A 70310-nucleotide genomic window follows, 5' to 3' on the forward strand; every position below is an offset into this window, starting at 1 on the left:
TCTCCACATCACGAGCACCCATACCCAAAACGGTTTTTAATCCAGCAAGCAAGGCCTCATACTCAGTTTCGTTGTTAGAGGCCCTAAACCCCAACCTAAAAGAATGCTCCAACCATATTCCTTCTAGGGTGATAATGACAATCCCGACACTAGTCCCCATAGCACTTGATGTACCGTCCACGAATACCTTCCACGAGCAACATTCCACACGACAAACCATCTCCCTTTCATTCCTAGGTGAAAACTCTACAACGAAGGAACCTAGTCGAGTCCCCAATTTAGCTATCCGGCTCGTAAAGTTGAACCTTGTCAATAACGACTATAAGGGATACTCGGTCAGGACATAAACGCTATGAGCTTAAAAATAGTGTGGTAACTTCCTCGTAGCATGTACTAGTGCTAACACCAATTTTTCCAAGGGTAAATACCTTGTCTCGGTATCAACCAAGGTCTTACTAATGTAATACACAGGCTGCTGCACTCCTTGATCCCTTAACAGTACGACACTCACAGCATAATCAAACATCGAAAGGTACATGAATAAGTCTTCCCCAGGTTTCGAGGCTGTTAACATAGGTGCCCGCATCAAATACTCCTTCAAATCCTGAAAAGCTCTTTCACATTCTTCATTTCACTGAAACCCCTTCCACTTCCTCAAAAGTTGGTAGAATGGATGACAGCGATTGGCAAACTTAGAATTGAACCGATTAAGGGCAACTAACATTCTGGTCAACACCTGCACTTCCTTTGGATTGCACGGCAGCTTGGGCGTTGCACGGCTTCAATCTGATTGGGGTTGACTTCTATCCCACGGTTAGTGATCAGATAACCTAGGAGCTTCCCAGTCCCCACCCCGAAGGCACACTTGTCCGCGTTCAAGTGCAACTTATGTTGCCGAAGAACTTCAAACACCCCCTGGTGATCTTCTATATGCCGCGTTTCTTGTTTACTTTTTACCACCATGTCACCGATGTACACCTCAACTGTACGCCCAATCTTGTCCCGAAACATTCTAGTCATCATACGTTGATAAGTTGCCCCGGCATTCTCTAACCCAAAGGGCATCACGGTGTAATGGTAGTTTGCATCAAGGGAGATGAATGCCATCTTCTCCTGGTCCTCGGCAGCTAGGGCAATTTGATGATAACCTTGAAAGGTATCCAAGAAACTCATCCTCGGGTGCTCATAGGTGGCATCGACCAATTGATCTATCTTTGGCATAGGAAATGGGTCCTTTGGACATACTCGGTTCAAATCCGTGAAATCTACACAAACTCTCCATTTGTCATTCTTCTTCTTAACCACCACGGAATTCACCAACCATTCCAAGAAGAAGATTTCCTTAATCGCCCTGGCCTCTTTTAATCTCCCGACCTCCTGTCTCACTGCCTTAACGTGTCCCTTTGCCGATCATCTCAACCTCTGTTTCTTTGGAGGAAATGACGGGTCTACGTTAAGCTTGTGAACGATGAACTCAGGATCAACCCCAAGCACCTCATACAGGCTCCAAGCAAACACATCTACATTCTGTATAAGAAATAACAATGCTTCTACCTTCTCCCCGTCCTTCATATTTGCCCCTATCTGAAAATACCAGTCAACATCTGGTAGTATCATTACTCTGATTAATTCCTCAACACAAGTAGCCCCCATTCCCTCTCGGGGCTCCTATAATTGCTATAAAGGAACCTCCTTAGTGGTTTCATTTTGTTTAGCCTGCTTGTGCTTCCAATCGACTGCGGCCACTAAATATTACCTGGCCGCTTGCTGACTTCCCCTTACTACAGCAATGCCCTACTCGATACGGAATTTAACCTTCACATGCAGGGTGGAGGGAACTGCCCCCATCGCATGGATCCATGGCCTTCCCAGAATAGCCATATAAGGAGAAAACGAAGCAACAACTACAAAAACCACTGACACTTCCTTTCCTTCCATATTCACAGGAAATGATATTTGCCCCTCGGGAATCACCACCTGACCATCAAACTCGACCAGGGGCGTATCGTATTTTGAGAGGACCTCCTTCTTCAGTTCGAGCCCTCTAAACAGATCTAGATACATCACATCGGCCCTACTTCCTTGGTCCACCATTACCTTCTTTACTATGAAACCCTTTATCCAGGCTGTCACCACCAATGCATCATCGTGTGGCTGAATTGGTCCTTCTAAATTATCATCGTTAAAAGCGATGGGCTCCTGAACAACTTTTAGCTTCTTCTCAGGTGGCTGCTTGCCCAAGCTGTTTTTCACAAGCACTACAGTCAACGCTCCTCTCCTCCCGGCCATTGCAGTACCCCTTAGGGCAGCATGGATAACCTCGATCACTCCTAATGGGGGAGGGAGAGGGTTCCCTCTTTGCTGAGTACCTTGCCCGGCATCCCTATTCCCTGTATCTGCCACAAACTCCTTTAGATATCCCGCCTTCACCAATTGCCCAAGATGATTCTTTAACACCCGGCATTGCTCGATAGTATACCCCTTATCCTTGTGATAGGTACTATACAAATTCTGATTCCTACGAGACGGGTCACCCCCCATCTTGTTCGGTTATCTGAAGTACGGCTCATTCTTGATCCGGTCTATGATTCTGTGTATCGGCTCTTTAAACGTCACGTTCACCTCTCCCAGCCGCAGCTCTGGCTCTTGTATCCTTAAATCCCTTCGAGCCCTTGGCTGAAACCCGCTTTGTCGAGGACGATTCACTAACGAGGCCTTGCCCTTACTCTGTAGCCAATCATCCTCCAAGCGTTTGTATTCCTCTATACGCCTCAAAAGCTACCTCATATCCTCGGGAGGCCTCCTCGTCAAAGAATCCCGTAGTTTGGAATCCTCGGGCAGCCCCATCCTAAAGGTGCTCGCCGCAATCTTCTCGTTGACCCCACCGATCTCATTATAAAGCTCATAATACCGATTGGCATAACTACAAAGGGTTTCCCTGACCCTCATCTTCATAGATAGTTATGCGTCCACTAGTTGTGGTACCCGGCTACAAGTAACAAACCGAACACCGAATTCTTGTATCAACTATACAAAACTGTGAATGGAGCCCTTTCGTAACACATTAAACCATCTCAAAGCAGTGGGCCAAAGGCTTGAGGGAAATACCTTACACATCAAGGCGTCATTATGAGTATGTAGAGACAGCATCTGGATATAATGGCTAACGTGTTTTACCAAGTCCGTTTTCCTGTCGTAGGAATTGAATGGTGGGCGCGCAAATCTGCTCGGCATTGGGGCCCGTTCAATGTCTTCTGAGAACGGCGACCGAGCAGTTTTGCGTAAGGCACGGCTTATAGCATCCATGGCCGCATTATGGGGCCGTCGTTCTTCCGAGGAATCTGATCCCCGGTTTGCGTACTCCCGTGAACGTGATCAGTCCCGACGTTGACGGGACTCCCGCGAGTGTGAATGACCTCTTCGTCAATGGGACTCTCGTGAATGTGAACGATCCTGATGTCGATGAGAACCAGACTAGTTGGACCCCGCCCCATAACGATTTCTCCCGCTATCAGACCTCCCTTCTCAGTTGTCTCGGTCCCTTCTCTATTGCCCGCCCCTCACTTCTAACTCCAAATCTCTTACCAGTTTGCATAATCGCTCAAGTTCTTCATCCCTCTCATTAAGTTGCCCATGCCCTGAAGCTTCCGATATCATCCAATGGGTTTCGTACGACCCCTCCCCAAGGCCGGAACATTCTTCCTTTTGTTCATGGCCCCTATCTTCGCGCCTCTTATGCCTTTATTCTCGCCAGGTGGATCCCCGAGAAGATCCCACCAAACCGCTTTCAGCATAACTCCCTGAACGTCTTTCAGACATTTTTCCCAAGTGTGGGTCTCCTTTGAACCACAGCTTTGTTGGAGATTCCCACAAATGGCGCCAATTGTGCGCGCCAAAAATGAGGCTGATAGGCTGGGCCTCACTTGGGCTCACAATCTATTTATGATGTAGGCTTTGGATTTCCTAACTCGGGTAGTTCCCAACACAGAGACCCAATGAAGCAACTACTCCTTATTAGTTCCCCTACTCCCACCGTTGTTGTTCTCATGTTACTCTCTTGCTCCTACTCTCAGTTTTCTTTGGAACCCTTCAACAACCCCCTCTTCTCCCTTATTTTCTCATATTTATAGCTCAATGACTAGTGGGGAGTTATGATTACTCTTGTAGTTAGTGGTAGGGGAGGTCCAATGTCGTTATTGCTAAATGGATGTTTAGTTAGGAGTGGGGTGTGGTGAGAGTGGCATTGGAACTTGCTCTCCACTTCAGAAGGGACGTTTGGCAAAGGTTTTTCCTAGGGCGATACCGGTGTAACCGAGGTATAGTGTCCCCGATTAATCATGCTCCAGTCCGAGGTGTACCTTGCCGGGCAAATCCTAGGTTATGGGCCACTATGAGCATGTATTATAGCGGTTCGCTCAACGGGTTTCGGGCTGGGCGTAATGTCATGAGGCCCGAGCCCATGGCCTTGGCAGGCCCAAGGTCTAGTTTTGGGCAAGAGGGTTGGGCCCATGGGCCGTAATGTAAAGTTGGAGTTTAAGGTCCAAGGCCCAAATGGGTCTGGGGGTCCCGTGCCATACAATACTGTAGTAGAAAATACCAAAAACACACCCACATTTGGTAATGTATTTTGCAAAAATTCCTACAACATGCTACCTAGTGAACATGTAAATATATACATGTCCATTGTTGCTTATCTTTATTTTTTATTCAGTTATCTCTCTCATTTATATTGAAAACACAAAAACTCTCTCACTCTCTCGTCACCTCTCTCCTCCAATTTAGTTTTAGTTTAAATTCACAACGTTGGCAACTGAGTGTAGCACGTGCTTTTGGGATAATCATTAATTTAACATGGTATTAAAGTAATAGATTTTGAATTCAATCTCTTGTATCTACCTTACCCCTCCTTTAAATTTTCATGTGTTTGGCCCTTACTCAATGGTAGCTTAGGTGGCCCACACATGAAAAAAGAGTAATAAATTAAATGATTAAATTCATAATCTCCTATTAACTTAAACATTTTTAAAAAAATCAGTAATTTAACAACAATATACACTCACTATTTCTTTTCTTTTTTTTAATATACAATCACTATTTCTAATCTATGCTATGCATTTTGCATTTTGTCAACAAAAAAATATGTATTCTCAGCAATAGTCAAATACGAAGAACCATCTAGTTTGGAACATGAATAACAAGAAAATAATTAAAAATTGCCATTTATGCAAATCTGCCTACAGCATTGCACCTCACCTAACCTGTTGCCATTTATGCATTCCTAAACTTATTATCACTCCCTCATTTCAATTTTAAAAAATTACTCCTTCAATTCCAAATTGTTGTCTTGTTAAAAAAAAAAAAAAAAACCAACTTTTTTTAGAGAGAGAAAAAATTATAACTTTTTAAGTAAATATCATTTAAAGTTTTGCATTTTGGTTAAAAACATACAATTTTGCTGCATAAAAAAGTAAAATTTTGCAAAAATACCCCCCAAAAAATTAAACTTTAGTAAAAGAATAGTATTAACTTTTTTTTAAAAAAATGTAAGTTATAGAATTTTTTTTATGGATTTTTTTTAAATAAGACTACATTTTCAAACATCTCATACTTAGGGGTGGCAAAATTAACCCAAACTCATTTATCCATCCAAACCTACTCGCAAAAATAAGACCTAACCCCACCAAATTATTAATTGGGTCAAATGGGTATTGACTCAACTAAATCCAATTAACATGAGTATTCTAATTAGGCACCCAATTAGATCCAAGTATTACCCACATATCATTTACCCAAATTGTTCAACCCTAAAATACCTCTAAAACCACTTAAAAGGACCAAAATACCCTTAGATCCACCAAAATGACTAAAATACACTCCAAATAACCAAAAAATACCTCGAAATCTCTAAATAATGAAAATATCTTCTTCTTTTTTGAGAGAGAGAGAGTTTTAACTTATTGCGTCCACTCCTAATAATAGTTTTTTATCATCAGACCAAGACACCAATCAGAGACTTTACTAGTTAAGATAACTGGAACCCACAATGAAAAATATCTTTGAATCTCTAAAATGACCAAAATACTTCCAGAATCTCTAAAATAAACTAAAATACCCTAAAATTTCTAAAACAACCAAAAATACCCTAGTACCTCTTTAAAGACCGAAAAATACCTCGAAAACTCTTTTAAAAACCATAACACCCAAAAACCTCTAAAATGACCAAAATACCCCCCAAAACCTTTAAAATGACCAAAATATCCCAAAAGTCTCTAAAATGAGCCAAAATACCCAAAAACCACTAAAATAACCAAAATACTTTCGAAACTTCTAAAATGACCAAAATACCAAAAACCTCTAAAATGATTTAAAACCCAGAAAATCTCTAAAACAACCAAAATACCTTTGAAAACATCTAAAATGAGAAAAACACGTAAACCTCTAAAATGACAAAAATATCCCGGAAATATGAAATATCTAAAACGATCAAAATATTCTCAAAACCTTACTAAAAATAACCCTGAAACCTTTAAAATTGCCAAAACTACCCTCAAATCTCTAAAATGATTAAAAATACCCTCAAAATATCTAAAATAACCAAAATATTTTTGAGACATTTAAAATGACTAGAATACTCTTAAACCTCTAAAATGACCAAAATAAACCTTAAACTTCTAAAATGACAAAAAAAAAAGTCTCAAATCTCTAAAATGGCTAAAATACTCTAATTTATGTATCTAACTCATTTATGCCCAATCCAAACTCCACCCGTTTGACACCCTACTCAAAATAAAATAAAGGACTGATAATTTGGGGTGGGTGAATATTTTAAAAGCTCTAAAATGACCCAAAAAAATCTCAAATCTCTAAAAATGGCTAAAATACTCAAATTTATGTATCTAACTCATTTATGCCCAATCTATTTAACACCCATTTAACACCCTACTCAAAATACTCTACCCATTTAACACCCTACTCAAAATAAAATAAAGGACTGATAATTTGGGGTGAGTGAATATTTTAAAAGCTCAAAACTCATTTTAAATTGCCAATCCAACCTCCTTTCCACTTGTTTATTAACACGGTTTTTGAGAATCATGAAAAAATAATTACTAGTAGACATATATAGTGAAACATTTTACTATAAATATAATGAAAATGAACACAATTTTGTAAGATGAAAGAAAGAAAGAGTGTTTTTAATTTGATAATACCCTCTCTCTTTTTTTTGTTGGCTGAGTTATTTATGAAATAATTTCATGTCATTATCATACATTAAAAAAAAAAAAATCAAAATCCCATAATGAAATAATTTTCTGAAGACATTCCCAAAAAAGAAAATAAAAAATTTCCGAAGAAACAAACACAGACGGAACGCAACGCTTTCTCAGGCACAGAGCCCCCAAATTTGCAGAGCTCAATAAAAAACATTTTACGTACACAGAAAGTAAGCGAAAATTACTGGTGTTTTCGGAACACAGTTTTCACTGCCATGGCTCTCAATCTCCGTCAAAAGCAAACAGGTACTCCCTCTCTCACTCTGGATCTTCTTCTTGCTTGCTTTAGATCTTTTTTTTTTCAAATCTGAGAAACTAAATTGAAATTCCAACAATTAATCGAAAACCCATTTCGTTTATGAGAATATTAGCTTATACCCACCTAATTTCATCCATAAATTTTATGTTTTTGGCTAAAAAAAGAGACTGAAATGGAATTATTTTCTTTAGTGTTCAATTGGGTCTGCAATTTTTGGTTCAGAAAATGTCAATCTCTGCATTAACAAAGTAACCGAAATAAAATTCGAACAATTAAACAATAACCCATTTCATATATGTGTGAATTAAGTGTATATGTGTTATTGAATTCGATGTGTTATATTGTTTGTGAGTTCAGAATGTATTACCCGAATGTTGAATTTGAACCAACCCGTGAATGCAACGGGTACTGCAAACGAGGAGGTGTACAAGATCTTGATCTATGATAAGTTTTGCCAAAACATCCTGTCCCCATTGATTCGTGTCAAGGACCTTCGAAAGCATGGTGTGACATTATACTTTCTCATTGATAAGGATCGAAAACCAGTCCATGATGTGCCTGCCGTGTATTTTGTCCAAGCCAATCAATCCAACATTCAGCGAATCAATGCTGATGCCTCCCGGTCGCTGTATGATACTTTTCACTTGAATTTTTCATCCGCTGTACCCCGCCTGCTGCTTGAAGATATTGCATCTGGGACTTTGAGTTCGGATTCAATCCAACGGATTGCAAAGGTGCATGATCAGTACTTGGAGTTTGTGACATTGGAGGATAATTTGTTTTCGTTGGCACAGAAGTCTAGTTTTGTGCAATTGAATGATCCATCAGCTGGGGATCGTGAGATTGAGGAGATTGTGGAGAGGATTGTAACTGGTTTGTTTTGTGTATTGGCTACACTGGCCGTGGTGCCAATAATTAGGTGCCCACGTGGTGGGCCAGCTGAGATGGTTGCTTCAGCATTAGATCAGAGATTGCGAGACCATTTGTTGTCGAAGAACAATTTGTTTACAGAAGGTGGGAGTTTCACGAGCTCTTTCCAGCGGCCAGTTTTGTGTATATTTGATAGGAATTTTGAGTTGTCAGTTGCAATACAGCATGATTTTAGGTATCGGGCTCTTGTTCATGATGTTCTTGGATTGAGACTGAATAGGTTGAGTGTACAAGGTGAAAAGGGTGGGATGAAGTCATTTGAGTTGGATAGTTCTGACCCATTTTGGGTGGCTAATGGATTGTTGGAATTTCCTGAAGTCGCAGTGGAGATTGAGACTCAATTGAACAAGTATAAGAAGGATGTTGATGAGGTCAATAGGAGGACCGGTGGGACTGATGGGGCAGAGTTTGATGGGACAGACTTGATGGGGAACACGAAGCATTTGATGAATGCAGTGAACTCACTGCCTGAGTTGACAGAGCGGAAGCAGGTGATAGATAAGCACACCAATATTGCAACTGTTTTGTTGGGTGAGATCAAGGAGAGGTCACTTGATTCTTATGCAAAAAAGGAGAATGAGATGTTGGTCAGAGGAACCATTGATCGGAATGAGCTCCTTGGTGTGCTCAGAGGGAAAGGGACAAAGCTGGATAAGCTGAGGTTCGCTATCATGTATCTGATCTCTTCAGAAAGCATTAATCAATCGGAAGCGGAATCAGTAGAAGCAGCACTCAAAGAGTCCGAGGTTGATACTAGTGCATTTCAGTATGTGAAAAAATTGAAGTCATTGAATGTCTCAATGGCATCAGCAAATTCAGCCAGCAGAAATAACATTGTCGACTGGGCTGAGAAATTTTATGCTGTGACTGCTGGTGTGAAGAATCTCTTATCTAGTGATAGGCAATTGGCATTGCCAAGGACAGTGGAAGCCTTGATGGAAGGGAAGCCGAATCCTGAAATTGATAATTACCTCGTATTTGATCCTCGCACTCCCAAGTCAGGTTCTGGTAGTAGTCATTTGAAAGGACCGTTTAAGGAAGCTATTGTGTTCATGATTGGCGGTGGTAATTATGTTGAGTACGGGAGCTTGCAAGAGCTTGTACAGCACCAGCAGCCTGTCAAGCATGTTATATATGGAACTACAGAAATTCTCACAGGAGTGGAGTTTATTGAGCAGCTTACACTGTTGGGGCATAAGATGGGATTTGGGAGTAGCACTGCTGCTCCAACTCCTTAATACAGATGTGTCTTTTGTTCTCTTTGAAGCTTGCAGTTTGGCATGGCACCTTATACATGGTTGAGGGGAGGTACTGTGGAAAGTTAAAAAGCAATAATTAATTGAATATAGATTTGAAGCTGGCTATTTCAGAACTGATGCGGATATTGTTGGACAATGCATTTCTTTCCTGATTCCGAGGCACGCGTGCTGGTTTCAAATGATACTTAATATTGACTGCCTTTCAGAATCTCAAAGTATGCCTCTTTATCTTTCATCATGGGGTTTCTTCCATTGAAAATCTGTATTTAACTTTATTGAAGAGTTTGAAGTAAGTTTCTGCAGTTAGAAAATATTCTTTTTTCTTAGCTGTTCTTGAAACTAAACTTGTGAGAAAGATATGTTAATTTTTTCCATACGTTACTATGAGTGCTACCCTGATTAACATTTGGCAGTGTAAGTTACCTGCTGTATGTGTTGATTGGAAATTGTCTGGAAGAATCATTTCTGTATCTACTCTTCAGTAAGTAAAACTTGTGGATGAATGTTACTTGTTATTGGTCAGTACTTGTATGTAATGTAATATATAAATTGCAAGAACAATGCCAAGAGCTCAATTGTTGGCACCTTTTGGTGTTTCCCAAACATCAAGGGTTCAAATCCCCTTTTCCCGTTGTAATTATTGAATCATTAACAAAAAAAAGAAAAAGAAAAAAGCAGGAACCACTTGCTCTCTTTCAATGGACACTAACTTTCACGGGCTCTACTTAAGGCTTTGCATTCACGTATTTTGAACGCTCCGGTTTTCATTATGAGCTCCAACTCAAATGGCAGCTCTTTTTCTTGTAAGAGTAAGGTGGAGGGTGAAGATCATGGGGCTCAAAGCACTTGGGGAGGTACCACTTGAAGTAAAGAGTTTGCTGGTAATAAATGACCATTTTAAACACAAGGAAACAAAGCTACTACAAGGTGAGAAATAATGCAAGAAACCAATATAATCAGCAACATTGATTCAATATAATTATCTTATTCGCAACCCCATTTGAATTCTCCTTCACACCAAAGGCTTCAAGGACTGCATCTAAAATTGCACTTGCACTTAAGAGACTTTATTATCATCCGCCAGGGACAAATGAAAGGAACTCTTTAAGTACAACTATCAGCGATAAAAATAACTTCTGACTGACAACAAAGCATACATATTAAACAATTCCAATAAATGGTTCATTGGAAAAGGATACATGCTGTTAAGAAAAACCCAAGTTAGAAAAGGGGAAAACAAATAACAATGGAACAAGGCAAAGGCGCATCAATTAATGTTCTTAAACAGGGAGAAAAACTATATTTCATAAAATATTTTTTTTAAATCCCTACAAGATAAAGTTTAGCCTAAGATATACGATGAATAATTGATATTTAGAGGTGATAAAAAAATTGTAGAGGCAACTTAATAAAAAGTATATAAGTGAAATGAAGTCAAAAACTACTGGATGAATGTCCAAATTGGAACATGACAAGCGATTGCGTAGATCTATTTGAAAATCTTGTCCGTCAACTCAATTTTAACACTGCTAATGATTCTGGTTAGAAGAACATGCCATCATTAACTCAATTCCAAATATATGCTAAGAAGTAACTGAGTTGTACCAAATGATAGTCTAGTATGGTACTCCATATCTATGGTTCAAATCACAAATTCCTAGCAAGAAAAAGCATCAAGCTTAAAAAAAAAAATGTTTTTATCATTTAAAAAAAATCTCAAAAATACATTTTATCAAAAAAGAAATTGTCACGTACCAAAGATTTTTTTTTTGTGATAATTGATATTTTAATATATATTAATTCATTACTTTGAGATAATTTTTATTTTAATTTTGATATTTCATTGGGTTGGGATAAGGTGTGCATGCCTATGGCTAAAGGAGGCTTGGGTATTAGGAAATTGACCACTTTCAATAAAGCATTACTAGGAAAGTGGTTTTGGCATTTTGGGGTCAAGGAGAATAGGCTTTAGAGGAGGCTGGTAGCTTTGAAATTTGGGGAAGATTGGGGGGCGGGGGGGGATGGACCTCTAAGTTGGGAAGGGGTGGCCATGGTTGTGGTTTGTGGAGAAGTATTCAGATGGGCTGGGAAGTTTTTAACAAAAATGTCTAGTATAAGGTTGGAGTGGGGGATAGAGTGAATTTTTGGAAAGACAGGTAGTGTGGAGATCTTCCTCTCAAATTGGTTTTTCCAGTTTGTACAATTTTGTTGTGAACAGAGAGGCTTCCGTAGAGTCATATTTGATTTGTCAAGGGGTAGGGGATAGGAGAATTTGGGATGTTCGCTTCAATCGTGGTCCTAATGATTGGGAGGCAGATGTGGTGGACGAGTTCCTACGTCTCTTGGCATCCAATTTACCTTCAGGGACTGATGGTGATCGTTTGAAATGGAAGTTGACAAAAAATAGGGATTTTACTATCCATTCATATTATCATAAGTTACATGGGTCATCTTCTGTTGTTTTTCCTTGGAAAGGCATTTGGAAGGTTAAGGCACCCCGTCATGTCTCTTTCTTTGTTTGGACAGCTGCATGGGATAGGATCCTCACAGGAGATAACCTGCGATGTAGGGGTTTTAATTTCGTCGACTGGTGCATTATGTGTCATTGATGTGGTGAGACAGTAGATCATTTGTTGTTACATTGTGGAAAGGCTCCTCGGCTGTGGTACTTTGTCTTTAGGAATTTTGGGATTTCATGGGTTCCCTCATGTACGGTGTCAGATTTTCTATTTAATTGATGGAATTGGTTGGGGAAGCATTCTTCTTACATCTGGAACTTAGTTCCATTGCGTTTGATGTGGTTTATTTGGAGGGAACGCAGTCGGCGAACGTTTGAGGATTTAGATAGATCCGAGGACCAAATGCTTGCTCTCTTTTCTGATTTCCTTATGGCTAGGAGTTGGGGACTCACATCTAGTGACTCTCTTCCTCTTTTCCTTAACTCTCTTTCGTTGTAATTTATGTTTTTTTGTTTTCCCTTCTTTTTTGTACTTTTGATATGCTGATGCTATTTTGCATCTAGCAATTTTCTTGAATATATTTTTTCTTACCTATCAAAAAAAAAAAAAAAAAAAACCTATACTGAATTTATACGATTTTGTGACTTATACATATATATATATATATATATATATCACTAATAGTTTCAATACTTTGATGGAAACATTTCTAGTTAATATCTCAAGATATGATTTTCAATTTTTTAAAACAAAAATTAAGAGTTGAATGAGATTAAAAAATTAAGTAAAAATTAGGCTAAAATGCATTTTACATCTTTAGGTTTGAGTCGCTTTTAAATCAATCCTTCAACTTTCAAAAATTGCATTTTGCACTCTTAACTATTAAGACAATGCTAAGATGCCCATTTTGTCAAAGTTTGTCAATTTATTTTTTGTCATTAACCCAATATAAAATGACGTCATTTCACCAAAATTTTAGTTGCTTCATTTGTCAGAAAAGAAAAAGAAAAACAAGATACCAATAGACTAGCCTTTGAGAGTAGGGGTGTGCATTCAATCCATTGACTACATCCAACCCAACTTGATGTCTTGGGGTTAGTTATTAATGGGTTGATGGGTTAACTTGGTCCTCTCCTCTTTTTTTAAGCTTAGGTTGGTTCAGTCGGGTTAATAAAATGTTCAACCCAAGTAACTATACCCAATCCATGTTATTAGGCTTGGTTGTGTTAATTGAAATCATTTATTAGGAACCTAAATAGTTTATTAAATGGGTATCTTAATTTTCTTCTCTTTTATTATTATTTTTGTAAAAAAAAAATTGTAAAAACTAGAAAGTTGGCATAACGATGTCGTTTTATGGTAGTAAGATTATGACGGATCTAGATAGAAGGGGCATATCAATATCATCCTAAATCCTAATAGTTAAGTATATAATATTTAATTTTTTAAAATCAATTTAGTAGGTACTCCAAACTTAAAGATGGTAATAATAAAATGCATATTTTAACCTAAAAATTAAGGGTAAAAATTAAGTCCAGTTTTTTTGTGCTCGTTAAGACATGGACACATGTGAAACACTTATTAGGTGTGCACAACAAGAAGCCCAAAGCCCAGTTCCAAAACTTAAAATGGGTTTAAGAAAAAAGGGACGTATATAAAATAGAAGCCATAATAAAAAAAAGCTCTCAAAGTCTTGGATTTCTCTTCTAGGTTTTCCATAGATAAAGAAAAATTAAAATAAAATAAAAAACTATAATAATAATCTCTCACTGGTATTCGCTTTTGCTTGGCAATTGGGTTTCCTCGGAGTCTCTCTCAGGTAAATCTTGTTCCTTATTTTCCACAACGTTGTTGTTCTCTGTTAACCTTAGCTACGAGATTTCGATCTTTTCGATTCCAAGTGTGGGACTTTTTTACTTTTTTTACTCTCTGTGTATGAATCACGATTAGGGTAGCTTGTAAAATGTTAGTATTATGAATTTCAAGTGAAATTTGTGAAAGATCGTGTGTTTTATTAGTTTGCACTTGTAATTATTGATTATTGTGGAGCAAAAAATTGTGGGTTTTGATCTGATAAGCTTGAAAATTTGTGGGCTTGACCCATTTGTGTGTTTGTGTGAGAGAGAGAGAGATTGTATAAGATCGAGCATTGAACGTTGTTACATGGGTGCAGTTCCTTTTAGGTGATTAATTTAGCTTAACATGCTAAATACTTAGTGGGTTTTGATCTTGAAAGCTTGAAAATTTATGGGTTTGAGCCATTTGTGTGTGAGTGAGAAAATTATACAACATCAGTCATTGAATATTGTTGCGTGGATACGGTTTCTTTTATTTGATTAATTTGAAGTTAAATTCTGATTACCTAGTTTGCACTTGAACTTATAGCTGACTGGGGAAAAAAAAAATTCTGGGTTTTGATCTGGAAAGCTTGAAAATTTGTGGGCTTGAGCTGTTTGGGTGTGAGAAAGTTGTACAAGGTCAGACATTTGACATAGTTACCTGTATTCTGTTTCTTCTAGGTGATTATTTTGTAATTAAATGCTAATTACTTAGTTTGCACTTGAAATTATAACTGCTTGGTTTTGATCTGGAAAGCTTGTAAATTTATGGGCTTGGGGTTATCTATGGATACTGTTTCTTCTAGGTGATTAATTTAAAGTTAAATGCTAATTAATTAGCTTGCACTTTGCACCTGAACTTATAGCTGACAGGGGGGGATAAAACTTAGGTTTTGATCTGGAAAGCTTGAAGATTGTGGTCCTGACTCTTGAGCCATTTGTGTGTGCAGTCAAGATAAAAACTAAGAAACACCAATACCGCCCTAACTTGTTTCTTACCACCAGAGCTAGGGGCCCAGAGGTCTCAAACTTGGTAGGGTAGCTGTTGATATAGACTTGTTGAAGCATAGGGTTTCTAAATCAGGGTCTGATATAACGTGTTTGATTGCTTTGTAGATTTATTATGAGGGTGGAAAAGGAACTGAAATTTCAGATTTTAGGGTTTTCATTATTTTAGACCAGTGGAAGGGTACAAAAACTCCTACTCAGTTGAACTCAATACAATATTTGACTTAGTTGAGCTGGCTTTTTATTTAATAAAACTTTCTGAAACACAAAAATATAGAGGTGCAAAGTTTTTCTTTTGCTTTTTTTCTCTTTGTTTCGATAATTGGTTTTCATGGTAGATGGGTGTCATAACCGATAAGTATCTTTTGCTTTCTATGTGCAGGTTAAGTTGAAGTTTTAAGATGTCTAACTCGGCTATAGATGTTCCCCCCAAGGGTGGATTTAGTTTTGATCTCTGCAGAAGAAATGACATGCTTAGTAAGAAGGGAGTTCAGCCACCATCATATCGGAAGACAGGAACTACAATTGTTGGTTTAGTTTTCCAGGTATGACTGTTTGATGTGCTATTGATCAGCTATTGTTATATATATTATATGTATGAGATATGATGCTCGAAAAAGTAGTGAATGAATTGCTGATTGAGCCATATTCTTCACTGATAAATACTTCCTGACTTTCAAGCTAATGATGTTGATGCTAGGTTCACAGAGTCAAAATTTATGCATTAATATTACTTGGCACGTAGATCAAACAACTGGATCATAAGTCAATGATCTATTTTGTTAAATATATTTATCATAACCGTATATTCAAATAGATGGATTGCTATCATGTGTAGTCATTTAGAATTGATATTGCTTTTGTATCATTCCTGTAAGAATTTAAGTGCATGTTCATAATTTGCATATCAGAATAAAAGTAGCATTGCAATAATCTTGTTCTGAGTCTTCTGACAGTACAGATGAAAAAGACTTCTGAAATGGAAACTATTGAGCGCATAATTAAATGCATGTAGTTTGTAGATGGCATATGGTATAGTAGTGATAATTAGTTGGAACTGGTGCAATATAAAAGCAAATAAATAGTGTAGTAATTAGTTATGATCTTGAAAAAATAAATAGTACAGTAGTGAGAGTTATTTAATGATATGCATGATTTATTAGTAGACACCCATCACATATTCATGTGCTCCAAATGTACATGAGCATATATATGTTGTTATTTGTTTGTTTTAGGTAGTGTATTCTGAGAGACTTCTTCCAGGATTTATATACTTATCTTTTATTCCTTTTCAACATTTTATTCAGGATGGCGTCATTCTTGGAGCAGATACAAGAGCCACTGAAGGACCCATAGTTTGTGATAAGAACTGTGAAAAGATTCATTATATGGCACCAAACATATATTGTTGTGGAGCAGGAACTGCTGCTGATACAGAGGCAGTAACAGGTATTTGTTAATGTGGATGTTTAATGTGGTTATATTTGTTGCACTATTGTTGTTTAGCACCTCAAGGCTGCAGGAAGATGAAGGATATGAAATTGTCTTATTTTCTTTGTACGACCATAGCTAATGCACTGCTGTGGTGTTTACTTATTTAGACATGGTCAGCTCACAGCTACAACTGCATCGCTACCATACTGGTCGAGAATCAAGGGTTGTTACAGCATTGACCCTTCTTAAGAAACACCTTTTCAAGTAAGTTTATTTGTTTCGGACACTTCTTGACTTATATCTAGTTAAATGGCATAAAATTCTAACTGCTGAATATGGTTTCAGCTACCAAGGCCATGTTTCAGCTGCTCTGGTTCTTGGTGGGGTTGATGTTACTGGACCTCATCTACATACTGTGAGTTTAGTTTCAAGCATTTAATTTGGCAATAACCTTCTATATTAGCTTTCATAATTAGTTGATTTCTTAAGGTTGAATGTTGAAACCTATGTTTTGGTAGATATATCCCCATGGATCAACTGACACGCTGCCGTTTGCAACAATGGGATCTGGTTCACTTGCTGCCATGGCCATGTTCGAGTCCAAGTACAAAGAAGGCCTGACTGTAAGTCAGAATGTTATGGTTGTAAAGTTTTTTACATGTTTGATGAGCTCACAATGATGTAGTAGTAGTTAAGAATAGACAACTTCAATACAACTTTCACTTCAATGTTCATCTATTATGATGATGAGTAATTATCTTTCTATCTTCAATTATGATTTACATATGCTTGTGTGTCCATTACAACTGTCAGGAGGCTAAATTTTAGTATCTCAAGAAACTAGTAACTTGTAGGAGACAAACATGGCTGCTTTAGCATGACCTGCTTTCTACTTTAACAGTATTGATTGTTTCTGAAATGCTTATTTAGTTTTCTCACTTGACCTTTTTTCCTGGCCTCCTGTGCTGCAGAGGGATGAAGGAATCAAACTTGTTGTTGAAGCTATATGCTCTGGTATATTTAATGATTTGGGAAGTGGAAGCAATGTTGATGTTTGTGTGATAACCAAGGTTTGTTGTTCCTTGCAAGTTTTCACCACTTAATTGTTGTGGTAAAAGTAATTCTTAATCTAATACTGATGCAAATTTCTTCTCCTCTTGAACTGCTGCCACAGGGGCACAAGGAGTACCTTAGAAACCATCTGTTGCCTAATCCCCGTACCTATGTCAATCCAAAAGGCTTTTCTTTTACTAAGAAGACTGGTTAGTGACATACTCCCTAGCTTTATTTATTATACATACATTTACTATATCCCTAGCATATTTGCTCAATTTTATGGCTGGCTGATTTTGGTCGGTACAGTTAAATTAATGCGCAATTTAGCTTGTTCATGGCTTATAAGTATTTCTTTTTCCAGATGGTTCATCTTTAACGCTTGCTAGGAAGCTTGCATTATTAGTATATTTTATTTGCATTCCTTCGTTTAAGCAAAGACTGAGATTGACATATTCAGCTCCTTAACTCTTGCCTTGTTTCAGCAATATGATGCTTACACTTGTAAAATTCGTTACTGACTGTTTGATTATATTCCTTTTACTATGTTTACAGAAGTTCTCTTAACGAAGATTACTCCATTGAAGGAGAAGGTGGAAGTGATTGAAGGAGGAGATGCAATGGAAGAGTGAAATCCATCACACAGGAGCAGTACAAACGAGTAAGCCATGAGCAGTACAAAAGACTGTGTCAGTTGCATTGCTTTTCGCAACTTCCATTATAATTGTTGTATTAAGCAGAATGCTGATGTAGTTTTCAGTATTCAGCTTCAATATCTCAATGTCTCGACATTGACTTGTTATGGATTATACTTTCCAAACTCACATGCAGGCTGGCAAGATATTTTGGTCATTTGTTCTGTATGTGTCTTGTATCCTGATTTAAGATCCTGATTGCTTAAATCGTACCTCAGATTCACACTTGGTAGAAACTCAATTTTATTGAGTAATCTCTAGTTTTGAACTGCTGTGCTGGGTGATTTTTATTATATAACATTACAACCCGATAATTTAAACCATGACAGCTATGCCAATTGGAAAAATAGGCGCAGACTGTGATTCCTACGTTCCTTTAAATCTTGGTATGATGATTATCTTAAAGCAAAGCAACTAGGGCCATTTTGAGGGAGTTTACTCAAAAAGTTTATTGTTATAGAACATGGAATCAAACTGATATCGAAGAAAACATTGTTAAACTATTACCGGAAACAAATATTTTAATAAAGAGACTGATCACGATGGATTTCATCAGGTCATCTCTTGGTTCCTGTTGCTACATTATCCTTTTGATAATTTTTATTTTCTTAAAAAAAAAAAAAAGTCTAATGTCGGTGGGATATGATTTTGGGTTTCTTATTTGATAACAACAGAATTTATGGTCAAACCTAAAGTGATAAACATATGGAAATTGTTAACATTTGCAGTTTACATATCAAATTACAAAAACCACCAATGGAAATCCTACTGCGGTACTGCTAGTGCTAGTATTGTTTCAAATTACGTTTTTATTCACAAAGAAACTAGTACAGTGGATTCATAAAAGATAAAATTATAAAGATAGAGATAATCCGAATAAAATAGTCTTCCAAAGTTACTTTCTATGATTCTCAAAAAAAAAAAAAAAATGGAGGTTACTTTCTCTCATACATTTCTTCTCCCTCACGTAAACAGAAACACATGCGTACGATATCCTCTCTACATTTTGCTCAAACCATCAAATTAAGAGTCCCAAAAGAAGGATAGGCCTATGTTTGAAGGAAGCCGAAAGTGAAAAGACAAGTACCAAAAAAGTTGTATTGACAGCAGGAATTGCTTTCGATGCGTGAATCCTGATAACATATGAACACCTATGCACAAGTGTTGCTGAAATAACAATCCTGATAACAGCAGGAATTGCTTTCGATGCGTGATTCCTCCTAAATTTTGTTTTATGAATTTAAAAGATAAAATACAATTCCTCCTTTGTCCTTGAGTTACCTTATTTTCATGGATTAACCTGATGATGTCCCTAGTTTATCATTAGCATCTTGATGAAATCTCTATTATTCTTACGATATATCTGATTAGAAAAAAAAAAGCTTAATCAAATCACTATAATGATTAATGAATAACTCAATCGAATATCAATTTTGCAACACGTTAGGGACATTATTATATTTCCTTATACCTCAAATAAAATATGAGAGATTTTCCAATAAAAAAAAAGTACCACAAACAAAATACTAGAAACAGAAAACCGAATATTTTTGTGTGGCACAAGTAGGTTAGCGCCAGAGTTGTGGCACATGACAATTTAACAAACACAGCAAGATGAATTACACCCCATAAAATCGGATTAAGTCCAATCCTCTCCATTTAATTAAACAAACAACTTTATAAATTCAAAAATAAAATAAAAAGGGTCACAAACAAAAAGTCAAAAAAAACACAATAGATAGTTTAATTGGTAAAGTTTTTTGTCGTCAAATAAAAAATTTCAAATTTAATCCCGCTTACACCAAAAATCAACGGATGCTTTACCCAAATAACAAAAGCAATTACTATATAATGGACGCTACATATTTAAATTATACAGTATCTATTAAATAAAAAATAAAAATACTTCCCATCAAAAAAATAAAAATAAAAAATACAGCACAACATTTACTAATTTTTAGACTCTTTTTTAGATAGCGTGTCGGTATAACAAAGACGTCACCGTGACTTTCTTTCTTTTCAGTTTTTTCTTCAAAATTCTAATCATTTTTATTATTTTTTTCAAAAACATTATATTTATATAAATACAAAAGACATAAATAATTTACATTCCTTTCCTCTCATTTCAAGCCTCGACAACTCTCCAACTCGAACCTTCTTTCTTTCTTTCTTTCTTTCTTTCTTTAAGGTTTCAGGTTTGTGTGTGCGTGTGTGTGTGTGTGTTGTTGTTGGTGGTGTTGGTGTCTCTGCTTGATTGCTCTACACGACATCGTATCATCGGCCATGTCGTACGACTACCTCTTCAAGTACATCATCATCGGAGACACAGGTTTCATATTTAGTCATCAAACATGTTTTTTTTTTTACTTTTTTTTCTTTTTTGGTGGGTGAATAATAATTGGGTGTGATACAGGTGTAGGGAAATCGTGTCTGCTCTTGCAATTCACTGACAAGAGATTCCAGCCCGTGCATGATCTCACCATTGGTGTCGAGTTCGGAGCTCGCATGGTCACCATCGACAGTCGTCCTATCAAGCTTCAGATTTGGGACACTGTAAGTCCCATCTTTCTCTTTTCTTTTCTTTTTTTTTTTTTTTTTGGAAAAACCCAACAACAAAAATGTTAAATTTAGCATCGTATATTATTAGTTTTTTTTTTTTTTTTAACAATTTTTGTTTTTGAATGCTAAAAAACCCCCACGTTTGGATTAGCCTAGTACCACAATTTGGCGTTGTTTAAGGTTTTTTTTTTCCAATTCATTTGCTTGTGAAATTGATGAAGGTTTAGCAGCTTTGTTTGGGTTGAAAGGGATTTGTAAGGAATATTCTAGTAATTATAAATTGGGCAAGTGGGCATGCCTCCCAAAACTCAATTCTTTTTAGTAGGAGTTTTTTAATTAGGATGAGAATGATTGATTCCCAATTATTTGTGATAATTTGGATGAGAATCATTGATAAACAAAGATGATACTTAAATTTAACCTTTCATTTCTCTTTTCCTTTAAACTAACTATGTTGGGTTATTATTTATAATTCAGTAGTTGGGGATAGGGGGGTTTAATTTTAAACTCTAGATGTCTCTGTTGGAAACGTTAGGAGGTGTGAACCAATTTAGCTACAAGGCTTTTAACTATATAGGGTTAATTTTTAAAAATAGGAATATATACATGACCATTTTGTTTACCCACCCCAAATACACAACCTAGCCCGCAAGAAACATGTATCAAGTAATCCCAGGACTTGAACTGGAGACCTCATGGGGGGTTCCCATGAGGCCAACCAATTGAGCTACCCTATGCGGGCTATGTATAAGATTATTTTAAACAAATAAATTTTATATTTTTAATTGCTAATATCTAAAAAATGGTATAAATATAAGTTCTTAGTAGATTTGAACAGTAGAAAGTCAACTATTGGGAATTATAGTTGTCATGAGTTTAAACTCTAAAGAGTCTATAACTCTTGAGGTTTGAAATTTTAGCAAGTAGTAACCAAAATAGGCCCTTAAAAATGGAGTCGAAATATTGATATCATCTATAATAGTAAAAATTATATATTTCTTTCATTTTCATAATTTCTTCTATAAACTCCCAAACATAGTTTAAAGGTATAGGCGATGGCATGTCATTTAAAATCAGTTACTATAAGTTATTGACAAGATTTTAAATGACGTGTTATCATATATATACATCTATAGATATGTCGAAAATTACATTTTTAGTCATAAAATCAGCTTTCTTCATTCCTAAGCAAAATGGAGAGTGTTCTAGAAACTGAGGGTTAATTTTTCAATTTTTTTTTTTTTTTTTTTGGAGGTTTATTTTTATCTTTGTGTTGCTATCATAACTAAAAGTTAAAAGTATGCTATTACAAAAGTTAGCAATAATTAGATAATATTACAAGGTATACAAAGGGTCAAGTAAAGCTGTAATTGTGTTACTAGTTTGTTGTATTTTGACGCTGTGTTCATCGCTTTCATCCAATTCTATCATTAAAACCAATGGTTCTTTCATTGGAAAGAGTAATTAAAAGGTTAATTTTGGATTTATTATACTTCTCTTCATCCACTAAGTGAAAAATTGCTTCTGAAAAATTATGTCGAATCATGTCAAATTTGTTATTCTCCCAACCTGATTAGTACAACTGGTTGGCTGTTACTCATTTGATTGCAGATGGGGAGGAAAAAAGTAATTGATCTCAAATCTATTAAAGTTAATGCAATATTTTGGAATTTATTGATGGTTGCGACTATCTAGTACCTTCTCAATCCAACGTATTTATGTTTCCTAGTTTCTATCGGTTGAATATTAATCCAAAATTACTTATTAAAAAAAGAAAAAGAATATGAATCCAAAATAATGTTACTTGGCCCTTATGTCTTAGACTCTTAGCTTTATAGGCATTGTAATCATGAATGAAGGTTCTAGATACATGCATAGATCAGGTTGTAGATAGGAAGTATTTAGTTGGCTTATGAGTATGTTCAGTGAAGGTTCTTTTTCTTATTATTTTGTTCTGAATTCATCAACTTGTACATCCATATATTTTAGCAATCACCTTCATCACATTCACTTGCTTCTGTTAACCACTGTATTTCAAGGTTGCATTGAACATATTTGTAAGCCATGGAACTTGGTTTTCTTTCAGGCTGGGCAAGAATCTTTCCGGTCCATCACTAGATCTTACTACAGAGGAGCAGCTGGAGCACTTCTGGTATATGACATAACCAGGTGTGTGGGGGTGTGAGAGAGAGAGAGCATATCATTGTTGGCAAAGAAAGATTTTAGATTCATGTATACTTCTTACGTAGCAAAATTCATTTTAGCATCTGCATGCTTGCCGATTACTGTAGTCTTTTGTGAGCAGTGAGCAGCTTCAGGAATTATATATATATATATATATATATGGCATATATTTATTTTCAAGTTATTGCAGTTGAGTGAAGGATTGGAAATACATTTCATGCCCTTGTTGTAAATCCTGTGATAGTTTTATGCATTTAGAGTTTTTTATAGCAACCACTGTAGAGTATGATCAGTTGGTCCGAAGACCAATAAATGTGACTTTTGCGGGTTTGCACCTTATTTTCTCTAAAAAGAATCATTAGGCATAGTGGCAGACTTAATCGTTCCCCCCCAACAAAAAGAGTTGTGAATGGGAAAAAGAGGAGGAGGGGAGGGTTTCCTTTCGGCTAAAATCAAGGTGACATGTTAAAAACAGTGTGGAACCCTGTATTGGCACCATTAATAGTAGTTAGTAAATGCTCATGTGGACTCCTAAGTTGACCTTAGCTCCTGATACATAATTACTGATGCCAGTGGTCTGAGGTTAAGTTCATGACGTCATGCAAGCTTTGGAGGTCTAAAACTTGTATATTTGTGCCTCCAATCCCCTGCTCTGGTACAACTAAAACCAGGAATTTATTCTTTTTCCTAGGAGAGAGACATTTAATCATTTGGCAAGCTGGCTAGAGGATGCTCGGCAGCATGCTAATCCCAACATGTCAATCATGCTCATAGGGAACAAGAGTGATCTTGCACATCGGAGGGCTGTCAGCAAAGAGGAAGGGGAACAATTTGCAAAGGAAAATGGGCTTTTATTCTTGGAGGCATCTGCAAGAACAGCTCAAAATGTTGAGGAGGTGATGTAACTTAACCAATGTCAAGAAAGGCCTCTAAAGTGTTAGGCCTTGCAAGTTTAAATGTCTACTTTTTATTTCTTTAATCTAATATAGTGTCATATCTTACAGGCCTTCATAAAGACTGCTGCAAAGATCCTTCAGAATATTCAGGAGGGTGTATTTGATGTATCTAATGAGGTAACTGAATAGTCATTTTGTTGTAGAGAAACTTTAGGCTATTGGGACTTGGGACAGTATCTTTAGTTCTGTTTTTTCTTGTTCTGATTTAACATGCAGTATTAAAGTGCATGACAAATAATAGAAAATTTGATAAAAACGAGCAATTTTTCTTATCCTCGGGCTATCTTGCTCCGGCTGGATATTTGCATGGGCAAAATTGATTTGTTTGATTATCCAGCTCTCATTTTGATCTCTTTTGGTTAAACTTGTATAGATGTATTCAAGGAGAAGGATTTGCATGTCCTGGTCCTCCAAGATTTCAATTTTTAGTTTAAATAACTTGAATAAAGTATGAAATGACACTTTTTGCTCTATTAATTTATAATTTGTGCAGGGATTAGAGTTTTATTAATGTAAATAGGAAATGACTGTGTAAGATGTCATTGTTTTTGTTTGAGGAAAATCTCCAAAACTTATGCCATCATGTGTTGTTGTATTTATATCAAGCAATTCGTACTAGCAATTGTTCTTCAAATCTCTTGATTTTAAATCCTCAAATGCAATCACATCCTTGCGGTTTTGTGTTGGTAGAGTTACCAGGAATTTTAGAATGGTCAATTGCACGATTAGATTGTTGGGGCTTTCTGATTGGGTCAGTTTGTCTAAACAAAGTTATGGGTATAAATCCCCGACTTCTTAACAATGTCCACTCCACAACCTTAAGTAAACAGGCCGAGTCAGAGATAATTGGTTCCACATTTCTGGAGCCTCGTGACGTCCTTCCTCTAAAAGATTATCTTTTAGATCCTAACACCATTTTTGTTAATATCTGCAGTCATCTGGCATCAAGGTTGGGTATGGGCGCCCCCAGGGTCCATCAGGTGCAAGAGATGGAGCAGTTGCTCAGAGAGGTGCTTGTTGTGGCTGATGAAATAGGAAGAACTTCTGTGCTTGATCCTTTTGTGCAATTTACTACGTTTGTTCATCCCCACGACATGAATACACTCTTTAAACTGTCATGACTTGTGAAGAGCATTAAGATGTATAGATTTAACTTCAGTTGTTCTTGGGAGTTGGGACAGATTTAGTTCTTATATCAGTAATTCAACTCTTAGTGCTCAAAGATAACTTAATGACGTTTGCACCATGACAAAATTGGTTAATGATATGTGGATATTACTTTTTTCTTTAGTGTACTTTTGGAGAATGAGAATGCTTGCTTGAGTTCCCAATTCTTTCATTTCTTTTTTGGTGGTTTAATTAAATGGTGAGAGGTCACATATTGTGTGTAGCCTTGCCCAATTTTCTTTCCCCTACTGGGGATGTAACACTTATATAATGAGGATGGTTCGCTGGTGGAGAATTGCATTGCATTCTGTTGATCTTCAAATGCGCCACCAAAAGCAGATTTGTTTGTTTATTTATTTTTGCTATATGTATAAGTAGTAAGTTTTATTAGAAAAATGAAGATCAAGTACACAGGAAGTATACCAGACATGTCTCCAAGCTTTAAAAGTACAATTATAAATAAACTCTTAATAAAGCATATCCTCATCAGGCTAGTCAAACTAGCTATTTGGTAAAATAATAAATAAACACCCCTAAAAATAGCATGCATCAGGCTCAATAATGTAGCATTCAACAATAACAAATGAATAGTAACTCAATATCTCTATTGGGTTACCGACATTCTACACACTCGTGTTCTCCACAGAGCTCTCTCGCAGATTTGGATTTATTTTGCTTGGGTTGCTTGTGGTGGGTTGATATTTTGATTGATTTTTGCGGATCAACTTTGGGTTGCTTCATCAACCTGGTTATGGTGGAGCTAATGACGACTTGGAGCTTGAATCAGAGTTGGGAGATGATTGATCAAAGCTAACGTTTGTAGATTTGGGTTGCTCACGGTGGCGGAGCTCATGGGTTGACTGGGTTGCAATGGCAGAGCTCGTGGGTTGTCTGGGTTACAGGTTGCAGTGGCAGAACTTGTGGGTTTGCAAGAGACTAAGTTGATTTTGGAAAGGAGTAAGAAATTTTTTTATTTTAAAAATAGAATATAAATAGAGTATGTCTAGAGCCTAATGTGAATGCATTCAAGAAAGAAAATTTATCTACGCCCACCAAAGGCAGAAAAGAAATTCTATATATACAAAAATTTTCACACCTAATGTGACAGATTGTTAAGTAGCAAGATGTCATTAGTGTGTCTAGATAAAAATCTGTTAACTCAATTGTTGTTGTGAAAAGTGTGATAAATTTTTTTGTGCATTCAGCATTGCTCAAGGCACAAAATATGCCTCGTTTCTCTTTGATGCTCGGCATGTTTCAATGAATAACGTAATTTGGTAAGAAAGATTTATAGTGCTGTGGTAGGCCCGACCATTATGACTTCTAGGTAGACATTTTCAAACTTATGGAATCGGAGACCAGATAACCATTGCCTCGACCTCTGTTATTACACGTGACAGTTGTGAATGAATTCCTTTTGCAGGACTCGCAAGCAATCCAGCAAACAAAAAAAAATACGTTTTCAGCCACAGCTCCATATAAGTGCAACTGTGATGATACTTTGTCCAAATCAAATTTGAATTAAAATATGGAATTAGTAAAAAATAAAGTAGACAACCATGCTAATAATTTGGCCCAGAAATTTTCACAAAGTGTAGGGCAGACATTCAAAGTGCCCTCAAGAAAATCCATTTCAGACATGGAAAGAACCGATTGATTATCTGGAACTCCAAGAAAGTCAGCAGTTCATAACTGTATTGGTGTCAACTGTCAAATGTGGTTCACACGTTGATTTCAAATGGTCCCTTGAGTAATCAGAGAGCACAGAATAAACTACTGAAGAATTCAAATGAAAACAACAAAACCAAGACTGACTATAAACTCATTATAATGTTGGGAACTCAAATTACAAAAATGAGTTTTCACACAAGTATTCACAAGTATATGCATTTGGCACTCAACTTAAGAACTTGATATTTAACTTATGTCAATTGCTTGAATACTTCATCACTAAGAATCAGCAAATACCTGCAAAGAGAATTGTTGGACAAACTTAAACAAGAAATGATAATAAAATAGATGAAATAGTTGTCAATTAACAAACTGACTTACCCCAGCCAGGGTATCTTTTGAAAGTCGAGCTTTGGCTTGTCCTGCATTATTTGTAACTGGTTGCTTTTGTGGGAAATGGCGAATAACCTTTGCTGCCTGCTGGCTAACAGGGAGATCGGAGTTCACTCCTAACTCTTGTTGGACCTTTCGCTTCTGTGGATGCAAGATAAAACAGATCGTATTGAATTACTGTAATGGCCTATTTGGATGGAGGGGAGGAGGGGGAGTGGAGGGGAGTAGAGTAGAGTTGACTAAAAATAAGCTAATTTTATGCTAAATCTACTCTACTCAACTCTACTCCCCCTCTCTCTCCCTCAATCCAAACGGATCATAACATTTCTCAAACCAAGAAAATCCTAAACTGAATGTCCTCAGTGATCTAAATTTCTGACTAAGAATGCCAAGCCTAAGGAGCAATTTGTATAAGTCAACATGATTGAGCAAAACCACGAAAGAGTAAATGAACTGCCACAAAATGCTTAATCCAAAATTCATGAATATCCATTAGTTTTTTTATAGAAGCAATAGCTCCATCCATTAATAATAATTAAACCCATTTTTAATTTAAATACATCACATAGTTTTGCAAAGTTTTAAACCTTCATCAAATAAAAAATTTCAATGATACCAATGCATTTGAATATTTCCAAATAAAGAATATAGACAGAATTCTACAAAAAGCTCAATCAAACTCATGGTTTTTTTCATGGGAAAAACACAACTCATACAATCACTGAACCCTACATCTCATTCTCCATCTCTTGTTATACTTGAGGAAACAGCACTATATTCAAAGATCATGCCTGCTAGTAAATTTGACAATGTGGATATTCTCTATTTAGCATTCCAGTTTGTTAAAAGTAATCAATTCCGCAAAACGGCAATGTATAAAGATCTTAAAAAACCTTTTTAAACATCCAAAGCTGAGTTTTTATATTAACTATGTCAATCAACATACAGAGTCTGGTCAACTGCATCCATGGTGTGATCAAGAAAAAGTATTATTTTGAAAAAATATATTTTGTACCTTCTGTAATCGTTCTTCTATAGCACTCAAAGCACGGGACTTATCAACTTTTTTGAGATAGAAATCCCGTTCCCTTTTGGCCGCAGAAATTTCTAAATCTAGTTTTTGCTCTCGAATGGCATTCTTCTCAACTGCAATAGAAGCATCTTAGGTTATATCGCTAAAGCACTACGATTTATATCACAGCACAATTCACAAAGGTCCTACCAATCTCTGCAGTAAGATCATCCCACTTGAATTTACTCAAGTACTTGATATTCCACATATCATAATAGAATTGTGACCTCTTCCTTCCACCTAAAGATGAACAAAAAAAAGCAGACAATTGATTCTCAATTACAAGAGAAAGACAAGTTGGCCACACTTTACTAGAAAAAACGAATAATATATATAAGCAAACTTAGAGAAATAAATCCTCTAAAATGGTTTTTTTTTTTTTAAATTCAATAGCTGGGGGAGAGAGGATTTGAACCCTAGATATCATTGTTGGAAACACCAGGTGCTAGTTGAGCTATAAGGCTGTTGGCCCTCTAAAGTGTATTCAATGAAACACATTGATAAACTAAGGCAGGCCTCTGGAAACCATAATTAATGCACAACTAAATAGGGCCCTGAAAATTCATAATTAATGTACCAAATTTAGCTGTCCAAAAGAACCCACTTTGCACGTCTTGAGAGGAACACCAATAATCTTTATGTATAAACAATTTAAAAAAAAAGAACCAAAAAAGAAGGTGATAATTTCCATCAAAACACATACCTATTTGTTCACCATTTAACATATTAGCAACTCTCTTAGCAACCTTTTTATCTGTAAATTCAACCCATCTACACGGCAAACAACAACTATCAAATAATTGGATACTACCAATTACAATTATCAAGCTTTAATAAACTAAAATGGAAGATATAAAAGAATTTTCAGACATACCCTTCAGAAAATTTTTGCTTTCCGTACTTACCAGCTCGACTACGATGTACTTGAGAAGCTGGATCTGTAAAAAACCAAAATTTCAACATGTATAGAAAATCATTGAAGGAAAAGGAAAACCAAAAAGGAAACAAGAAAAACCATGTAATTTTTTAAATTAATAAAAATGACAAAAGAAATTTACACTGGTTGCTTACTTTGAGATACCAGATAAATCCGATCTATTTCTCCATATTGAGAGAGAATAACACGAAGACCATCAGGATCCATTTTTGGAGGAATCCGACTCAAGTAGCAAATGCCACGCATGCCACCCTTTGCAGCTCGCTCCAAAACCCGCTTCTTCTTTTTTTCTCTCTGAAGATTTGCGGCGATCTTAGCATTCGCTTCTGAATACTCCTTATATCTTTTAACCATTTGTTCTTCCTCATCCAAAAGACTCTCTCCATTCACCTCTTCTTTAATCTTAGCCTTCCCAACTTCCACCGACAAATTTTTTTCTTCATTTTCACTAGCATCATCATCAGATTTTGAATTCCCCTCCACTTCTTTTTTGTTTAACAATAACTTATGTTCAGTTGGCATTTCATCATTGGATTTCAGACTATTAACCTCGTCTTTCTCCTCTAGAAGATTCCCTCCCTTAAACTCTAGTTGATCCTCTTGTTTATCCTCAACCTTCACAGTTCCCACTAATAAACCCTTTTTCATGCTGTTTGTGATTGCATCATTGAATTTTGGATTCCCTTCCATTCCGAACCTCCTGTCAACTGCTTCCTTTTCATTTAATAATTGCTTCTTTTTATCTTTCTTTTTTTTGCTACTTTTACCCCTGGATTTTGCACTATGAAAATCGCATTCTTCATCAGCCATTCTTACCAATGAAAACAAGACAGAAATCACAGTTTGACGATCACACTACAAAAAAAAGACAACATAAAACTGACAACCATAAGTAAATAAATAACAGCAGCAAGAAAATCAATATACAAAACTTATTTCATACAATTTCAAACCCCCCCAATTCTCATTTTAACCCATGAATCCTCCCCCTTAGAAAGAAAGCAAAAAAATCAATCTGACAAAAGATTAACCATGCATATCACAATCAAAATAGACGTTTATCAGTATCATTACCTCAAATTAGTGGCTTTCAAACTAGAGAGAAATTCAGATAAACCTTCAAATTCCACAAACTACAAAGCAAAGCAGTGAAAGTACAAACCACCCCACTTCCATTACACAGTTTCACACCTATACACATTACATAATTTACATCACCCACCCAATTCAGAAAACTCTCTCTCTCTCTCTCTCAAGTTTCAAGATACCCAAAACTCAACAGTGTAAAGAACAAATTTTTTTCACATATATAACAACAAAAACTCAAACAGAACAACAATAGCATAAACCCATATCAGCGTATAACCCTATGTAGAGAGAGAGAGAGAACCTGAAGATTGTGGGTGGCGCCGCCGAGCTGAGGTTGTGGGTGTGCGAGACGAGAGAAGGAAGAGAGGACAGTGATAGAGAGAAGAGAGGGAAATTCGATGGGGGTGGTATACTGCTTGGTTAGCTGGGCCGTAACTTAAACAAACCCTTCAAGCCCACTTACTTTGTAGTTTGTAGAGGTTTTTTTTTTTTAAGACGAGAATTTTTTTTACTTGACTGTGTTTGCAATGTTGGGCTCATTAAAATTTTCCCAACCAATGAAAGTTTTGATTTCCACAAACACGTTTGATGTTCAAAATCTTGGGAAATGCTTGGCTTCAATGCGTTTTGTGCACTGAATCTGATGGGATACTACCACGTGCTAATTTTTAGACACCAAAGTATTCTATCAGATCTAGTGCATAGGACACTGAACTTAAAATAAATCTAAAAATCTCATATTTTTCAATTATCAAAAAACAAATTTGTGAAAATAATAATAATAAATAAATTGATGTATTAAGAATTAGATATCCCCATCTCGACATGTGGTGGCACAAATCAAATGGCTTTCAAGACACCAAATATTTCATTCTCTCTCACACATAAAAATGAATCTCTATTTTCTTATTTATTAAAATGAATTGAATCTATCTTGTACTTAGATTTCCAAGATTCATTAGAATATAATGGGTCCGTTGGGTTAAACATTTTGAAGCTTAAAATAGTATTTTAAAAACTCAAAACTTTGTTTTGCAATCACAACTCTTTATAGGTTTTTTTTTTTTTTTTTTTTAATTTTATGGCCGAAACTCATTTTAAACTCAAAATATTGTTTTCCAACAACTTATAAAAATACACCTAATATGTATGAGATTCATTTTTGTCCTATAACTGTGCTTGTTGGGCTATTAGTTATAATTAGTTATAACTAGAATGGATCCATGATCATCTCCTCTCTTTCGTTTTGGGTTTTCACTTATCTCCCTAGAAGATTGAGATGGATTGGGACTATCCTCTAATTTTTTTTTTTTTTTTTGGCTCTATATATCATGATCATTATTCATTAAAATATATATATATATATATATATATATTAAAAATAAAAAGAGAAAATCGAGCCTAAGTAACCCAACCCATATATCCACATAAATTAAAACGGTGCGCTTAACCCCAAAAAACCCAGCCAAAAATTTCACTATCCCATAGCCAAAGGGTTTTACTTGTACTTGTACTTGTACAGTGTGAAACAGAAACAGAGACGAATAGCAATGAAGCTCCTCTTCCAATCTTTCACCGGTAATCCTCCATTTCCATTTCCATTTCCTATTTCACAATCTCTCAAAAACCCATCTTCCCAATTTCCCTTTTTTTTTTTTTTAATTTAAATCTCATAAATATGATTTTTTTTTTTTTTTTTTATATATATAAATTGTCAGGCCACCATAGATCAGTAGCTCGAGTACTGGGTCGCCGGTACTTTGCAGCTTCAACAGAAGAATATGCAAAGCGAAACTACGCCAACAATGTCTCTGAGTACAACTCTGTTGTGGGCTCACTCACTGCCCAAAGAAGGTACTCTTTTTTTTTTCTTTTTTTTTTAATACTTCTATACATTCATTTTTAGCTTTTTAACATTAACAAAATTTTCATCGTTATCTTTATTAGTATGTGAAAAGAACTTACTTTTTTTTTTTTATAGTACAAGACTTGATTTTTATGGGTGTATACTATATAGGCATTTCTTGTTGAGGGATGTGTATGATGATATGATGTTGGATGGGGTGCAGCCCACAAGGGATGTGTTCCACTCCCTCATTGTTGGGACCATGAAAGGCGTCCGCTTGCAAGACGGTTTTTACTTCAAGGATCAAATGAAAACCACCGGTTTGCTTCCTGATGTATGCGTCTTTTACTCTCATTTTTTAAAACTATAATTCATGTAGTAGGACTTAGGACTATAGTTTTTCTTAGGTGTTGTGGCTTATATTACTTAAATTAAATTTAACAGCCGGGTTGCATTGGAATTTAATTGTCGTTAGGGAAGATAACACTGTTTGTTCTGTATTCGTAATGCAGTCAAGTGATTGAATTTAATTGGGGAGCTTAAGTTTTTCCCATTTAGTATATATGGGATTTTCAGAAATGTGATGTTTGTAGATAACAAGTTTTTAAATTGATCCTTATTGAGCAATTATAGAGGCCCGTTTGGTTTTTATTTTTATTTTTTGGGTTGGATGATTGATGCTGTGTATGTATGGGATTTATTGCAAGTCAGAAATGTGATGTTTGTATATAAAAATTTGCTCATGTGATCTCTGTGAGAATTTTAGAACCCCAATTCTTTTTTTCATGTTAATGTTCTGTTTGATTGCTGATGTGTATGAGGAACAAATAGTAAGGAAGCTGGGAAATTTTCTTTTTCTGTTTAAAATCTTGCAAGGAGAAACGGATTGGTTTGATTTTTGTTTTGTGCTGATGTTTCTCTCATAGGACATAAAGAAGATGGTTTTGGTTAGTTAAATGTTAATATTAGTTGTGTGAAGTAGGGTTGTGCATGTTCGTTATTTATTGTATTTGCTATACCTTTTAGGGCATTGTGCTTGAATATGACAGAGAACTTCTTGTGGCTGATACAGTGAATTACGGATAAGATAAGCTTATGCAATCAGTATTAGGATTTTTTTCTGTGCTTGTTGTGTGTGTGTGTTTTTCAGGGAGAAGCTGTGTGCATTCATCTGTACCAAAAATAAATATGTGTCCCTTTTGAAGTTTTCCCCCCTTCAAGTAGGGAGAGATTGTTTTATTCTCTTATTTATAGTATGCTGTAAATTTAATTATTTTCAAATGCATGAATCCACTAGACCAGTAAATAAGTTGATCCAATATTTGTGTATGTGCTCTGTTTTGTATCTCTTAATGTCAAAGCTTTCAATTATGTAAGCCAAATTTATTATTAATCCTTTTTTTTAACAGATGTGAATTTGTGTTTTTATTAATGTCATAGGTTAATTTATACAACATTTTAATCTCGTTATGCGGGAAATGCAAAAACTCTGACCAGGCGGTCCAGGTATATTGGAGCCTTAATTTGTAATGAATACATTATTTCGTTTTTATAGCATTTGAAGCTTAATCAGACTGTTTTCTTAATAACTTTTTCTATTTGAATAAAAGATTTTGGAAGAAATGAAGAAATCTGAAGTAAAGCCCAATGCCCAAACTTTTGTCTGTCTACTTAATGCATGTGCTGCAGCAGGCCGGTTAGATCGAGTGTATGTTACTTTTTGCTATGAGTTTTCATATTGGCCTACCTTGGTACATTTTTTACTACAAAATTATAAGCTACACTTTAACATGATAGGTATGCAATTGTTCGTGATATGACTGCTGCTGGTGTTGGGTTGAACAAATTCTGCTATGCAGGACTTATAACTGCACACAAGAACAAGACACCTGTAGCAGATGATTTTGCCACCAAAGTATCCAAATATGTTTCTCTGCTTTAATTAGTTTGTATTGTCTCATTTTTCTCTTAAGAGTTTTCTAATATTTCGCTTTTGTGGAAAGGTCATTGAGTTTGTTGAGCGGTCTAAGGACTCTTTGGCAGTTGATTCAACTGGCACTACTGCTGAAAATGTGATGATGGGTGTTTCAGAAGAAGAAATGTATAATATACCCACTGCCGAATATGTTTATAGGCGTGGAGGTTTTGTAAACAGGCAGCTGATGATTTATCATGTTGCTCTTCATGCTTGTGCAGATCTCAAGAATGTAGAGGTACTAGTCAACATCTCTGCTTACCTCTTGATTTTACTTGTTAAGAAAAATCAAATTCTTCCAGCTCCTATGCATGTGTGTGACTGTTCTTACAAATTTTGGTACTGACAACAAAAATCTCTTATCTGATAAGCCAATGAGTGCTAGCTCAAATGACATTCAAAAGCATGCTTAAAGCTTAAAGCCTAGCTGGCCAAAGCAAATCTGATCTAATGAAGCTTGTCTCAAGTGAACACGTTTTTGGTGCTTTTTGAAGAAGCACAAAAGCTTGCCTAGGCATTCCTTTTTTCCATTTTGGTTTAAAAATATTTGAATCATTATAATTAATCACTTAATTGTGAAGGAAATGACATAGACCACTGAATCATTATACAAATAGTATTCTTCAGGTGTTCTATTACACAAACAATTTTTTGTTTACATATAAAAAGACAAGAACAATATAGTTTTAGTGGATGAATCTAGACAAGAGTAGGGTGGATGAAGTGAAGAACCACAAAAGATCGCTTTATAAAAATTTATACAATACTTATAAAACTGCTATACGAACTATTGTGCTCTAATGAATGTTGAACTGTTAAGAGGCAACATGTTCATAAAATGAGCGTAGTTGAAATGCAAATGTTAAGATGGATGAGTGAAAATATACGGAAAAATAGGATTCAAAATAAGGAAATCCATTGAAAGATCGGGGTAATCCCTATTAATGAAAAGATGAGGGAAAGTCACTTGAGATGGTTTGGTCATGTTCAGAGGAGAGCAATTAATGCACCAATAAGAAAGAGTGAATTGATCCTAGTTGAGGGATCGAAAAGAGGTAAAGGAAGACCAAAAATAATACTAGTAGAAGTTAAAAAAAAAAGGACGTGTCAATTAACAAAGTAACAGAGAGTATGACTTTAGATAGAATAGAAGAAAAGAATAAATGTGATTGACCCTAACGAATTTGTTGAGGATCCATAGTTGACTTCAAAATTTTGGTACTAAGGTATTTTTGTTGTTGTATCAAAAGACAAGAACAATTATAATTTTATCATTCTTGTGCTTTTTGGTTTTTGCCTTTGGTATATATTTTGATTGAACCAAATACTTCATTTTAATCATAGCTATTATAATTATGTATTTTTATAAAGCACAAAAGATAAGTATTGTATAAATTTTTATATGTAAATTTAAGGTGACTAGACTATTATCATATTGTTCATTGCTAATTGTTTACAAATTTTATATTTCAAAATTGAAATAATTTATTTAAAATTTGAACTTATAAAAATATTTTAAATTTGAACTTATAAAAATATTTAAAATTTGAACTTACAAATTTTATGCAATGCCATATCCATTTGAGCTTAGGACAAAATATATTATCTTGATTTATTAACTTTTTTTATTTATTATATGCTATGAATATAAGAGGTTGTTAATCATTATATTTGAAAAATGTGCACTTTACTTCAACAAGGTGTGCCCTAGTGAATTGTGCATAGACTACAGGATGCATGTGTGCTTGACATTTTTACCAACGCTAGTACCTTCTCCCCTTGTAAGAGTAAGGTGGAAGGGTGAGGTCATGCTGTCATGGTTTCAAGACCAGTGTGCATGCAACTTACCAACAAGGGAAAAAAAATATCTTGTCTGAAAGGTAGCATTATATGTGATGATGAGCCAATGCTTATGATACAAATCTTTACTAGGGAAATGCCAGCTGTAAAATTAGATTGAAACTTTGTTGGTTACATGTTACTTATCTGAACAAAGTTTAGAACCTTGTTACCACCATCAAATTAGTTGACATTCTTGATACTCTAGTATATTTGAGCTTTTTTTCCCCTTTTCACAATTATTCTCTCATCTGTAAAAACAAAAGGAACTTATTCAGGCAAGTTCTGTTTAAAATAGTTCATATTCTGGGTCCAAGAAATCCGAAATCAATAAGAAAGAATAAAAATTGGGCTATGTTTCCCAAGAGAAGCTGCATTTGATTAGTAGATCCCCATCAGTATGATGTCTTAGCCCGATCCTGCAATATCATGTGAGTGAAGAAGGGCAATGCCGCTTGTAAAGCTCTTCATTTTGAAAGGTTTTGTCATCATGGCTGCAAATGAATAGTTCAAGCCTTACTCTCTCTTTTTTCGGATAAGCAAGCTCAAGCCTAACTTTTGTCTGAACAATATGCTCTCATGACCTTCTGTCACCTATTTCATTTGTTAGTTTGTATCTATAATTATATACAGACACAGAAGACTAGGAAAAAATTGTTGTTTTGAAGCCCTAATGTAGAAGTCCTTATTTATAACATAAATTTTCCTCTATTGTTGCTCGGTTTAGTGATTTTTTTTTTAATAAGCAATAAATTTCATTGAAAAAAGCTAAAAGAAATTACAAAGAATGCAAAGCACACAGGCAGCATGCTAAGAGGCAAACTGAAAAAAAATTAAATAACAAAGAAAGTATAAAAATCAAGCAGATCAGGCAGAGAGTTGAAAGTAAAAACAGCTGAAGCATTTACGCATCCAAAAAAAGTCTGAAAGAAGAGAAGCTTCAACTCATTAATTGCTTAATTTTCATTTATTTTTCTGTTGCTTAATATCTAAGAATTGAGAGAATTTTCTGTTGAATGCTATGAAGCAATTTTCTGCTTTTATATGGGTGCTTTTTTTTATGACCATGGTAGGTGATGGAAACTTTGTTGGAGATGCTAAAGAATAATGGAAACACTCCTGATGTCTTTACTGTGATGCAAGTTATGAGGTAAATAGTTGTTGATGAATAATTTCGAATTATTTCTTGCATAAATGAGCTATGGACTACCATGGATGTGGCAAATACATGAATACATACATGATATATGTTTATTTGTACAGATGCATTCATTGATATTAAGATCATGACTGAAAAGTTCAATTCTTAGTGCATGTGTGCTTTTTCACTTGTGGTTCATACTTGCATTTTAAGTGAGAATAGTTTTGTCTCTTAGTTTAGTTGATCTGTTCTTCTCTGTGCAACACTGGCCTAAAAAGGAACCAAAAAAAAGGCGTGAAAAAGCCTTTGCACGTAAATCATTAAGAGATGCAGCTGTCACAGATTCACTAATTTTATAAGGTTTAGAATCTGTATTTACATGACCTTCCTGATCATTACTCAATATGGGCATCCTGGCCATGGAACATTTGGTGCAGTAGCCTACTTTAATCTGCAATCCATTTTGATGTTAATGATTTGCGATTCTCTTGTTGCGTGCGTTAGATAAATTTTGTAAAATGCAACAATTGATACTCCTGACTGGCAAATGCATATTTTTTGTTTGTGTGCCATTTGAGCTGGAGTGGGATGTGTGTGTGTGTGTGTGTGTGTGTGTGTGTGTTTTGATTATGTAAGGATGTTTCTAATCCATTTGAGTTTATTTTAATTGACCAACATATATGCTACACTTTCTTCTTCTTCTTCGTTTTTTTTAAATTGAGAATCTAATATGCTACACTTCTATGATAACAAAACTAGAAGAAAAATAATTTTGGTTATAATTATCAAAAAAGAGTATGTATCTGCATCTGTAAACTGCAACAAGTCATGCTCCTAAAGTGGCCAATACATATAGAAGATGTGTTTGTCTGATTTGGTTAAGCTAGAGCATTGCCAGTCCATTTGAGTCAAGCTAAATTGGTAAAAACATTATGTATGCTTCTCTTATAACAAACTGGAAGAAAATTAATTTTTGGTTATCGATGTGAAGGTGAACTTACATGTAAGCTAACTGCCCTGCTGATTGTCTCATGAAATTGGTATCTCTCACCAGTAGCTGCTGCATGTTACTTAGAATTTTTTTAATAAAAAAAGAAAAGAAAAGGCAAAAACTGTATGGTCTGGTTGATGAGCTTAGAGCAGTTCTATAGATGAATATCTTTGGTTTTACAAATCCCACTTGCCCAGGCATATTCTTGGATGGGATGTGGTTTACATTATGATACTTATCAAAAAATATATTGTTAAAGAGAAAAATAAAAACATAACTCAGGACCAGCAAGCACTGCCAAGGAAGTTTGTCATGGCTAATAACATTTGCAATTCAGCCATCACTTTATAGGTCCTTTGCAGTGAGCCAAAAGCTTAATCTTTTCTTTGGTTGTATCTTCAGAAGTTCCACTGATCTATATCTTTGTAAGGTAGGCTTTTCCATTTTCTTCCATTCCTTGTAAACTCTGGTTAGGTCTGTCTGTGTCTGTTGACTCTATTCTGGAATCTCTCTATTAACCTGATTTCTCTGGACATTACGTTCTATCCACCTTGCCATTTTGTATTTTGTGTGTATGTGTTCTGGAATACTTTCTCTATTTACTAGACGGTGCTCCTGATATTATATTCTTTTATTTTGCCTTCATCCTATCTTTTTCTTTTTTTTTTTCTTTTTTGAGAAAGTTCATCTTATCTTACTTGACCTTTCTTTTTGGCCATATCACTTTACATATTTCTGTATTGCCTTAAACTAACATTTATTTGCAGGTGCTATCTACATTCTGGGGACATCGATCGTGGCCTTAAAACTTTTGAAGACTACATGAGTTCAGGGAAGCCGCCTATAGTGGAACTATATGTGGTGAGTTTTTAAACCAATACAATTTCTGCAATGTGCTAAGTCGGATATCTTTTCTTTCAGTAAATAATAAAAATTCTTTTAAAAATTAATGAATAGATAGACAGGAAGAGTATACTACCCAAGAAATTAGAATAAAATTTTAAGAGAGAATTGCAATTATGAATGAATATATTAATTCTTAATATCTGAATGCTGTTACCTTTGTTATATGATCTTGACAAAATTTTGGATTTACAGTTTTACATTGTTCTTGGTTTTAGACAACCCGATGAACATATCACTTTGCTGTTAATACTGCATTAAGTTATCAGGGTAATTTGTACTAATCAAAAAAGTTTATTGGAGTAATTGTGTAATGACCAGCTTTCTTAGAATGTTTTTTCCCTTTATAAATTTCCTCCATCCCAATGTTTATCTCATTACTTTTTTGTGTAGATGTATTTTTCAATTTTGTTTTTGCTCCTTTTGGCTCTTTCTTTTCATTTTCCCTGTGTACTAGGATAGTGCTTTTGTTTTGGGGGGTGCTATTTTAATGATATTCAGTTTGTTATTGAAAAGGAAAAAGCTCCTTGGGGGGACAACGAAGATGTTTCTATTCGTGTTTGTCAGTGACAATCGTTTGGTTACTTTGTGCCGGTTAAAAGTGGATTTCATGTTTATGTAATGTATAGTCATATCAAGATATTATTGTATTATACAGACATTAAATTACTGTGATTTATGTGGTTGTAGACACTTGTAGAGGGAGCCATGGTTGGGCATACTCCCAAGGGAATGCAACTTGCTCAAGACACGCTGGTATGGTTGTTATGTAGCTTCTTACTTGAGTTCCTGATTCATTGTCTTGATTGGTTTAACCCTATCTGCGGTTCTACATTTTCTTATGCAGGTAAACATGAATTCCAGGGACTTCTTCTTGAGCCCAAAAATGGGGAGTGATCTCCTCCTTTTAGCTTCTGGTGAAAAAGTATGTAATACCTTGTTTAATTACTTGATTAGATCCCTGTGGTTGCTAGGGAGAAGGAGAGATTTTGTTATTTGTCCTGGCTCTATATGATTCTTTATCATTCTTCCTAGCCTGTATATTTTGGTTTATACTGTCTATTTTCCAACTAAATTATAATATATCCTTGCAGACTGGTGGATATACTACTGCTAACTATATATGGGATCTGATGCAAGCTCGCAACTTTATTCCTTCACCTCCTGCTGTGGAAGCATATTACAAGGGCTTAAAAGTGAGTTTCTTGCCTAGATAATGCTTAAGAAATAGTAAATTCTCATGAGTGATTTTCTTAGCACATCTGTTTCGACAATGGTGTTACTTAGCTGTTAGACTGCAAATTACTCTGGATGTTACTTAGAAATCTATGGTGTTAAATATTGTTTGAAAACTTTGAAAACAAGTTGAAATCTTTAACAAAAGGAGCCTAAAACTACTGTTTGAGTATTTTTTTGGGGAGCAACATTTAAGTTAATTGTGCTAGACTGCTAGTGCTGGGCTAGAAAGTATTGTTTGAGCATTGAAGACTAAGCCAGAAGAGGGAATAGAAATCATTTATTGTCATGTATGAGGGATTTTTTTTTTAGATCCAAAAAGTTAGTAATGACCTAGATTGTTTCCAGCCCAACACAACCAGAAGTTGTAATGCTTCATAGCAGAAAGTGCAGCTAGCTATTTTTACAGTCAATAACAATATCCTCTAAGTTGTCAAATTCCAGTCCTTGGTCTTCTGGATGCATCCAAATGCCTGCAATTGCTACTATGTCTGGCCATGCTGACCCTCATATAGCTAGATATCTCTTCATATATGAATTATGTGCATATTCATAACTGATTCCCATTATGTGCATATTCGTAACTGTGTCCATTTTTGTTCTGGGTTCAGGAACGTGAAATACCTGAAGATGATCCACGACTGTTGCTGGTTTCTAAGACTTACGACAACCTTCGCCAAAGATCTGGACCAGGACCTCGACGACCTTAGTTGGATGATAACAAAAGATTCCTTGGAGAGTCTTTGGCATGGATTTTTTGGTTATATTATTTATGTTTTGATGCAAGAGATACAACTACAAGGATTTGTGCAGGCCTAATCCTCTGTTGTATCAAAGATCATGTAGAATTTATAATGGTCTCTGTATTGTTCTTAGCTTCATACACAGTTTTAATCAAGTTTTAGAATGAGAAACATGAGGAATAAGGACATTGTAGTATTTTGATATTTCTTCAAGTAAAGCATCAATGTGTTGGCTGCTTCTTAGTTCTTGGCTTCTTGCCCCTTTCCTTCCACTTTCTATTCTTGTATCCAGCAATGAGTTGCAGGCATGTACTCATTCCATAAGGACCTAATTAAACACTGAACTAATAAATAGAAATTGAGCTTCACTGTCCTATTGGTTATTTTTTTAGGTAAAACTACAATATGTATTAATTGAGTGAAAAAAGTGTCAACGTATCAACCATATTCATAAATCATATGATACATGTGTATTATATAAATCATATGTATTTGATTTGTAAATCACATGTATCATTCATAAAATAATAATAATAATAATAATAATATAAGTCACATGTATCGGATAATACATAGATATATGTGCATTTAAATTGGATTTTTTTGTTCAAATTCCTGCTTTCACTTAAGTGTAACAAGTTGTTGGACTTATTTTTTAGTAAAAAATTATTGGGTTATTGGTTGAAGCCAATAAGATAACATGTTCAAGATTTTTTTATTTTTTATTCTCTTACTCTCATACAAAATTTGGACCACACTTAGACATTTTAGTTGGACATTTGATTTTTTTTTTTTAATTTATAATTATGAATAAAGTATTAAATAACCATATAATTTTTATTTTATTTTTATAAATCCAAAAAAACTTGAATGTCAAGAAGAAATATTAAATGTTGGAGATGATGAAGATATAATTTTGCATTGTTAACCACCGGGGTGATTGGTCTAGTGGTCATGTCATCATGGGCTCACTCTTAAGGGTTTGGGAGGTGAATGTTCCAAGTTCAAATCCCACAATGGAAAGTATATCAAGTGGAAGACGCTAACTCAAGTTGCCTCCTCTTCTATCCATTTTTAGTTCATCAAAAAAAAAAAATTTTGCATTGTTCATTAACAATTCTGGACTTGGAAGATTTTTTGTAACATATGTGATAAGGTGGTTATATAAATATCTATATATATATATAATGTGTAGGATTGATTTCAAATTAAATTATAAAGTTCAAATTAAGCTCTAAATATTTGTTCTAAAAAAAAATTAAGCTCTACATATTAAAAAATGTTTAACTCAAAGTTTCAAACGATAAACCTTATTAGTTATTTTAGTTTTTTTTTTTTTTTGATAATCAACTACACACCTTTTTACGATAACTTTGTTAAGGAAAAGTGCTTAAACAAATTATTTGATGTGATTACTTGATACATGCATCTATCGGTTTATGAAAATTATTTTACTGAAGTATTTTTCATCAACGGCGTCATCACACATAATGGGTTATGGGTTTAAATTAAAACCTTTTTTTTCCCCTTAAACTTGTAGAATCTAATTTAAAAATTTTGGAAAAAAATATTGTAAAGTTTAATTTGAAACGACCTTAAAGGCCTAAAGAGATATTTTCAAAGAGTAACATTTGAGACATTACTTTCTCATAGATTCACCATTAATATCACTTAAATTAACACTAATCACAACATATCAACTTAACAATCATAAAATAAATTTACGTCTTACAACGTATATTCAATTTTTTTTTTTTTGAGAAAGAACGTATATTCAACTTATTGGCACCTCCTCTCCTATCTATCAGACTATCTAAAAAAAGTTTGGTCATATATTTGGTTCTCGTATCAGATCATTGCACATCCTTTAATTCTCACAGTCTGTCTGAATGAATGCACCGATATATACGCGCTTTCCATTTAATTCTCTTGCTTCATGCACGTTCATTATAGTGCTTTCTTTTATGGTTTCATTTAATTGATTAGTTGGCCTTTTATTTTAATCCTTGCAATGCCTCCAACAAAAGAAAGTTTCACTTTTCCCACTGCAATAAACTTTTGCTGTATCCCATATCCGTGACCAATTGATAATTTAAGGTGGCTAGGTAGTAGGTACCACCACCCTGAATTTGTAACTAATATTCTTTTTCTACTTTTTTTGGCCGGAGAACTGCTTAAATGATGATTAGAACCTGTTATCCTTCACTTATACGGATTAGAATTCTGAAGATTCCAAATGACACCATAATATGCTGCTTGATTTCTAGTTATTTTGGTAATTACCATACCAATTGCACGTGCTTCTCTTTTCCCCTAACCATTGTAGATGTTCTACCATTTGCCACTTCCAAATTTACATTTAGCACAATCTAATATTGAATTGGTTTCCAAGAATTTTCTAACAACTAAACTCATTCGAAATGCACACGAACTGATTGTGATGTTTCAACACTTCAAAAAAAAATAATAATAATGAAAAAAACCTTAATGCCACCAACAAGAAAGAGAAGAAAATAACATGCGTTGTGTTCCTAATTAATTTTCATTTTTAATTCTTAAGAGGCTTCATATTAGTGTTCATTTTCCACGTTTTAAATTCATTGGGTATTAAATAAGTTTGCTTAAAAAATAAGCTTGAGATTAATAGTAACAAACACTGGTTTAGATGTGCTAGAGTGCAAGAACAGGGTGCAGAATGCAGATACAATACCAACCCTTCTACCAATAATCAACTTACCATTCCAAGTAGTATTTGGAAAAGAAAAGGATAACATAAACCAAAAAAGCAAGATCATTCTTAAACGAATTACAAACCAAATTACAATCCATTACAGGATCACTTATGATCAAGGACATGTAAATCCAATGAAGACCCATTAAGCAACTTTTGAAATAGAGTACCTTGAGGACAAGCCATTAAGCTCATGACCTTTCTTAAGGCTCTTCAATGATGTAGGGTTGATCTGTACGAACAAGTAATTGCCAGCAAAAATATCACCAAAATAAGCCTGTCTTTCCTTGAATCTCTTCAACGCCTTCGCACATGAGAGTCTCACTGAAGAGAACAGCCTAACTTTCCTCCTCAAGAACCTTCTCAAGCTTGGAACTTTAAGCTTGAATCTCCTCCTTATAGGCACCCTTTTGAACCTGAACCAGCTCCTTGATTTCCCAACATACCTCTCTCCAATTTCTTCATCATCATAACCATCAAAACCATCATCATGTCCAAGTCTTTGGTAAGGAAGAAACTTGGTTAGTGAGGCCATCTCAGTGCCAGACATGGCTAAAATTTTAGAAACAAAAAACAAAGACAACCCAAATGATTGTATGTTGTGGAGAATGTATAGCCAGTCCTTATATTTCTATTCAGAGAGTACTCCAACTCTAATTATACTTGGGTCTTCTTATCAAATACGTACTATATTAATAATCACAAGAAGGAAAGAAGGGTTGGTTTTCAGAAACTGTTGGATACATTAAATGCGATAGAGGAAGCTGGTGAAAATTGCCTAGTGGTACCAAAAACTATTAATGACCATTGACAAAGGAAGTCACAAGTTAACGAATGAGAATATGATTACCACACGGACTTGCTATCTTTTGTCAAAAAACAAACAAATAGATAGATATATATCCAGCTAAAAAATAGATAGATGCATACTCACTTTTGTCAACCAAACAATAAATAAATAAAGGATTTTACTAATGTGTGCTTAATTTTCATTTTTGGAAAAAAATTTCTCAAGAATTGAAAAAGTAATGACAGTTTTTTCAATTTCTAAGAAAATGTTTTCAAAACTAGAAAGCTTAATGTGTGCCCTAAGGGCGCACATTAACCGGACCCATAAATAAATACTCTTGCTCACATTCTTCATAAATATACAAATAATAATATGATGCTGACATTCTAAACACACATTTTCTCACAATTTACACATATTTTAATTAATGATTAAATTACATTTTCATCAAGTATATTAGTGATGAAATCATCCGTTAGTGATGTAATCCAATCATAAGTGGCACATAAGTACATCTAAGATAAAGTCGATGAATAAAAGAAATAAAAATAAATAAATAGACATCCAAAATTGGTTTACATAAAGAATAGTTTAACTAATAACGAGATTTTTAGTATGCATTTGATATCAACTTATTTAGCTTTTTGTTAATTTATTTTTTTGTTAAAAGTGTGTTAAAGTATACTTGTTCTTAGAAAAAATGATTTTTTTTTTTTTTAATGTGAGGTTTTAAAAATTTATAAATAAAAAACCAAAAGTTAAAAACTTGTTGAATAAGATGAAGGCAAACAAACACATGTGCCCATTTGGGATGCATTTATACACCAGTTTATTGCTTACTTTTCCTACCATTTGTAAATCCCACAGAACTCTCTACTTATTTTATTTAGCTCTTATTCTTTTATCTTTTATTTATAGTATTTTCAGTAAAAAATTAGATAAGTTATTTATAAATGAATACATAATTAAACAATTATTGACTTCTAATCAGGTGGTGGGGATCAGGGCGTAGGGGTCCAAAAACCCATAGAGTTTTCATCAACAACCATCTCTGCGTCCGTAAGATTAAATTTTTTTCTGCCAAAGCCATTGAATGCTGACCTCCACAAATTACACTAAACAGTTGGTTTTTTTTTTTTTTTTTTCAACGCCAGTGCATAAAACTCATCCACCAGTTGATTGTTCTTACGGATGTAAATAATTCTCTGTTTTCACACACCAAATAATTATAAGGAGAAAAATGTAACGCAGCTCCAAAATAATAGTTAGAGGTTTTCATACTCAAAATCTGAGGAGACTTAGGATCCATTGGGCTAATATCACGGATCATATATTTCACCAGCAGTTGCACAACCATGTGGAGTACTTTGACATTACAAAAAGGGAAGGAACCAAGGGAATTACCACCCCTTTGATTCCAAATTATTGTACATCTTACACATTTGAATATTTTAAGAGAAAAATAAATTTTTTTTACATAAATTTTTTTTATTAGTTATCAATGTTACCCTCCAGTCCGTGTAGCTCTTTCCTTAAATATAATATCCAGAAAATGGTACGGACACAAGCTAGAGTTTTATGGGCTGTTTAGATTGAGAGAGGAAGGAGGAATAGTAAATGAGAGTAGATAGAGTTGGCCAAATATTAATTCGTGAACTAGATCAAGCTCACACTGACCGTCTAATTTTGATAGAAAAAACGATGTTTTATCTATTATTTTTCTTAGCCAAACCAATGTTTGATCCATTTCAATTAACTTCACTAATGCTTAGAATAATTTGAAAAAGACCTCCCCATACATGTGAAAGCCCCGTCCATAACACATCGCATAAGTCTCAATTCCCTCTAAGTTAGAACTGAAAAGATATGAGAGGCTGTGCATCACTCCCTACATCAATGGACAAAGGCATGTGGGAAATTAAATCTTGAAAACGAACAATTTCCTCATCTTTTCAGGAATACGGGGACCTTCATTTCAGCATCACTAAAAACAGCCCCATAACTAAATTAATTATCATGTTTAAGAAAGTTGACATGTGCCATTCTTTTTTTCTTTTTTTTAATAAGTCCCCACACTACATGAAGAAATTGCGTAGTTTCCAATCTAGATGCAGAAACAATGAAACATATTGGACCACGTACAATTGGTGAGATTATGACAACAATCAAACATTGTGATGGCATAGACATTTACTCAAATGATTCCAATGCCACATTTCCAAAGATATTTTTATAAATTTGTTGTGAATGAATCTGGAAAATGGATGAGAATCCAAGGTGACAAACCAATTTAGCCCCAAAAAAAGAGTTGCACACCCAACAAGACTAATAGGTATCACTAGCAAAACTGTCATTCATATCCTAAGCAATAAGATTTCTCGCGCAACACCAAATCTAATCGAACAGTTTTGTGCAAAAGAAACAAAGATCAAGCCGGAATGCATGTTTTCCGGCATTTATAAATCAATTTACAATCATTCTTTAGAAATCTAAAATGTTTAATTACAAAGGATGATGAAATTGACTAACTACAAAGAATTTCGTGCATGAAAACAAATTTGGAAGGAAATAGAACACTATTTAGTAGAGCCTTATTCTGGTTTCAATTTTCCTCCTACATATTGGGCATATCTCAAGGTCTTCTCCACAATCGCAACATGTCTGCATACAAAGACATTTATAGAAGAAATTTGTTAAATGTTAATACATTTCCCTCACTTATCTCTTCTAAAGAGAATGAGCAAATGGAAGAGGAAAATTTACCTGGTGTCCACAACCATAGGCCATGTCCTTGACATTACTAAGGCAAATGGGGCAAAGCTGTCCAAAACCATGATAAATGTCAATACTAACTCTTGACCAACAAACAAAATTACATTACAGTTAATGCAGTTCTTGTTAACGCATGCACACATACTGAACAACCCAGGCATCAAGCAAAATATGCCACAGGCAATCAAAGATAACAAATCATTTGTGTTACTGTTAATTGGACCATGTATTGCTATTGCTATGACCAACACAATTGAAATGGTAAGAAAGCAGGGATAGAGTAAATCTAAATATCCCATTTCTTAATCCTCATGCAGTTTTATTAACCAACAAGAGTATTATCTAAAAGGAAAAAATTATCTTCAATCAAAAACACTTCCTCCTCTTAGAGGTATGGCTAACCTAGAATTTTCACTGAACTTCTACTTTAGAATTTTCTCCTTTTTGTAACCAAATATCAAGCGACAGCACTTTCTAGAAGGAAAAATTATGAAGAATTACAAAGATCACATTGTTAATAAGCCTAATACCTGGTTTTCATAAGTGGAAGTAGGAACAGGTGGAGCTGTGCTCGTAGGGTTGATATCTTCATGATAAGGAGGAACACTCGGTGCACTGCTGGAAGGATAAGGAGGTTTCAAGCTGCTGGAAGATGTTGTACCATAGATAGGTGTTGGTTCATAACTGCTGGAAGAATAAGAAGGTTTCAAGCTGCTGGAACTACTGGAAGATGTTGTACCATAGATAGGTGTGGGTAGGGGAACCCTCCCAGGAGAAGTGCCCTTCTGACCACTATTTCAAAAGTAAGAAGAAATGGCAAGTCTTAAAAAAAAATTAAGAAAAACAAAAAAAGTGTTCAAAATTCTCGAACAAAAACAATTAGAGAAAATTATTGACTTACCCTAGTATATTAAGCTCTATAGTTGCCTTATACTGAGAAGGAATTTCCATCAAGGCTGTAAGAGCAAATTCTGTTTCCTTTCGAGCTGGAGCAACATTTTTTGACATAATTTCTGTAAAATTCACAAACTGAAGAAAAACAATATAGCAAAAAAATTTCCAGTCAAGAATTTTCCAATAACAATATACATGAAGATAAAAACAATAAAATTTTGAAAATTCTAAATGCCAACTGAGACTTACTTGAAAATTATCAAATTCCCTAGCAGGAATATTGTCATCAAATTCCTTCATCATGTCCCAAGGTCCATCTCCAACTCCAACTAATATGATTGACAAAGGAAACTTGCTGGAGAAAAAAAAAGCATATAAGACAAGAAGACAACTGGCCAAAAAGCATTGGAGTAAATAAATTGCCCCATATTCACCTTGCTTCAACAATGGCATCGACAGTCTTCTGCTCTTGTGGACTCAGCTTTCCATGCTCAGTATCAACACTTCTCGTTACCTAGGGTAACCATCAATTTAAGTAAGATGATCCATAGAGAAATAAAGGCATTTCAAGAAGATACTCTTAAATGAAAATAAATAATTTTTGCATTGCAAGAATGATGACATGTAGAATAACCAAATGAAGTTCCTTCTTATGCAGTTATCGATGTTTGGGCATTCCCTTCCAACATTGGGAAAAGCATTTTTTTTTTTCCATATCAACATAAGCACAAGCCAATTGAACTAAACCTCAAAATCAAGATTCAACGCAGCATTCATAACAATAATGACAAATGCAGCTTTTATTTTTTTTTTGATAAGTAAAAAAAGAATGTTATTAATAAAAGAATAGCAAGAAAAACACAAAGAGTTCACGGTAGTGAACAAAGGAAAAAAAAAAGAACAAAAAGACAGAAGTAGCCCCTAATCTATTCTAATAGACGAAAGAAAATCCAAAAGGTAGAACAAACCAAGAAACCCCAACCTCAAGACCAATTAAAGAGGGTCTGCTGGCAAAACTCTACTAACTGAATAAAGGAAAAATTAGGGTATCCCAAAACTTTCGACCTAACACATGGCAAGGTCCAAGAAAGTGGCAATAACTTCAATTAAGGAAAACAGCAATCCCAAAACTTCCAACTAGACACATGAAAAGGTCCAAGCACGCGACAAATGCTAGAACTGCAGTTAATTAAAAAACTTGTAAGATAGCAGGGTCCTCTGCATCATATATTCAAAATGTTACTAAATAATGTCCAAACAATGTGTGATATACAAATAAATTACTCTGAAAATTTGTCAACCATATTAGTTGAAAACATACCCATAGTGACCTACAAATTAAGTTTACAAATTAAAATTGATTGTGCGTTTAAACCCAATATCCACTTATCAAAGCTTGGTATCAGCACATGAACCTATATTTAACATTCAGCTCCACCATGCAATTTTATTTATTGTTAAGTTCTACTCTAGAGCATTTCTCACCAACACCACTTGCACTTTCTCTAGTCCTAGCCCTCTACCTGTAGTTCATTGAAATTGTGTATACAGATATTCTCATTAACATCATTGCACCTATTTTATGTGATCTGATACAATGATCATATGACCAATCTCAATCTCATACACTAAGTACAAGTATTTTAACTAAATTTCAATGCAAAACTTGCAATTTAGACAAGTATTTTAACTAAATTTCAATGTAAAACTTGCAATTTAGATGACAAGCTAATTTAATTTTCTTGTTGTATTGGCATTCTACCCCTCAACTTAACTGTGATAATATTCATATAAGATGCAAAATACCTGTCCATCTGCAATTATTACAAACAAGAGCATTTCTCACAGACACCACTTGCACTTTCTCTGGCCCTAGCCCTCTACTTGTACTTGTAGTTCATTGAAATTGTGTATAAAGATGTTCTCATAGACATCATTGCACCGGATCTTGCCATCTGACACAATGATCATGCGACCAATCTCATGCACCAAGTACAAGTATTTTAACTAGATTTCAATGTAAAACTTGCAATTTTGAAGACAATCTAATTTAATTTCTTTCAGAACTTAGCAAATCTACTTAATGTTCCAAATATGTTGCATCAGCATTCTACCCTTCAGCTTACATGATTATGATAACATTCATACAAGATGCAAAATACCTGTCCATCTGCAATTATTACTAACACATGATATTGGCCCCCACTCCGCTCCACGATGGTCATGGCCATCTCAATTACAGGTGCAAACGAAGTTGGTCCTACAACAAAATAGGACTTGTATAAATTACAAAACTAATATGAGAATTATATCAAACTAAATCAAAACTATGGTGAAAACAAATTAAAACCTGCAAGTCGTAATTTTGGGACTATTTCCCTGTAGCGCCTCAACACTTCCTCAAATCCATTACAAAATCTCCCATCTGGGTAGAAACTGAATACATCTCTATCATGTGTTGATGCTGTCAAGGGATGAAAGTAATCCTTATCATTCCCAAATTTCAATGATAGTTATAATGATATAAATATAGTAGAGATAAGGAGGATGATGATGATTAAAAAAATGAACTAACTATTTTTTTTTTTTTTTTTTTAAAAAAAGAAGAAGAAGAAAAGAAAAGAAATACCATCTCCAAATCCAAAACATGGAATCAGGTTATCCTCATCAAATGCGGACAATGTCTTCCCAATAATGGATATAGCTTGTTCATAGGGATTTAAGCCACCTCCAATATGATGCAAACTTCGTTTCTGGAATGATTTTGCACCTATTCATGAAACCAAGTTCAGAAAATTCCATTACAACACACAACCTATATAGCATTACATTGGAAATAAGGCTTAACCTGTCCACTCATTGCTTTTTGTGAAATCAATGCCAACAATAAGATTGGAAGACTCAAGGCCAGCACGTGCAAGAGCCTCAGTCACCTGCAAGGCAAGGTAGAAATATTTTATTTAACTCATTGTTAATATAAGTAAGAGTATAGAATCATTATAATTTGAAAAGCATCATTTACAACTAAATCTTACATGGACACATGAAAATCATCACTATGTTGTCACACACCTAAAAGATCAACATCAAATGATTGGTGGATCTTTAAGTGATGTAGGACAAGCCAGAACAATTCAACAATAAAATATAAGAAGTGAAAAATAAAGGCTCTTAACCTAGCTAAATAAGAGGGTCACCCAAGTATACAAGGAGTATACCTCTAAAATATGAGGGTCACCCAAGTTAAAATAAAGCATCATTAACCCTTTTTTTTTTTTAATTCTATAATTGGGGGAGGGGGATTTGAACCGTGGATGACACCAAGAGGTGCCAACCAGTTGAGATTCTTATGCAGATTGGTTAAGAAAGAATAAAATATTTTAATATTTTATGTTTTTTTTCTTTCCTAGTGGAATTAGGATTTATTTGATTTTACAAGTTCAATTAAAATCATTTTTCTAGTTGAATTAGGATTTTAATTGTTTTTCTTTTCCCTTTTTCCTTTCTCAAGTAGAAGTAGGTTTATTATTTCTTTTCCTAAAAGGAGTAGGAGAAATTCTATTCCTATAAATACTCTTTATAGAGGGATTAATTTTTGTTGTTATGCGTTTATTAATAAAAGTTTGCTAGAGAGGTTTTCTCTATTATTTTGCCTACTAGCCTAGTGTTCTTGTAAAACTTAGGTTTCATGGAAGAGTTGTAGTAATTGTGTATTATAGATTCTGCTTTTACATGCCCAAGTTGCATCAGCTTCTTAGCCTAGCTACGAACATACCCAATTCCATGAATTACTAGAATCCTTTTAACTTGAACTAATAAACTAAAACAATTGGACTTATAAATAAACCACGATATATGTTAACCACATGCAGTTGTAGTGGTATGCCAAAGATCCAACCAATAACCTAAGACAAAAGAATCCCTAATTAACCATGTTCCAAAATTATTCCAACTATCCAATTACCTAATTAAACAATTCTAAATTGACACAATAAGGAAAATTAGTGATTTCATATGCATGCAAAATGAACAATATCTTCCTAAAATAAAAAAAAAAAAAGATTGTTTTCCTTAATCGTTTCAAAGCCCTAAACAAATACTACAACTCCATACAACATACCACAGTTTCAAGCAGCAAAGTTATTAAATGTTAAAAGTAGACTACCATATCCTTTCCTAAGCTTGGTGATAGTATAAGTACCTGCTCCAATGAATTGAACTTATCAGCAATTCTTGAATACCTCCTGTCTAGTCTCCTTCTGAGATCAAAGTCCTCGGCACCAACACCATAATTTTGTGAACCATAGTCTTGGGCAGGAGCATGATACTGCTGCGTATACGAATGTTGGGGCGGCGCATAGTTCTGACTTTCTTGGTCGAACGGATACTGATATAATCCACCCCACGTATTAGAAGAAGAAGAAGAAGAAGCAGTCGAACGGATAGATGAAGTTCGCCCCCAACTCCCGTCCTTGGAACTCTTACCACCCATTCACTCAATTCTCTACAAAGAAAAGATTCCCAAAAATTTCTTAACAATGCAAGCCAACCAAAAAAAATCCCAAATTCAATAACAACCCCAAATCCGCCTAATTCTTGTCTTTCAAGATGCAATAAACTAATAGACCAAACCAAACCAACACCTAAAAAGCAAGACCCACCAAAGAAAAACCCAATAACACCCCCAAATCTGCCTACTTCTTCTTCTTTTTTTCACAATGCAAGAAAGAAGCTGATAAACCAACTCCCAAATTTGCCTACTTCTTTATGTTTTTTTCACAATGCAAAAACCAACCAAAATCAAAAAAAGGCGCTTATGTAACTTAGAAAGCAAGGCCAGCCAAAGAAATCTTCTAGTGAACGCCGTTTGCTATTTATATAGAAATCAAAAAAAAAAAAAAGTTAATAATAATCAAAGGCGGTTCCTTTTACGTTAGCCATTTGTACACGACTTGATTACGTAACTGACTAATAAAAGTAAAACCCTCCACCTTAAGCTTCTTCATCAGATAAATGCAAAAAAATCCACACATACAAAACACTATAATCACAACACGGCACAAACAGAAAACAATATTGTTACGTAAATTTTACCAGAATTCCCCAAAAAAAAAAAAAAAACACATAAGAGTAAGCAAAATTACAGGGGAGTTTGTTACTAACAACAGCAATCTCTTAATATAGAAACAGAACAGCCAAATGGGTCGGCGAGAAAAACTGCAAAAGACACACCTCATTGGTTGGAGATCTTGTTCGCAGTGGCACACAACATATATAGAGCGAGAAACAGAGAATACCTTGTACCATTGTCTTTCCTTCTTAAGCACTAGCAGAGTTGCTTCCAAGTTCGAACTAGTCTTTCTCCTTGAACGTTACAAGTCTTAAAAGTAAAAACAGAGGATCGGGAATCTCTGAAATTTCTCTCTTTCTTTGTTTAAATTTCAAATCTCAAAAAGGGAAACCTCCAAAAAGTCCAAAAGCCTTCTTTCTTTTTTTTGAAATTTTAAACGTTATTCGCTCGCCTTTTTTTTTGTTGTTGTTGCTGTTGTTGCAGCAGCACATGGAAATTTCGAGAGATGCTATTATGGGTATCTCTGTGAGTGATACTATAAATACAATAATTTTGCTCGAAAATCAAAGAGGAATCAATTTGATCCGTTTTTTTAGGTAAATGATTTGATCGATTGTGTGAGTGGGAAGCAAACAGGTATGGCACTGTGGATCACGTGGACCAAAGCGTGACAGAGTTGGTTACTTGGTTTAGTTTCATCATATCTTTTGTTTGAATAGCCGACGGCGCTGTTAATAAACAATTTTTTTTTTTTAAATATTTTACTAATTAGTAATATGGTGAGTAATAATTAGTAAACATATAAGATTAACCTATGTGAAATTTTTTTCAATATTTTTTGTATTTATAAATTTCTTTTTTATTTTGATGGTGTTTGTTTTATTATTATATAAAAATTGGTTGATAATGATGTTATCATATTAATAATAATAATATAATAAATAAAATTCTTAAATTTTTTTGACCTCTTCTCAAAAGATATCTTGAATATTTTTTTTTGTTTTATTATCATTTTTTATTATAAAAGACTAACAAGTTGATGATGGTGTAATAAATAAATTTTAAATAATGATTTTTTTTATTTAAAAGTTGGTAAATCACTTTTCATGTTTATCTATGATCCATACTAGCTTCGCATACAGCTATGTAATATTCTTTTCGTTCAAAGATAAATAATTTATCAAGATGAGTAATTTATTAGATGTCAAAGAGCTTTGAAAGTTTCATAGTTTTTTTTTTTTTTTTTGAGAAACCAGACTAAAATTGGCAAAAAATTAGAGATGATTTATAGATCCCATAAAAATAAATAAATAAATAAAAGATGATTTATAGGTATGAAGTTAGATATATTTAGGAGTATTACCAAAAATATATATATTTAGGAGATTTGTTTTCAATTAGACTATTTTATCCCTTATCTTTTTATTTTATTTCAATTTGTCTTTTAACCATTATCTCAAAGAAAAATGTTATGTACACAATATTTTCACAACAAAATTTAAGTGGTAAATTGCTATGGTTAGGCAAAAAAATAATTTAAATTGTTGATTCAAATTAGAACCAATAACAACTTATTATGATTTATTGTGAACATAACACTTTTCTTTTTCAAAACTTTTTCAATTCTTTTTTTCATTTTTTCTTAGGAAAATACTTCGAACAAAACAATAAACTTTAATAAAAGTGAATATATAAGATAAGATATAACTAATAATAAGAGCATTCACATCCCATATCTTCGAACTATTCAAATACAACACATTAAAATAATATAAATTATACGATAAAAATAATAAACAAATTATTTATCTCTCCTCTCTCTCTCATTTCTATCCTTGCATCTCTGTCCCTCTCTTAACAACCAAACAACTCAATCGCCACCACGCCACCACCATGCCTACCACGCCACCATTGCCCACTGGAACCAAAATCCCACTGGAACCAAAACCCTAAATTTAAAAATAAAATAAAATAAAATAAAAAAAACCACCAGTATACCCACCAAAAACCCAACAAACCCATTAAAAAAAACCAACAACCCAGTCACCACCATACCCACCACGCCACCACTGCCCATTGCCCACCAAAATCCCACCGGAACCAAAAACTAGACCTGTACACGGTGCGATGCAGTCGGTTATGAGAGTGTTTTTAGCACTGCACCTATAAGGTGCGGTTTTCCCTAGTGCTCGACCGCACCTCACCAGTGGAGGAGTAAAACCAGTCTACACAAGGTGCAGTGCAAGATACCAGTTCGGTGCGATAAGTTCGATGAATTCCTCAATTTTCTCAAAATCCAAACACAAAAGGACTAGTCACGATTGAAACTCCTTGTAGTTGTTAATAAAGCCCATATCTACCCAGTAAATACCCGATGTGAAACTCATCACACACCCAATGACCTAAAAAGGGAGGTCTTGCATTCCATGGAATCCCACATCGCTTAGGGAAGCACATAAGAATGTGTTTATGAGGAATGACCTCCCTTCAATGTGTAGAGACTTTTTCCCCAACTGCTGTGTGCTTTGGGGGAGAACAAAATCATGAGGGTAGTGAACTGATTAGGGATGGGATATAAGATATTTAGGGTTTATAAAATGACAAGGTTACAAGTTTTTTTTTTTTTTTAAATCTAATACCAAAACGATTCGTTTTGGAACTGATATTAAAATTAATATCAAGCTCAAATAGCATCATTTTGGTACTATAGAGTTAAAATTTAAAAATCCTACATTTCCCATCTCATTCTCTCTTGCATCATTTCCCTTCTTCCTCCTCCTTCCTTCCTTACCTCTCTCAAACTCTCACCTTCTCTCTACTAAAATCTATAGTAACTACATATATAAATTATATAGCATATAAATATATATATATATATATATATACACACCAGTGCAGTGCGATTTCTCATCGGAGTGAAAAATGGTCGCCGATCATTGCACCGGTTGCCGTCGGTATGCTTAGATCTTTGCCAACCACCTCTCTGAGCATCTACGATGGAGCTTTGAATTTGTCGGATTGGTTTGGCACTGACCGGTTTCATCGATGCTAGTTAAGTCCTGAACAGGCCTACCAAAAAAAAAAAAAAAACCCACCAAAAACCTAGCAAACTCATAGCAAAAACAACTCAATCACCACCACGCCACCACCATTGCCCACCATGCTAACCCAAACCAACCAATCCAAATCCAACCCAAAACCCATCAAAATCCAACCCATCGGAATCCAAAATTCAACCTATCTGAACCCAAAAGACAAAAATCAATCCATGCCTCATTGCAAAACACACACACAAACACACCAAACATATTCTGGAGACGAAATAGACCACCAGAAAAAACCCAGCAATCCATCCATGCCTCATTGCCACATCCAGCCACTGTCGCCACTAGATCAACGTCGCCACCATTGCACCACAAAACACAAAACCCAGCAACCCATAGCCCCTCAAACCACCCACACACCACAACCTACCACCGGACCCATGCTAGAAAAATCATATCCCATCATCAGCAAGTTTGAGCAACCCATCATTGGAGGCGAGGTTGAGTGCCTCCATCAGAGGACCACACCGTCGAAACCACCTGACTCACGGCGCCACTAGATCCACACCGTCGCCAGATCATTGTCGGACCCACAACCCATGCCAAAATATGCCCACTGTGAGAGAAAGATGTGATGAAAGACAGTTGTGATGAGAGAGAGAGGCTCGAACGTTGTGGAGAAAGAAAGAGGAGATAAGAGATAGATAAAATGAAGAGAGAAAAGAGTCAAATATGTTTAAGTGAGTGAATAAAAAAATATTATTTCGTTTTACAATTGTGTTATAGTACCGTCACAAATTTGTGACGATACTGTAGCACAATTGTAAATTTTTTTAGGATACAAGATTGGATAATGGGACATTTTTCTGTTTTAATGGTAAAATATATCTACATATGGCATATGGCAGTGTGGGTGTGAATGCTCTAAGAGTTCTATTCCATTCATATATACAAATTAAATGAAAATTTTTAACTTTTTTTTTCTTCTAAAGTTGCCACATAAGTATTCCAAAACCTATAATTTTCCTTTTCTTCCTTGTAATATAATTTTAATTTCACAATCATTTTTTCAGCAACTTTTTTTTTTTATACAAGATAGAAATTCTGCTCTAACCTAATCTAAGCCATCGTTTCGGAGGAAGAAATGGAATGTGTTGGGGGGACCACAATTTGACTCCCTACAACCACTTTAAAAATAGGCCCACGTAGCGTGATGTCGAATGCCATAAAAGATTTGAGTGTGTCTTTCTCATCACCAATTGATTTTGAGGTGGAATGGCACAACTCACGGTCTGACAGAATGGAATGAAAAGAAATGAAAATAATAATTTTAGAATATTCTTTCCTTCCCTTATTTAGGAGTTTTGATGGAAGAAATAAAAAGTCCATTCACTTGTTTTAGAGTTCAAGTGGGAGGGAATGGAATGGGTAAGAGGGAACATTCATTCCTCTCTATTCCCTTAAAATCTTAAATTTTCATCCCCTCCAAAATTGGGAGGATTGAAAGAGAATGAAATTAGATTTAATAAATTTTTTACTAAAACTCCCAAAATACCCCTATATATTCAACCATTTATTTTAAAATAGGAGTCTAATAGTAATATTGTCATAAAATGATTCCATTATATTCTCTATATGTTACTCCCAAACAAGATTACTTACATTCCATTTATTTTCATTCCTTTATTTTAAAACATCCAATCAAGGTTACTTAATTCCATTCCATTCCTTTTTTTTTCATTCATTTCTCTTGGTTAGATACATTCTATTTCGTTCCCTTCTGAACTCCCAAACGAAAGTGTATATGTATGTGAAGCTCACACCCTATAAGCACTTATACTTGTGGAGTGATTAATGCACCAAGTGTGTGTAGTGGTACTCATAAGTGTTAGGGTCATATTTTCTATGTGATTGACTAATCCATTGACAAAAGGCACTTTACTTGTAAATTAGGTAGATCTAAGTTGGGTTTGATATATATCAAGTGGTTGTATTAAAGACATAAAGGTTGATCCAAGAAACAAGTGAAGAAAAGTTGTTTTACTGAGGCTCGACAGATAACTCGTCAGAAATCTGCTATCGAGATTTAATGGGCAACTCAACACAAGCTTAATCTATTGAGCTTTACGAATTCAAAATTTCCAGATCTAAATTTCGGCCCATGTTAATGTATTTATTTAGGGTTTCTTTTTTCACAACCCTAGACATATATAAGACTTATTTTAAAGGTCGTCACACATGAATACAAAGACTAAGAGTTTAATTTTCTCTGTGAGAAACTACTACATTTGTATGCTATAGGGTTTTGTAATCAAGTGCTACCTGATCTTCATCATTTATGAAGTGAAGAACTTTGCAGCCAACAACAATCATTCAAGTTACTGGAGTTAGTCAAGTACTGAGATCTGTGCAAAGGAATTAGTCACAGATTGGAGATTTGTGCATCAAAGGAGAGAAGACTACTACAAGATCAAGTCCAATTGGGTATTGGAGTGAAGATTCAACTGTAAATTGGTATTTTGGGATAGGCCAGGGTAGTGGTAAGATTTCTCATACTTGTAACCGCTTGATTACTGATTAGTGGATTCTTAGGAGTGGTGACCTTAAATTCACCCGGTGGGGTTTTTGCCCTGCAAGGTGTTTTCTCCATTTGTCAACAAATCACTGTGTTAATTTATTTTCTGCTGCATATTAGTTTATTTGGTGATTTATTGGTGCCTCCACGATCTACATGTAATTTGACTTAATTAATCAACTTGGATAATTAAATTAATTAACCAAAGTCAAACTATCTTAACCCAACAATAAGCAACTTAAGACTAAACAAATTCTTATTAAATTCAATTTGATATTTCCTAATAAATTTAATCAAATTAGATATTTTCTTCTGTACTAATTCTCAAAAAGGAAAAAAGAGAAAAATTCTCTAATTTAAGATTTTTATTGAGAATATTCAATAATTATAAATTAAATAATTTTATACAAATATATTTTTTTCATACCTTCTTATTCTTGTAGCTGAATTGACATTTCCCCATGTACAAAGTGCTTGGAGGTCTAGGGGGGAAAATGTTTGAGCTACGGGTTTAGCAGCATGGTGTAATTATTACTAAAAAAAAAATGTAGTCAATATTTACAATGTTCATTCTACCGTCAAATAGACCAGTTAATACCAATTTATATTCATTTGAATTGTTCATCACAATTAGTTTTAAATATTTTAATTTTGACAAAAATATATGTTTGATCCATAAATTTTGGTTAGTCAATTAGGTTACTCATTTCAATGAGGATAACTTTTGAAAAAAGAAAAAGAAAAGAAAGACTAAGTTATCTAAAAAAAGGAGACTATGAGTTATCCACGATGCTTGTCAAAGAGCTTTACAACTTTACTTAATACCTTCACAATTTATTAAGAACTGCAATAAAATAAAAGAAAATAAAAAATTTTGTGAAAAGCTTTGTAACTAATCTAGTTGACACCTTGAGATATTAAAGGTTCAAATCTCTGATCTCTAATAAAGAAATAACTTTTCAACTTTCATGTACTAAAGACTAAAATGGAACTAGACTCAAAATTTGGGGACCATTTATATATTTTTCACCTTTTAATATTGATTTTTTGTTGGTGGCATGAACATGACAATTTTTTGTTGTGAAAATATTGTGAAAGTAGCACTTCTCTTATTCAAAACTTATTAAATTCTTTTTTTTCTTTTTTTCTTTTTTTTGGAAAAATCATTTCAAACAAAACAATAAAGTTTAATAAAAGTGAATATATAAGATAAGATATAACTAATAATAAGAGTTCTATTCCATTCATATATATAAATTGAATGAAAGTTTTTAACTTTTTTGTTTTTTCTAAAGTTACCACATAAGTATTTCAAAACCCATAATTTTCCTTTTCTTCCTTGTAATATACTTTCAATTTCACAGTCGTTTTTTGGATAAGTCATAAGCAACTTAACACTAAACAAATTCTTATTAAATCATATTTGATATTTCCTAAATAAATTTAATCAAATTAGATATTTTATTTTGTACTAATTCTCTAATTTAAGATTTTTTTATTGAGAATATTCAATACTTATCAATTAAATAACTCTATGTAAATATTTTTTTTCCATACTGTAAGGACCTGATTTAAGCTTCTAGCCCAACGAGTATATGGACTTAAGCCAAAAAAAGCCCAAAACAATAAATTTGTAGAGAATGGGTTGGAAAACTGGGTTTTAGTGAATTAGATAACAGATCAATAGATTTTGATGACAATGAGAGAAAGATAGCAGAAGTTTATTAAGGAAAAACGTCCTCGGATTAGTCCGAGGAGACTGATTCTTAAATATTGCTCTTAAGGCTTTGTTATAGGTCTGGTCCCCTTGTTGCTATGGTGTTTTTCTTTCTTTTATTCTTCGATCCCCCTCTATCAAGGTTTCTCCTATATTTTATACTATCCTCCTTCTTTCATTTCCACCGTCCACGTGTAGATTTAGATTGATAGTGCTGACACTTGTCCCATCAGCCCTTCCCTAAAGTCTTTGGGAGTAGCTGTAAGGCTGAAAGACACAGTTCAGTTAAGGCCTTCCTTTGTCCTATTCCTTCTTAATACCTATCCTCTTCCATGGAATGGTCCGGAATGTTGTTCTTGATGACAGACCATACCTTCTCTCCTCGACCTTGCCCAGCTAAGGAGGGGTTCTTCCTCAGACCACCCTCGAGGTGGCTCTGATCGGAGTTCATTTCTTCACTTACTGATGCAGACCCTTCTAAGAGTGTTTACCTGTCCTCAGGTTGTTTAACGTCCTCGGATTGGACCCCTGATCTAATATATACATAGATATGGGCTCCCTGGCCTTTCACCCCCACACATACCTTCTTATGTTTTGCATGGATTAACAACTAGTGTAGTAAAATTTGTAATATATTATTCTTCCATAAAAATAAAAAAATAAAAAAATTGTTATATGTCTACTAGCATTATTATATTTTGCCGAAATTATAAGGTCATTTCTGATAGTCATCTTAAATTATAAAACAGTAGTCAATATTTACAATGTTCATTCTAACATCAAATAGGCCGGTTAATACTAATTTATATTCATTTGAATTGTTCATCACAATTAGTTTTAAATATTTTAATTTTGACAAAAATATATGTTTGATCCATAAATTTCGGGGTTAGCCAAATTAGGTTCCTCATTTCGATGAAGATAACTTTTGAAAAAAGAAAAAGAAAAGGAAGACTGAGTTATCTAAAAAAAAAGGAGGCTATGAGTTATCCACTCCAACGATGCTTTTCGAAGAACTTTACAACCTTGCTTAGTACCTTCACAACTTATTAAGAACAGATAAAAAATAAATTTTTAAAAAATTAATCACAAAAAAATTTGTAACTAAACTAGTTGACACCTTGAGATATAAGGTTTAAATCTTCAATCTCTAACTAAAATGGAACTAGACTCAAATTTTGGGGACCATTTATATATTTTTCACCTTTTAATATTGATTTTTCGTTGGTGGCATGAAAATGGCTTTTTATATATATATATATATATATATAGAAGAAAGAACATGGCAAATTAATCTCAAGTTAAGTGGTAATTACAAAATATGTAATATAGGATCCTGCCAATTTTTTTTTTTTTTAAATCCTTTATAATAATTATACCTATTAAACATTTTTAAAGATATAGCCTATAAAAATAGGGTTGTCCCCCAAGCAAAAATTTCTAGTTCCGCCCCTGAAAGTGTTCTCATAAATTAAGGTAGACTTTAAGATTGACCATAATTTTTTTTTTTTTTCCATGTTTGTCTTGGTCCTGCAAAATTCCATTTTGGACCTGAAAGTTTCCATGTTTGTCTTCGTCCTGCAAAAAAAGTGTTAGGAATATAGAATATATGGACCTGAAAGTTTCCACGTGAAGATGCCAAATGTTGAATGGAAAATGCAGGTGAAGGCTATCTCAATTCTCAAAAGAAAAAGAAAAAATAAAAAATTGCAGGACAAAGATTAAGCAATTGTTGGAGTAGTTATGTTACACATAAGGCTGCAATTTTGTTTGAAAAGCAAATCATCTTTCTGTATCATTCTTTAGTTATTTCTGTTCCATTTCTATTAAATCTTAGTCTAAAAGTTTCTCAAAAAAAAAAAAAAAAAATTAGTCTAAAACTTTGAGTTAAAGATAAACATTATTTGAAATGGTCTAGTCATAAAGAGAATGAATATTTTAAGATTGCGTGCAGATTTTAAGATTAGAGAATACTTTGACGGTGGTGGAAATTAATTTCTTCATGGAAAAATTTTCACAAGTCTCGGTGCATTGGATATATACTAAGATACTCAACCAAATTGTGAAATATATTCATATGTTGAACTTTCATAAATATTGAATAGTCACCTTTCACATGATCCTTTTTGAGCTGTGTGAAATAGAAATGAAACAAAATTTAAACATGATTTTTTTAAAAAAATTTTGGTATTTAATAGAATATCCTGGCTGCACCAGATTAATGGTGTTAATTATTCACATTTCCCATGTTGAAGATCATGCAGAGAACCTATTTGTGTCTCCCTTTTGACCTATGACTATGAACAATAAGCCTTCAGCATGTTCTAGAGAAGAAAAACATGGACAAATTCTCTTCTATCTCTCTGTTTTTAAATCTGTGAGTCTTGTCAAATATCCTATGTAGAAAATAAGAAAGAGCTACTAAAGCTTGAATGGGTTCATTTGCTAATACAGAGGGGCTTTGTGTCCTACTAATATTGACATTGCTATTCGAGGGGAGTTTTAGATTTAGAGGTTTAATTGTCAAGATTTTGGGATAAAGAGGTTTAAATTTGTCTCATTTAGCCACAAATTTTAGCTTTTGCTTTTTCTTTAGCTTTATTTTAAATTTATAACTTTTAATATTTTAGAAATAAGCTAATTTTTTGCTTTTTGTCTCATATATTCTTTTCTTTTTTTTTAAAAAGGCCTCTCATATATTCAAATAAACTATTTAAAATAAGTTATATCTAAACACACAATAAGATTGTGGGTCCTTGTTTCGTCTATTCCTCCTCTGCCTGAATGGAGCTACAGTGCCATTCGTTCATTTTTGGCCCAAGTGGACATTTCATTTGTAAATTTTTGACATTGTCCCAACCGATTGGGCATTTCTTTTGTAATTTGTTGACATTGTCCCAACCGATTGGGCTAGGCCTTAATGTCTATAGGAGATGGGCTGAAAAAATAATTCCTCCATAATGTTCGATAAAAATCAATGCTTAAATACTTTAAAGTTGTTTAAAGATGTAAATCAATGCTAAAGTACTTTAAAGTTGTTAAAGATGTTTGGTAACCGATTTTCAATTAATAAAAAATATATATTTAAGGGCAAGGATTTGCTGCACACTAAGTTGAAGCAACTTCTGCAAAATACACAAATGTCAATACCTTATTTGGTGGAAAATTCAATATTGACACGGAAGTTTTTATTTAAAAATAAGCCTAGACAGGTGTCTATCAGAGGCATTGACATGTGTGCATTTTTGCAGAAGTTGCTGCCACTTAGTTTTTAGCAAATCCTTGTCCAAATATTTATTATGTTGTTAATGTGGCAATAATCACATTCAATTACGTCAATTTGTAGTATTTTTATAATAAAATTGATAATAACTACTATGGGAGACCAGAAAACTTGATCCCATTTAGGCTTAAATTGAGGAACATAAGGCCCAACCGTCAACTCGCTTAATTCAAGTTGGCCCAGGTAGACTGAAAGGAAGAGCAAATCGAAGAAATAATTTTTCCAAGGAAGGCGCTTAGAGAATGGTAGTTTGAAGAAGTTGAGAGGTTCTTTTGAATGAACCAAGGGTACTGATTCGAGGAAGGTAACAGTAACCAGTGTGAATAAGAATTTGGGAAAACTTCCTAGTGAAGCTACCATCACCTTCGCATTAAATGCACTGCACCAACTAGGCATGTTGCATTAATGACCGAATGATACCTGAACAACGCCACACAGACCTATTACCTGCCCAACACAGTCTCAAAAGGAGGGGAGGAAAATGATGAGATAAGAATCCAAGAAAAAAAACCATCCACCATCTCGGTGGAAGGCCAGAATTGAAGCAATGAGACTAAAAAAAAAAAAAAAAGGATCCTTAATGTACAGGGATTGGATCTTGAGAAGAGAAAAAAGAAAAAAGAAAAGAAAGAATACAATAGAAACACAAGTGAAATCTTGTATTTGATTAAGTGTAAAGGCTCCTCAGCCATTCCGAGGAAGAAGAAATAAAGAAAAACATGTTTCATTACTAGCTTTAGTTCCACACGCTTTTTATTATCATTCTCGCGTGAGAAATTGTTGTTTCAAGGTCAATTGTTGGTTCATAAACTCATCTTTATAAATTAATTGTTGTAGACTTTAGTCCAAGCACAGCATCTTTTTAGGCCCTTTGGATTTTAGCCAATACAACTACATTTTCAATAAACATGATCCTTTCTCTGATTTTTTTTTTTTTTTTACCCCCATCTAATTTCTTTATTCTCCCTTCAAATTTCCAAACACTTCTTTATTTTCCTTCCATATTTACCAACATAGTGTAAAAGTTTGTTGAGGTCCAAAAAATCACAGCACCCAAGCCCAAAGAAATAAGCACAAGGGACCATGGAAAATGAAAAGAGATGGTAAGCCCAAAAGGCTTGAAGCCCAAAAAACATAAAGAAAAAAGACAAGCTCGGAAGCTTATGAGAAAAGAAAGAAGAAAAAGAAAAGAAGCCCAGATCAGAAAATTGGAAAATTACCAGCGTAAAAAGAAAGCTGAGTCGAGATCCTCAGAGGCTGCCAAAGGCTCGGGATCCCCGAGGCGTGTAGCACAGTCAAGAGAGGATTAAGACAGCTCAAAGGAAAAGCCAAAGGAACACAAGAAACAGAGGATGGATACGTCCTTCTCAGGTACCAGAGATCCAGCAAGAAAAAGAAAAAAACCTGGAGTGACCTCTCACAACGCAAGTGGACGGTACCTCGGGGAATCAGAATGAAGGGCTATAAAAAGGGGAGTAGCAACAAAGGACTTTCGAACCAACAGAGTGAGATTCCGTCCATTTGAGAAAAAAGATAAAGAAGAAGGACGGCCAAAAGCTGAACCGTGAGGAACGTGACATAAGTGCACTCCGAAATAGATAGTCAGCCATGGACTTTCGAGGAAACATCACTAAAAGGAAGAAAAGAATGAGGAACAGGGAAAACTGAACCTCCTAGGCGATGGGCACAAAACAGGCTCTGGTACTTAGGAGGTAAAACAGGGGAATCAATAGTTCCCCGAGACTCCAGAATAACACTATAAAAAGAGGGGAAGGATTGCGAAGAAGAGGAGAGAAAAAAATTACAATAGAATCATTGAGAAAGTTCTATCGAGAAGAAAATTCAGAAAAATTAGTAAATTATCTCCCGGTATCCCAGAAACAGCCACTATAGCACATACTCGGATTTAAAAAGAATCAAACTTTGCAAGTCTTAGAGGCTTGAATAGCCATCTAAGACTGTAATTTTTGAGCTTACTTGAACCTTGTATCACGTCTTAGTGAGCACACTGTAATCATAATAAAGAAAATTCAATGAAGTATTTCTTATTGATTTGAGGATCCCTAATCATTACTTTGTACATTTACTGTTTGCTTTGCATTACTTTTGCTGTTTTGATTGTTGTTCAATACAAATACCCTCGTTTGCTAGTTTATGTGTATTGTAGGAAGTATGCCTTGTGCACCACTTGATTCTTAAACAACACTTTAGCTGCAGTGAATCAAAGCCCAGTCCTTCAAATTACAATCATTTGGCCCAGGATCCTTGGGCCTATGTACTAAAGAAAAAAAGCACTCTCACAAAGTTATTAAATATAATATAAATAATGCTTTTTACTTTCTCACTTCCCTTCAATTTTCCAAACATTTCTTTATTCTCCTTCCATATTTACCAACACAGTGTAGAAGGTTTTTTTTTTTTAACAAGAAAACAGTGTCTCTTATTACTGGACACAACAGGTGTTGTGAAAAAGAAGTGATAAATATTCGTATAAAAAAGGCTCGTGGTCCACTTATTGATCATAGATGATATCGATGTGAAAGTTTTTCAATATGGACACACTAGAGATGACATCCTAGAGTCTAATGGAATAGAGGTGGCTTGTCAATATTCAAGTTAGGCTTCTACATGCAGATCCATGTAGGTGAGTTTCCAATGATGTACCATCCCTTTCTCTGTTGAAAATTTGGTAAACGATTTTCAACATCCAAAAGTATTGCTTCCACACCCTTCTCTTCTACTTCTATGTGACGAGACTCATTATAGGTGACGAAGATAGGAATTTATTTTCAAAGAGAATGAATAAAAATATAACTATTAAGGGTTTTTTTTTTTTTTTTTTTTTTTTTTTTTTTTTTTTGGGGTTAGATACTATATTCCTTTTATGTATAGTGTACATAGTTAGTAAAATATGGTGTGTGTACATTACGGTAAGTATACGGACGGATATAATTCAGCATTTTTAAGAAAAGTACGTTTCAAAAATTCGGCAGAAAAATGCGGAAACGGAGAAATAACGGTACGTGTATAGTACGTGTATAATACGTTTATTATTAAAAAAATCGCCATTTAAAATATGGAAACATTTGTCATAGAACAATACTACATCCACAATATTTTCACAATAATTTTACAACAAATCTTAGATGGCAAGCTATTAGTGATATTAATGGTGACTCAAATTAGAACCATTAATAACTTATCACTTAAAATTTGTTATGAAATTATTGTGGACGAAGCATTACTCTGTCAAATACTTTCTTTTTTAAATTTATTTATGAAAATATACTTCTTTTTAAATAAATACAATAATTTTTATATTGCATAAGATTCTCACCAATTTAATTTTAAATAATCTATTTAATATAAAAACTGTTTTTTTTTTAGAAATAAACACACACACAAGAGATTCAATAGACGTTAATAGCAACATTATTAAGTAATAATTAATATTCATTCAAAAGCTAATAATTGAATTATTAGCTATCATTTATTGCAATTTTTTAGGAATTGTTTAATTGCTTATTGCCATATTTTAGGAATTGTAACAAAGGATACGTGTTTCACTCTTTTAAGGCTATTTCTTAGGAATTGTTTAATCATTTATTGTTGTAGTTGACTTCAACTTTGTCTCTTTAGTATTTTATAGCCCGTAATTGCTTATTGCCATATTTTAGGAATTGTAACAAAGGATACGTGTTTCACTCTTTTAACTATTTCTTAGGAATTGTTTAATCATTTATTGTTGTAGTTGACTTCAAAGTATTTTATAGCCCGTATGTTTCCGCAGTTTATGTGCATTACAAACGGGAATGAAACTCTCATTCCAAAATAACGCGTAATTTACCGTATAGTTGGAAACAAATCGGCAAACGGGAGTTTTATTAATTGTTATGTACGTACGTGTATTTTAGGTGTAACATACGCGTAATTACCAACTAGGATAGTGTACAGTGGCAGAGCCACTTGATGATCAACAGTGCCTTGGTTCCTCCAAAATTTTTGAAAATTTTTTTTTTTTTTTGGAAATATCTTAAATAATTTGAAAACTTTTAAATAACTTTATCATTTTGGCCCTCTATACATGATAATATACATATATATATATATATATATTTATATATATATAAACCCTTCTCTTCTACTTCTATGTAACGAGACTCATTACAAGTGACGAAGATAGGAATTTATTTTCAAAGAGAATGAATAAAAATATAACTATTAAGGTTTTTTTTGGTTTGCTTATAGATACTATATTCCTTTTATGTATAGTGTACAGTGGCGGAGCCACTTGATGATCGACGGTGCCTTGGTTCCTCCAAAATTTTTGAAAAAAATAATTTTTTTTTTTTGGAAATATCTTAAATAATTTGAAAACTTTTAAATAACCTTATCATTTTGGCGCCCTATACATGATAATACACACACACACACACACACACACACATATATATATATATAAAAGAACGTCTAAAAATAAGCATAATTTTCATTTAAATAAAATACAATCCATAAATACATATGTTAGCAAATTACAATAATTAAACATTCAGCATCTTTAAAATGAACACATAAGTATTTTAATAATTACCTCAACAAATAAAAGGGAAACAAATTCTAATTTTCATCCTAACACATCTAGGGCTTACTTGTACATAGCATTAGAAAAATTGAAAAGTCAAAAACTTTGTTGATGTGCCACACCACCAAGTCCCCCACACAGTGGCAAAAACATTTTTCCTCACACAGATTACTCTCTCTCTCGCTCGCTCTCTCTGTCTTCATTGGCAACTTGGCATTTGCCTTCTTTTTCTTTTGGCAAAAATTCAAAATTGACCCTCTAACTTTTAGCCTTTTTCATTTCAGTTCTTTAACTTTCAGTTTTGTCATTTCAGTCATCTAACTTTCAATTGTTGTCAATTCGGTATTTAGTTAACCATTTGTTAATTTTCTCCGTTAAATGAGCAAAACGATGTTGTTTTGACTTTTTTTTTTAAATTTTCGTAATCAAAAGAAATTAAAGAAACTGTTATTAAATAATAATAATAAAATAACATTTAGGGGAACGATGTCGTTCCGTTTACCTGAAATCAAAACACAATTCCTACCTAATCAGAACACAAATCGTGTAAAGTTTCCCACATCCCTAAAGTTTCTCACATCAAATAGGTACTCCTTTATGGCAGCTTTAGTTGGAAAAGAAATTAAGCCAAGAAATCCGAGGAAAAGAAAAGTGAACAGAGACTTCTTCATACACACTGAGAGAGAGAGGCTTCAGAGATCTCAGCTTGTTATCGGAAATGGTTACTTTTAGGTTCCACCAATACCAAGTTGTTGAGCATGCTTTGCTCACTGAATTCGATGAGCACCCTAAGATTTACTGCATGAAGCTCTGGGCCATGAACGAGGTTCGCGCCAAGTCTAAGTTCTTGTATTTTCTGAGGAAGCTGAAGAAGGTCAAGAAGAGCAATGGGCAAGTGCTTGCTATTAATGAGATCTTTAAGAAGAACCCAACCAAGAAAAGTGAATAAAGTTAAGACTCTAGCAATTTTCCTAGTCAAAAACAGCTTCTAGTGTAGTGTTGGTATGGATGAGACACTGAGGTGTAATGACTTGAGGTGGATATATGTATGTATAGAGGTAATGGTTGGACATCAGTTGTAAAACATTAAAAGAGAAGCGGTGGTGGATGATTAGGTAGGAATTGTGTTTTGATTTCAAGTAAGGGGAACGACGTCGTTCCCCAAACTTTTTTTTTAATAACAGTTTTTTAATTTCTTTTAATTACGAAAAAAAGAGAGCCAAAATGATGTCATTTTGCTCATTTAACGGAGACAGTTAACAGATGGTTAACAAAATACTGAATTGACAACAATTGAAAATTAGAGGACTGAAATGAAAAAAGGCTAAAAGTTAAAGGGTCAATTTTGGATTTTTGCCTTTTCTTTTTAGTTCTTTCCTTTTCCTCTCTCCCACTGCTGCTGTAGTTTGTTTAAAAGTAAAAGTTTTGTACTGTGTGATTAAACTAGACAAGAAAGAGTGAAAGATTGAAGCTTTCATGCCATGGGCCCCTCATCCCCTGACTGTGCAGCGCTCTATGCCCCTAGTTGACCCCTTGTTTTTAACTCTTTCCCAGGTACTTTACAGTTGCTTTGTTTTGATTTTATTTACTTTACTTTTCATTGCTTTATTTATTTATATATATATATATATATATTCCTTTTAATTTTAATTAAATACACTTTTGTTTATAGTACATATTTTACTTTTCATACCCACAATATATATATATATATATATATAACTCCCCAAAGATAAATTTCTGGCTCTGCCACTGATGGTGTATAATGGTACCATAAAACAATTTAAAATATAAACAAAATGTGTACTACAGCAAAACTTAAAACTAAAGTGTAGATTGCGCCCCTAATTAGTTTGGGATAATCTTGATTTTCCCCCTAAATTGTAAAAATCATGTTCCCCTTTTTTTAACGTTAAGGATTTGTTTGAATTGACACCTAT

At 34.3% G+C, this 70310-nt stretch overlaps 8 protein-coding genes across 11 annotated transcripts; 4 read left to right on the top strand and 4 right to left on the bottom strand.

Annotated features, from left to right (window-relative positions):
* Positions 1 to 1794: 1794 nt before the first annotated feature.
* LOC115970347 lies at positions 1795 to 2541 on the bottom strand. The gene has a single exon (XM_031089995.1). It carries the CDS (start codon positions 2539 to 2541, stop codon positions 1795 to 1797), a length of 747 nt encoding a protein of 248 aa, XP_030945855.1.
* A 4768-nt stretch (positions 2542 to 7309) lies between these two features.
* Positions 7310 to 10244, top strand: LOC115976549 (SEC1 family transport protein SLY1-like). Its single transcript, XM_031097883.1, has 2 exons — positions 7310 to 7520; positions 7891 to 10244. The coding sequence occupies exons 1-2, from the start codon at positions 7490 to 7492 to the stop codon at positions 9699 to 9701; spliced, it is 1842 nt and encodes a 613-aa protein (XP_030953743.1). The 5' UTR covers positions 7310 to 7489; the 3' UTR covers positions 9702 to 10244.
* A 3589-nt stretch (positions 10245 to 13833) lies between these two features.
* Positions 13834 to 18474, top strand: LOC115976550 (proteasome subunit beta type-7-B). Its single transcript, XM_031097886.1, has 9 exons — positions 13834 to 14000; positions 15410 to 15572; positions 16335 to 16476; positions 16629 to 16725; positions 16807 to 16876; positions 16980 to 17084; positions 17433 to 17531; positions 17636 to 17723; positions 18070 to 18474. The coding sequence occupies exons 2-9, from the start codon at positions 15429 to 15431 to the stop codon at positions 18144 to 18146; spliced, it is 822 nt and encodes a 273-aa protein (XP_030953746.1). The 5' UTR covers positions 13834 to 14000; positions 15410 to 15428; the 3' UTR covers positions 18147 to 18474.
* A 1840-nt stretch (positions 18475 to 20314) lies between these two features.
* LOC115976551 (ras-related protein RABB1b) lies at positions 20315 to 25220 on the top strand. Its single transcript, XM_031097887.1, has 6 exons — positions 20315 to 20538; positions 20623 to 20762; positions 22855 to 22937; positions 23644 to 23848; positions 23957 to 24025; positions 24843 to 25220. The coding sequence occupies exons 1-6, from the start codon at positions 20493 to 20495 to the stop codon at positions 24933 to 24935; spliced, it is 636 nt and encodes a 211-aa protein (XP_030953747.1). The 5' UTR covers positions 20315 to 20492; the 3' UTR covers positions 24936 to 25220.
* A 1437-nt stretch (positions 25221 to 26657) lies between these two features.
* Positions 26658 to 30676, bottom strand: LOC115976553 (pre-rRNA-processing protein ESF2). 2 transcript variants are annotated; one of them, XM_031097889.1, is made up of 8 exons: positions 30539 to 30676; positions 29283 to 30003; positions 29086 to 29149; positions 28915 to 28982; positions 28362 to 28451; positions 28155 to 28285; positions 27128 to 27280; positions 26658 to 27043 (listed from the first exon to the last, which is right to left on the bottom strand). In XM_031097889.1, the coding sequence occupies exons 2-8, from the start codon at positions 29956 to 29958 to the stop codon at positions 27026 to 27028; spliced, it is 1200 nt and encodes a 399-aa protein (XP_030953749.1). In that variant the 5' UTR covers positions 29959 to 30003; positions 30539 to 30676; the 3' UTR covers positions 26658 to 27025. The 2 variants fall into 2 exon arrangements, with proteins under 2 accessions (XP_030953749.1, XP_030953750.1); XM_031097890.1 differs by lacking the exon at positions 30539 to 30676 and adding an exon at positions 30223 to 30500.
* Positions 30677 to 31704: 1028 nt separating this feature from the next.
* LOC115976552 (pentatricopeptide repeat-containing protein At4g35850, mitochondrial) lies at positions 31705 to 41157 on the top strand. Its single transcript, XM_031097888.1, has 13 exons — positions 31705 to 31815; positions 31956 to 32091; positions 32255 to 32417; positions 33524 to 33589; positions 33694 to 33791; positions 33881 to 33998; positions 34087 to 34296; positions 36971 to 37047; positions 38797 to 38890; positions 39623 to 39688; positions 39780 to 39857; positions 40027 to 40128; positions 40780 to 41157. The coding sequence occupies exons 1-13, from the start codon at positions 31788 to 31790 to the stop codon at positions 40876 to 40878; spliced, it is 1335 nt and encodes a 444-aa protein (XP_030953748.1). The 5' UTR covers positions 31705 to 31787; the 3' UTR covers positions 40879 to 41157.
* A 2394-nt stretch (positions 41158 to 43551) lies between these two features.
* LOC115978248 lies at positions 43552 to 44311 on the bottom strand. The gene has a single exon (XM_031100271.1). It carries the CDS (start codon positions 44190 to 44192, stop codon positions 43788 to 43790), a length of 405 nt encoding a protein of 134 aa, XP_030956131.1. The 5' UTR covers positions 44193 to 44311; the 3' UTR covers positions 43552 to 43787.
* Positions 44312 to 46765: 2454 nt separating this feature from the next.
* On the bottom strand, positions 46766 to 53835 carry LOC115976554 (E3 ubiquitin-protein ligase RGLG2-like). Of its 3 annotated transcripts, none has more exons than XM_031097891.1 (12): positions 53396 to 53835; positions 52300 to 52602; positions 50947 to 51031; positions 50728 to 50868; positions 50449 to 50562; positions 50261 to 50358; positions 48533 to 48612; positions 48348 to 48453; positions 48106 to 48233; positions 47735 to 47996; positions 47196 to 47252; positions 46766 to 47093 (listed from the first exon to the last, which is right to left on the bottom strand). In XM_031097891.1, the coding sequence occupies exons 2-12, from the start codon at positions 52588 to 52590 to the stop codon at positions 47013 to 47015; spliced, it is 1443 nt and encodes a 480-aa protein (XP_030953751.1). In that variant the 5' UTR covers positions 52591 to 52602; positions 53396 to 53835; the 3' UTR covers positions 46766 to 47012. The 3 variants fall into 3 exon arrangements, with proteins under 3 accessions (XP_030953751.1, XP_030953753.1, XP_030953752.1); XM_031097893.1 differs by having other exon boundaries at positions 53331 to 53835; XM_031097892.1 differs by lacking the exon at positions 53396 to 53835 and having other exon boundaries at positions 52300 to 52977.
* Positions 53836 to 70310: the final 16475 nt, after the last annotated feature.

This window comes from Quercus lobata, chromosome 2 (genome assembly GCF_001633185.2).
Source record: "Quercus lobata isolate SW786 chromosome 2, ValleyOak3.0 Primary Assembly, whole genome shotgun sequence".
Classification (NCBI taxonomy): domain Eukaryota; kingdom Viridiplantae; phylum Streptophyta; class Magnoliopsida; order Fagales; family Fagaceae; genus Quercus; species Quercus lobata.

Bases quoted from the DNA above. Each gene is read 5' to 3' on its own strand.
- LOC115976551 (XM_031097887.1), top strand. From the start codon at position 20,493: ATGTCGTACGACTACCTCTTCAAGTACATCATCATCGGAGACACAG. The intron at 23,849-23,956 runs GTGATGTAACTT...CATATCTTACAG, and splicing joins CAGCTCAAAATGTTGAGGAG to GCCTTCATAAAGACTGCTGC. The intron at 24,026-24,842 runs GTAACTGAATAG...TAATATCTGCAG, and splicing joins TATTTGATGTATCTAATGAG to TCATCTGGCATCAAGGTTGG.
- LOC115976549 (XM_031097883.1), top strand. From the start codon at position 7,490: ATGGCTCTCAATCTCCGTCAAAAGCAAACAG. The intron at 7,521-7,890 runs GTACTCCCTCTC...TTGTGAGTTCAG, and splicing joins TCTCCGTCAAAAGCAAACAG to AATGTATTACCCGAATGTTG.
- LOC115978248 (XM_031100271.1), bottom strand. From the start codon at position 44,192: ATGTCTGGCACTGAGATGGCCTCACTAACCAAGTTTCTTCCTTACCAA.
- LOC115976552 (XM_031097888.1), top strand. From the start codon at position 31,788: ATGAAGCTCCTCTTCCAATCTTTCACCG. The intron at 32,418-33,523 runs GTATGCGTCTTT...TTAATGTCATAG, and splicing joins CCACCGGTTTGCTTCCTGAT to GTTAATTTATACAACATTTT. The intron at 34,297-36,970 runs GTACTAGTCAAC...TGACCATGGTAG, and splicing joins CAGATCTCAAGAATGTAGAG to GTGATGGAAACTTTGTTGGA.
- LOC115976553 (XM_031097889.1), bottom strand. From the start codon at position 29,958: ATGGCTGATGAAGAATGCGATTTTCATAGTGCAAAATCCAGGGGTAAA. The intron at 28,452-28,914 runs GTATGTGTTTTG...GTTCATCTTTAG, and splicing joins GTTAAATGGTGAACAAATAG to GTGGAAGGAAGAGGTCACAA. The intron at 27,281-28,154 runs GTACAAAATATA...TTGCATCCACAG, and splicing joins TAGAAGAACGATTACAGAAG to AAGCGAAAGGTCCAACAAGA.
- LOC115976554 (XM_031097891.1), bottom strand. From the start codon at position 52,590: ATGGGTGGTAAGAGTTCCAAGGACGGGAGTTGGGGGCGAACTTCATCT. The intron at 50,563-50,727 runs GTATTTCTTTTC...ATCCCTTGACAG, and splicing joins ATGTTTTGGATTTGGAGATG to CATCAACACATGATAGAGAT. The intron at 48,613-50,260 runs GTATTTTGCATC...TGGTTACCCTAG, and splicing joins TAATAATTGCAGATGGACAG to GTAACGAGAAGTGTTGATAC.
- LOC115976550 (XM_031097886.1), top strand. From the start codon at position 15,429: ATGTCTAACTCGGCTATAGATGTTCCCCCCAAGGGTGGATTTAGTTTT. The intron at 17,085-17,432 runs GTAAGTCAGAAT...CCTGTGCTGCAG, and splicing joins AGTACAAAGAAGGCCTGACT to AGGGATGAAGGAATCAAACT. The intron at 17,532-17,635 runs GTTTGTTGTTCC...CTGCTGCCACAG, and splicing joins ATGTTTGTGTGATAACCAAG to GGGCACAAGGAGTACCTTAG.
- LOC115970347 (XM_031089995.1), bottom strand. From the start codon at position 2,541: ATGGGGGGTGACCCGTCTCGTAGGAATCAGAATTTGTATAGTACCTAT.